Source organism: Cibotium barometz, chromosome 52, assembly GCF_041138505.1.
Source record: "Cibotium barometz isolate CiBa-2024 chromosome 52, ASM4113850v1, whole genome shotgun sequence".
Classification (NCBI taxonomy): domain Eukaryota; kingdom Viridiplantae; phylum Streptophyta; class Polypodiopsida; order Cyatheales; family Cibotiaceae; genus Cibotium; species Cibotium barometz.
This window is the reverse complement of record NC_141097.1, coordinates 16,077,943-16,150,031: the sequence shown is the minus strand read 5'-3', so window position 1 is coordinate 16,150,031 and position 72,089 is coordinate 16,077,943. Positions and strand designations below refer to the sequence as shown.

At 42.0% G+C, this 72,089-nt stretch overlaps 1 protein-coding gene across 1 annotated transcript; it reads left to right on the top strand.

Moving 5' to 3' along the window:
* Positions 1-24,911: 24,911 nt before the first annotated feature.
* LOC147608865 (E3 ubiquitin-protein ligase RZFP34-like) lies at positions 24,912-43,056 on the top strand. The gene is made up of 13 exons (XM_086788377.1): positions 24,912-25,159; positions 25,294-25,564; positions 25,829-25,916; positions 26,479-26,535; positions 26,713-26,745; positions 26,904-26,981; positions 27,073-27,116; positions 27,231-27,271; positions 30,027-30,109; positions 30,217-30,308; positions 30,422-30,491; positions 42,478-42,519; positions 42,598-43,056. The coding sequence occupies exons 2-13, from the start codon at positions 25,425-25,427 to the stop codon at positions 42,730-42,732; spliced, it is 903 nt and encodes a 300-aa protein (XP_086644503.1). The 5' UTR covers positions 24,912-25,159; positions 25,294-25,424; the 3' UTR covers positions 42,733-43,056.
* The last annotated feature ends 29,033 nt before the right edge of the window (positions 43,057-72,089 follow it).

Here is a 72,089-nt window from a genome sequence, read left to right as displayed (position 1 = left end):
GAGAATGCAACATATAGGGCTATAAGGATGTTTACCTACTGCGGGGTGCTTGGGTTGGTGGTGGGAGCTTACCCAGGGTACCCAAGTTTTCTATGGTAGCTTGCTAGCTGAATAGTACATAGAGGTAGGCGCAACACATAGTCAAGTAGGGGATAGGCATAGAGACATAGTCCAAGGAATTAACAAGGGCAACAAAGTAGTTCCACGTGTGGGGTAGCTAAATCATTTCAACGCCACTACTCTACTCTCCACCACAATTATGCAAACTAATGTACCCCTTGGATTTTTTAGAGCACCTAAAATTCTTTTTAAAAAACTCAACCACAGAGACCTATACTACTTACAGCCAAAAACTTAAACCACAAAAAGCAGTCCACCTATTCCTGCTTCTACCTGGCAAACAAGTAAGGATAAAAGGTTCATTGATTAGGGGTGCAGTAATCATGTGACCAACCATGAAAATTAGTTGAAAGTCAAGAAAAGAGTAGAGGTTCCATCATATGTAACCATAGGTGATGATACTATATATCTAGCAATACATAAATTGGAGTTATACCAATGGAAATGACTAATACAAAGTAAGAAAAGTTTCTGCATAATGTATTATATGTGCCAGGTATCACAAAGAATCTTCTTTATATCGGGCAAATGGTAGAGGATGTGGCCTTCAAGTCAACTAGATGCTATGTATATGATTGCATAGCTGAAAAATAGCTTGTTTGCAAAAGGTAAGAGAGAAGGAAGGCTATTTGTATTGGATGCTTGCACTACAAAGTACTATGAGAGTGTGTATTCACAAAGCCTAGATGTGAGAGAGTTTCATGTATGGAATAAGTGTCTTGGCCATGTAAATACCAAGAGGTTGAAAGGTATCCAGGTCAAAAGTGTGGTTAATGGCTTGCCTTTGTTTAAGACTTTTGAAATTAGTCATGTATGCAAAGCATGTGAATGGAGTTGTAGAGCGGAAGAATCCTCATATTATAAAGACAGCCAGAGCTATGCTTAGTGGGATATATATGCCAAACTACTATTGGGCGAAAGCATGTGCTTATGTGGTTTTTTCTCATAAATATAGCACCTACTTCTATGCTTGGAGATATAACACGTGAGGAATGCTATACAAGAATTAAACCAATTGTTGTTGCAAACATGAAAGTGTTTGGATGTATATGCTTTGTACATGTATGAGATGAAGTAAGGTCAAATTTACAAGCAAATGCAGTTAAGTGTGTATTTGTTGGCGTGAGAAAGGAAAGCAAAGCTTACAGGGCTTATGATCCAATATCCAAGAAGCTTTATGTGAGTCAAGATATCAAGTCTAATGAAGGTTTCTCATGGTTTGAAAGAGGGAATACAAACAAAAAATTGGGGTTGTGCAACTAGTGATTTTCTTGATGTTGAAGATGTGGTTGATGTACGATCAAACAAATATTTGAATGAACATTTGAGTGTGTCTTTAGATGTTTCAAATGAAGATATTTTTGTAGGTATGGGTCACTATGTTTTACCTAGTGAAACTAAAGCTAGTGTACTACACTAACATGGTATTTTGGAACATAGTTTTGACCAACCAAATGAAGGTATTTTGAGACAAGTTGAACATGAAAAAGTTCATTTACCTCATGGAAAAAAGCCCATAAAGCTCAATCATTAAGGTTGAGGTCCATAAATTACACATCAATTGCCAGAAGCACAATCAAGTTTCCAAACAGCTTGTCCAAATCTTCAACCTATGCCACCATATGAAGTTGTTGGGGAGAGAAAAATTGTCACGTAACGTGTAGTGTGTATGTGGGCTCGATCGAGCTTTGAGCACGCATGCCGGAGTGCAGACGCAAGTAAGTCTGGGGGGTTCAAGGTTGAGTCATCCATGTTGGAGTACCGCGCGGGCAGTGAGGCTAGTGTGTGGGAAAGCAGGCCACTATATATAGCCCGAAAAAATGGGTGCATGCTTATTTTGCTTTATGGTTGTGGGAGGTGAACATGACCCTTGCCTTCTCCATCTCCACATAGTCGGAGTGTGTCCCATGTGTTTCCATCATGTGTTTCCATAGTGACAGGGACGTCACGTTGGTATCAAAGCGCAGAGGTTACACTCCCTCACCATGCAACTGGGGGCCAGGCCCGTAAAGGATAAGGAACCTTATCTTTAATCTTGGCAAGCAGGTTCCCTGGTAGTTCTCTCTCTCTCTCTCTCTCTCTCTCTCTCTCTCTCTCTCTCTCTCTCTCTCTCTCTCTCTCTCTCTCTCTCTCTCTCTCTCTCTCTCTCTCTCTCTCTCTCTCTCTCTCTCTCTCCCCATCATCTTCTCTCTCGTAGCCAGGAGCAGTTGAATAGTTGAAGCACAAGTCCCACCACCAGCTTGCCTCCACTAGCCTCATTAAGGCAAAGAGAGATCACCGTGCCTCACAAGTGCTAGCCGCTACAAACGTTGGGCAATAAGCTTCTCATGTGTAACAAGCAGCCAACAACAGCAACACATAGTCGTGAGAACCCTTTTCATCATCGCCCTTATGCTACCATACTGTGCCGGCATCATCTTTTAGCACATATGTGAGCCGGTTTGCTACTCCGAAGTACTGTTGAACTGTACCCCTTTGCTGCCCCGTTTTCTACTGTTGAACTAGGTCATATAACCATGTCATCAATCGTACAGCACAAACATATGGTACCAACTCTCCACAAGAGGTGGATTCATAGATGATGATGAAGAGAATCTTATAACACCACAAAAGGAGCCATATCCTAAATGGGTGAAGCAGCTTTTGGATGGAAAAGCTTCACTTGCTATCAATCACAAAAGTGCCAGCAGCTATTTGTAGATCCAACAGAATAGAGAAGCAAATGAGGGTCTCTGCTCACATTCTAAATATAGCCTTGATGGTTAAGATAATGAAAGTATAGGAGAAATCTAGCTTGGAGGAAGCATTAGCATATTCAACTAGAGTAGTATGGCTCAGTTATGAGAAACCACACTTGAGATCTTGTGGATCATCTTACAAAACGAAAAGTTATTAGCACCAAGTAGGTTTGGAAGGCCAAGTACAAGTCTAATGGTACACTTGATAAGTACAAGGCAAGGCTCATGGGAAAAGGGTTTCGCATAGGTTGAAGGGTTAAACTTTCAAGAGATATTCACCCCCATAAGTAGATTGATGACACTAGTCATAAAACACTAGCCTTGGTCACTGGTAATAAGTGGCCAATTTTGCAAATGGATGTGAAGTCATTATTTTTGAATGGCCATTTCAAGGAGGAGGTTTCTAGGGTGCAACTACCTAGGTTTAAGATACTTGGTTCAGAAAAAAACAAAGTGTGTAGACTCTAAAAGACATTGTATAGGCTGAAAATAGGCCCCTTGGGCATGGTACCAGTGGACATATGCTTTCTTTGTAAGTATTAATCTTTCTAAAATCCTATCAAATGAAAATTTAAATATTTTCTCTAAGGCATGTACATGATCATTGTCATATATGTGGATGACCTCATTATGATAGGAAACTATGAAGAGAAGATCCAACAAACACAAGAGATGTTAAGTTTAGAGTGCAAAATGGCAAATCTTGGGCTTATGCACTTCTATTTGGGGATTGAAGTCTGGTAAGAGTCACATGAAATCTTCATTTCTTGGGTAAATGTTAGCAGTGAGGGGTAGTGGTATGTGACTCTCAAACATTTGTAGGGTTAAAAGGAGTCCAAATATGGAAGAATATGTGGAATGGATAGCCTATATGGAGGCCAAACATTTGTAAAGTGCAAGTCAATGGTTGTTGAAATAGCAAGTGATGTTGGGTAAATGTTAGGAATTAGGGGGAGCGGTATGTGACCCTCAAAGGGTTAGAGAGAGCCCAAAGATGGAAGAATATAGGGAATGGATAACCTGTGTGGAGGCCAAACATTTGTAAAGTCATAGACTATGGTTCAAAGGATTAAAGGGAGCCTAAATATGGAAGAATACGTGGAATGGATATCCCATGTGGAGACCAAAAATAGGCTCCTAGAAGAGGCGGGAAAGATGCCAAGTGGGTGCTCAGTTCAAGGGAGTCAATTTAAGGGAAATGGTGTTTGAATCTAGGAAGGATTGAACATTATGAGCTATAATTAATGGCTAATAAAGATGTACTCAGGCCTATAAAGAGGTGCTCTATCTAATGGATTGAACTTATGCTAAACCTCTTACTTTGTCATTATATTTCATTTTTTAATTAGCATTATCATTAGAGTTAATCCTTTTCTTACATTTCTTGCATGCTAAGATGTTGATTCTAATCCATTTCTACACACCCTAATCTTCACAGGACACAAATTTAAAATGTGGTTACACTCAAGTTACACTCATGGAGGTTGATGCAAAGATTTTTATGAAAGATTCTTCTCCACTTATAGATATGGAGTATAGGAAGTTGGTAGGGAGTTTGATCTTTCAATGTAATATGTGACATGACATCAACTTTTTACTACATGAGCTGGCAAAAAGCTGGTGTGAGGAGTTTGATCTTTCTATGCAATACATGACCTAACATTAGCTTTGCACTTTATGTCCTTAGTAGGTTCTCAAATCAGCCTTGAGAGAACCACTAGAGCACAAGCATGCAAGTGTCAAAGTACATCAAAGGTACCATTGGGTATGACATCACTTACATGCATCAAGTAATACCTTGCCTGGATTTTGCGATCAGATTGGGTAGGAGATTATGCCATAGAACAAAATCTATTTTTGATAGAACCAAATCCATAACCAAACCCGGTGCTAAAACCATATCTTCAGTATATATTTCTTATTTCTCCACGTGATGTAGATAAACTTGAGTCTTTTGAAGAGGCTCAAGAAGACCCAAATTGGGTTTAAAGCCATTCAAGATGAAATTCAAGCCATTTAGAAAAACAATATGTGGGATTTCATGGATCTACCCTTTGGTAAGAAAGCCATTGGTATTAAGTGGATTTACAAAGTTAAGAGAAAGGCTGATGGATCTATGGGGACAGGTTCATGGTGGTCAGACTTGTTTTGCAAAAGGTTATGCCAAGTAGAAAGGGATTGATTATAATAAAACTTTGGTCCCCACCTCCTATGACCACTATGAGGTTTGCTATTACTTTGGCAACCCAGTCACATGGATGAAAAGTGCACCAATTGGACATTAAAAGAACATTCCTAAATTGTGATTTATAGGAAGAAGTTTATGTGAATCAACCAGCTAGATTTGCCTAATTTGGTCAAGAACAGAAGATATGTAAGCTTAAGAAAGCTTTATATGGTTTGAAATAAGCTCCTAGGGCTTGGTACCAGAAGATTCATGCCCATTTGACTAGGACAAAGATTTCAAAAGTCTTACTAAAAGCCCTTTATATATTAAGGACAAGTAGGATTTTCTTATTATCATTCCCTCTATGTAGATAACATGTTATTGATAGTAATCAATGAGGATTTGATCATTGCTTTCAAGGTTGACATCACCTCAAATTTTGAGATGTCAGATCTTGGTATTTTACACTACTATATGGGTTAGTTTATATAGCAAGATGATGGTATGAATTATTAAGCAATCCAAATACATCAAGGCACTGCTTAAAAGGTTCTATATGGAAAGTTGCAAACCAATCTCTACATCAATGGAACCTAGTGTAAAGCTCAGTCTACATGATCCTAGAGAACTATTCGACATAACAACTTATGATCAAGATGTTGGATACCTCATATATTTATGCAACTCATGACAAAACATCTAGTATGGTGTGTCATAGCGTTCAAAGTTTATGCATATGCACTAAGCATTGGTAGTTAAACGTATCTTCAGCACTAAGTAAAGGCAATTAAACAAATCCTTAGATACCCACAAGGCACTCAAGAACTTGGATTGTTCTATGCCAAGGGGGGTGGTTTATAACTACAAGTCTTCAGTGATTCTGACTAGGTATGTGATTATGATACACTAGTCCACATCTAAAAACTACTTCCTTGGCAATTCATGCATTTCTTGGCTAAGTAATAAGTAACCAATTGTGGCAACCTCATCCTCTGAAGCTAAACACATAGCAACATTCATTATGACAATAATTGAATATGTATGATTGAGAAGATTGATGGAAGATCTTTGTGTCCCTTCATACACCCCTACTCTAATTCTCACTAACAGTCAATGTGAAATGGCAATAGCCTAGAATCATGTCTTTCCTGCTAGGAACAAGCACATTGATGTGCACTACCACAATGTCGGAGAGAGTATCCATGTAGGTGAGATCAGTTTGTCCTATTATTGTAGTACACATGACAATGTGATAGATCTTTTCACTAAATCCTTATCACATGAAAAGTTTGAGGCCTTCCACAAAGCTTTGGGTCTCATCCCTTTCAGAGACTAATTTGCAATCTCTGTGAATCTCACATTTATACTACAAGGAGGTTTGTTAGATATTTATATCAGTAATACATTAAGACCATGTACTAATGCCATGGGTACTTTTGTCCCATAAGGTTTTTTCCCATAGGCATCTAGGTGTGAACAGAAACCTTAGCGTTACCTAGCATATAAGTAACATCATCCATTGTTTAGGCTCCTGCTAATTTATACTTTCTCCTTTTTACTTGCATAGAGCTTCATCTCTCCTCTATTTGAGCTAGCCATTCTCTCTCACACTCTATACCATGTGTTCTTGTCATTGAGCATTGTGTGTGTAAGCTAACAATTTATATATCTCAACCTTGTGGTTTTGTTGAGAAGGGATAGGAGTCCCTCTAGAGTAGTGTGAGTTTCAAGCAAGCTTTTTTCTTTCTCTCTATGCCCATACCTCCCTACTTCTTCTCACTCTTCTCTCCTCCTCCTCACATCTTGTTAACCCCTTGGGTTAACACCTAGGCCGACATTAAGCTTCATTGTCCACTTTAGGTGCATGTGCACATGATTTGTGCACATTGTTTTATTCATTTGGGATGCACATACTATTTGGACCCAGGCATACACTTATGGGAACCCATTGAGTTTCCCATCTTCATTTGGGATCCTAGTGGTGGATGGCTACACATGAGAGGTGGGGGAGCCTCTCACCTCTCTTCATCAACATGTGCTTCACATTAGTGGTATTCTGTGATGGTGACATTAGGTCATGTACTTGGTTTTTGTATATAGCCATTATATTTGTTTTGTGCACTACCACCCTTTAATTTCGAGGACGAAATCATTGTAGGAGGGGGATGGTTTGTAATGAAGTAGATTTGGTATGCACATGTACATGGTGGATGGGGCCTAGGCACTTGGGCTTAGAGTCATTTACATGTTTACTTTTGGGGAACTTTGACTATATTAGGCATAGGGCTCATGGACATTGAACCTTTTTTATCATAACTTTACTCTATAGACATCTATGTCTTCTTTGTGCTCATGCGTAAGCTTCCACATGGCGACCTTCACCCATGTATTGGATCCATGTAAATGATGTCCCGTGTTCTCGACTCCACACATTAACGAGTCATTCTCTTCCTCCCTTCTTTCTTCAAGTGCCTAGGCCCCATCCACCATGTGCATGTGCATACCAAATCTACTTCATTACATCAGCAACAATAACCACCGAGCCCAATTGCAAGATCTTTTAATAACAAGAGCATGTTGTCTTGACCAATTTTTTTCAAAATGATCTGTTTTTTAAGGAAAAAATTGAAAATCTTATTTAAACAAAAGTACATGGAAGTATGATTTAAAGGAATTTTATTCAAAGAGAAGTACATGGAAGTATGGTTTTTTTTCATAAGGCTAGAAAGGCTAGGGATGAAGAGATTGAAAGAGGTGGGAAGTGGGACCATCCTCGAGTTGATATAAGGCCCAATGAGTTGAATGACCTAGTTTGGGATGGCATGAGGTTGAGAGGAGACAAGGAACTCGATGGGTTAATTACTTGGTTGGTCAGTACATTTGCTCATGAATTAAATTAATATGTAATTGATTTGATGGCTTGGGCCTTCACTTTGCATGATAAGTATACCAATGAAATTGAATTCCCAAAATGAGATGGTTTGAAGATCCAACATCATGGATTAAATATGATGTCGAATTCATAATTTGGATTATGCCCTTAACTTTTACTGGTGGGTTGTTGGCTATCTTGGTTCAATCAGCATGATGAACAACTTCAACATTAGGCTAGTTTTGATTGCCACCAAGCTGGTAAGTATGTTTGCTCATAATATATATAATTGATTGGACACACCTCCTAATATATATAATTAATTGGACACTATTGGAAATAGGGTTGTAGAAATGCACACACACACACACACACACACACACACACACACACACACACAATGGAGAAGCTCAATGGAGCACACAATGAGATCACTACCAAATATGTGTGTTGTACAAAGATGCTAAGTATACCCCAAGATGGGTGTATGCTAGCACAGATCAAAAAACCTCCTAAAGAGGGAAAAAGTGCCCTGGGTGTTCAAACACATCACTACCAAATATGGCTACAAATCTCGCTTAAGAGTGATGATGTGAACAAGGGGTGAGCTGGCACTAAAAGTGCAGAGATGTGCCATGCTCTTTAGACTATGAGAGGAAGCCCAAACTAATCCCCAAAGGGAAGTAAGTTCAAAGCTTTGAAAAAAGCTTCAAACTTCTCTTGTCAGAGTGCCTTAGTCTCGAGGGATTCACCTAAAAATAAGTAAGTATAGCACGTGAGTTCATTAGAGGGGTTTTTTAATTTAAAATTTTAAGATAAATTTATAGAAATACATTTACAAAAGGGGGATTTTTTAATCGATTTTGAAAAAAATCCATAAGTCTATAAAGAAAAAGGGGGTCATTACCCATAAGTCCATAAAGAAAAAGGGGGTCATTTATGAAAACTTCATAGGTAATGGGGTTTTTTTAATACCAACGCACATGATACATAGGGTTTCTTAATTAGTAGTGCACCCCTCGAGGCCTTCATGAACAAATCTACCATGTTGACTTGTGTTGGCACATAAGCCAAGCTGATTTCCCTTGTAGAGTATCCCTCCTTGACATTTCAATGTGCTTTGTGCGAGCATGAAAAACTGGATTCCTCTCACAACAACTGCCATAGTGCTCTGACTATCAGTAAAGATAGTAGTGGCTAAGGACTCACCAATAGCTAAATTAGCCAATAAGGCATCTAAGCCAAACACACTTAACTATAGCTATAAACTTTGCCATGTACTCATTTTTATACCTAGAAGTGGCCACAGTGGGTTTCTTCTTACTGAGCCATAATATACATGAATCACCAAGGTGAAAGCGAAAACCACTCATGGACACTTGTGGTCTAAGCTCAGTCTAAGTCTGTAAATGAATGCAGCTATGATTTACCCCCCTTGGGATAAAACAAACCAAAGAGCTTGGTGCCTGTTAGGTAACAAAACACCCATTTGAGAGACTGCCAATGCTGTGCCTAGGCTATGCATAAATTTTCTCAATATTGAGACCCCATATTGAATATCAAGCTTGGTGTTACATAAGAAGATAAGGCATCCAACAACTTCTTGATACATGCCAACATCAAAAGGGTCACTTGCATCTTCAAGACAATCACAAACCAGGTTCCATAGGTGTAGCAACATGTTTGCGATCTCCAAGATTAAACCTCTTCAATAATGCCTCTATGTATTGTAGCATAACAATGCCATCATTACGCTACTAAAACTCAATGCCCAAATAATAGTGTAATGGACCAAGATCTGACATTTCAAAAGACCTCTATAAATCAAGTATAAAAGCTTAAATACGATCATCATTAGGGCCTATGAGTAGCATTTCATCAACATACAGCATGATGACTAAAAAATCATCTTTAGTCCTCTTAATGCAAAGAGTACTATTAGTAGGGCTGTTGCAAAAACCTTGTGCAAGCAAATATGGATGTATCTTCTGAATACTATGCTCTGGCAGCCTACATAAGACCATACAAAGCTTTTTTCAATCTGTATACTTTAATTCCTAACCTTTCTAGACAAAACCATAAGGTTAGGAGCCTGCATAAGACCATACAAAGCTTTTTTCAATCTACATACTTTGATTCCTAACCTTTCTAGACAAAACCACCACGCTAAGATACATAGACCTCCTCATGTAAATCTCCATTCAAAAAAGTAATTTTGATGTTTAATTGATGTATATTCCAACCTTTATGTGGTACTAATGCAATGATACTCCACATGGTATAGTCATACAACATATGGATGTAAAGGGCTCACCAAAGTCAATGACTTTTTCTTATGTGTAATCCTTTGCAACAACAAGCCTTTCTTTGTATCACTCACAACACTATTGTCAACTTTATGTTTAAGCTTGTAAACCCATTTGATGCTAATGGACTTCTTGCCACATGAGGAAAATCAAAAAAGTCCCAAGTATCATTTTTGAGTAAAGCATCATATTCAAATTCCATAGCACTTATCCATTGTTTTGATTCCTTTGCTTCATCAAAGGAGACAGGTTCATCTTCATTACATAAACTAGCAATAGAAATTTAATATTTACGTAATTATGGTCAAGCTTATTGCAATGTTTCTCATGCACAAGTACATAAGGAAGATAACCAAAAACACGTAAGCAAGCCACAGAGGGTTTCTACCATTCCAAGACTCAAAAGGTGTAATTTTATAAAAAGCCTTTGTAGGACACCTGATCAAAACATATGTTACACACTGTTAACCCTCATTCTTGGGGAATTCCATAGAAAGGGGATGTCACCTGCGTGCATGAAACTAATAAAAATCCCCTATTTAAGTTTCTCTAAAACATAAACTATACTCCTTTTTAAGCATATGAGTCCCAATGATGAAATTCAAGTACCCCCTATTGAAGGTTTAAAAATCAAATAGCAGATATTGATGTTATACATATGACAAGTTACAACCTATGTAAGTAGCATGGATGTAAGTGCTAGAAGCACAAAGACCTACATGTACTCTCCAAAAATTGTTCCATGTGTGGTTAGCTTAAAAGAGTAGTAAACTAATCAAGTTTTCAAACTACACCACCAGGTCACATATTCTAAACTACAAGAAGAAATGAAATGCCTACTTTCATTTCCCCTACTCCCTTGTTCCCCCCCCCCCCCCCCCCCCCCCCCCCGGCGGCACCATAAACCCCCTCACCCCCTAACTTATGCCCCCCCCTTCCTTACACTCACGTGATACCATAAGATATGGTTGTGAATCCCCCGGGCCCTCATTGGACACCTCTCTAGCGTCGACGCCATCCATTGGCAACAACTGTCACTTTATTTGGCCGTTGACTTAAAAAATGCTAACATTGTCTATTTTACATGTGCAATCATCGTGTGTCCATGAAAGATGCACCACAGAATTGATTATGGAGATTGCACTTTTAGATTAAGTGTCTGCACAAGTATACGCGGCCCTGTATAGCCATGGACCTATTTTTTAAGTAAGGATGCCCAAGGTGTGAAGGTTGGGGGCCAAGATAAGGGTCATTTTGTATTCTCACCATTCATTCTCTTATGCAACTAATAGAGTGCTCTTCTTCTCTACTCTCTTTTGTGTCTTACTTGCTTGCCTAATTCAATAAGAGCTACTATATGCTCATTGTGTATGTGTGAGTACATATGAGAGAGGGAGATTGAGTGAGAGGAGGGTCGAGCTTCCATTGGAGTGCGACAAGTGTTGGAGTGGAGCTTTGGAGTGTGGTGGGGCTGTTGCAATTGGCATAACAAAATTATTAGTAGCCCAAACATCCCAATACACCCAAAATGAGTCTTAAGCCAGGACTACGTAGGTAGTGTTCGACAGTCTCAACACAAGCAATAACATTGCATCTACCTCAAGAAAAGTGCTAAGCTTGCAAATCATGGATCAATGTCTTCTCACAAATTATTGGGAGTATGATGCATCAACGGAGACTCTTGTTGATTTCGCCATAGGCCAAGCTTATGATGTTAGTTTGGGAAGGGATTGTCCAATCCATATCTAGGACCACGCTAAAGGAGGAACGATTGTAGGGTATAGGGTCATTGAACATGAAAGGATCCAAAGACCTATGGTGCAAGTTGGGACATCCAAAGCAAGCATGCCCACAATGAGTGAAATGGTAACACCTCCTTTGAGCCCAGTGGATCCTACTTTTGTACTATCACCCGGCTATACCATGCCCACATCTTCTAATCCATTAGGCCATGTTGGAGGGACTCAAGACCATACTAGCATGAGCTTCACGTTCTTAGATCCTAGAGTTTCCCCCCACCCAAGACAATACCAGTACACCGCCTCATCCAGTGGCAAGCACCACACCATAAACTATGGCATCTATGACTAATGCAGAATTACCTTTTAGCCACATGCCCATGGTTACCACATGGTAGCCAACACCACTTCACACATGGAGCATATCTAGTATTACCATTCCTACAGAGGTCACATCTCATTCTAGTGCACCCATGAAACATTCCTTCCCTAAAGTGAGTGTGCTACCAACCCCTGCCCTGCAAGACCGGCTACACCTAATGCCCACATGAATAAAGCACCTATTGGGGCGCCAGTAGGACACATACCTTATGTAGCACATCTACCCCCACCAAGGTTTAGACCAATGCATCCTCATGTAGTGCCACGTGTTGCACTCCACCTACTCCTAGCATTGCTCATGTTATGCCAGCACCAGCTCTACCCACCACTGACCCAATTACTTTTGCATAGGCCCTAGGAAAAGCGGTAGCATAGCACCTATTGTGAGAGATGGTGGTCAACAGAGCCATGGAAAGGATGCCTAGATAGCCAAGCTAGCTCATAAATTCACTGGAGATGGTGATCCTAGGAGACATTTGGAAGTATTCGATCAAATGTGTGAGGCCCTAGGAGAACAAAATGAGGTTTCTAAGACCAATGCCTTTAGTCTAACATTAGACGGTAGGGTTGGGGATTAGTATATAACTCTCAGGGTTGAGGAACACTTGAATTTCACCACTCTTAGGAGATTGTTCTTGAAGCAATTTGTGCATGAAAGAGTCTTATGAGGTGTAGCTTCACAGCTACATAAAGCTGAGAGAGAAGAAGAGGAATCGGTTAAAGATTTCATTAGACATCTCAAGCATTTGAACTCTCGTTGCCTTCCGCATTGAACGCTATTTGAATAATAAATTGTTAGATAGATTCAACCATTGGCTTAACCATGAAGCGATCTATAATGACTGTCATTAGAGGGATCAATACATGGGATGAACTCACAACAAATACCATCCAACTAGAAGATAATCTCATGGTCAAGGGAGCTAAAGCATCGAATTCTAAATCTATTGCTTCTGGAGTCATGGGACATAGCAGTTCTACAGTTAAACCCCTTGTTAAAGGCAACACTTTAGCAAAGATAAATTTCACAGATTTCATAAAAGCACTCCGAGAGGGAATTAACACCAATAGAACCCTCGAAAACGTACATATGTACCCAAGGAGAGAGCTTCAATGGTGCTCAATCTGTCGACAAGGACATTCAACCAGCGAGTGTCCAGTCCTAAGGGCACGCCATAATGGTAATTATACTTTTTGTGGACATTATGGGCATGAGGTTTCACAATGCCACACACGTTGCAAACCCTTGCTATGGTCATGAGGCTCCACAGTGCTACACACATTGCAAACCCTTGCTAATGCTTCTAGGCCTCAACAATTGGCTTTATCGACCCCATCACAGCCACAAGCCATAATGCCTATGGCAACATCTCAACCCAATACTGATCAAATGACACAACAACCTACAAGGGGGATTTACAATGCACAAAATGTGTCATTACCTCCACTAGTTTTGGCACCTCAACCTCCTCCACCAAGCGTGACATCTCTTAATCAAGTAAGCTTTAAGGAGCCTATTGATTTACCAATAATATGAGGTAGATGTCAAACCCACCTCTTTGAGGACCCCACAGAGCTTCATCCTGACTATTATGCCATGGATGGGAGAGGGGGAGTCAAGCCAATTTACCAACTTGCTGCAATGGGAAGAGGCTAGGACATTAATGCCACAACTGGAAGAATGCCTCTTTAATGTTACCACTGTCAAGGTCCCCATTGAGTTTCGAAATTCCCTCTCAAGTTTTGTCAATTCAACCAAGCAGTGCCCTCAAACATGCCACCAACTACTTTGTAACCGCTGTTGTGGCATAGATCATTGGATTAAGGATTGTCGTAACAAGATTGTGGTGATTGACAAGCCCACAAACAGGACCCATCATCACACCCCTAAACATGTTTGGGGTAAGTAATCAAACTCAAAGGTATATCCTTCAAAATCTAGACCACACACCTTTGACTACCACCCGGCTACTACAAGCCCAAAACCAACATGTTCTCGAGCAACGATCTGAGGCCTCAGTAGCGGAATCTAAGAAGAACAAGAAGAAAAACATTAGAAAAAATTCGGTTAAAATTGGAAAAATGAAGGAAACCAAAAAGACAAATCTTGGGACGCCTCAAGAGCCAATCTTCCTTAGGGACCTAGATGAGGACTCGGACTCCTTGGACACAAGGGCTGATTTTAAATAGGTTGGGAAATACCCTCCAAAACCAAGAGCAACATAATCAAAACTCACCCCAAGCCCACAAGAAAGCAGCTGTGGATTGGGATCAGCACAGCAGCGCAGGAAAAGGTGAGAATGCAAACTACTAAGGAAATAGAGAAAATGCAAGGTAAGCAAAAAGAGGATGGCTCACAAGAAATCAGCATGGAATTGCTGGAAACAAGCGGAATAAAGCATTCAAAGCACCTCTATGGGAATACCCGAAAGAAAACCAGAGGGAATGCCCGGAAGAAAACCAGAAGGATGTTGACTGGATACAAACCAGAAGGATGTTGACTGGTTACAAACCAGAAGGATGTTGACTGGTTACAAACCAATATAACGTCAATGTTACTAGATAGATAGGTTTAACTAAGACAAGTGACTTATGTCCAAGGTTCAAGGCAAAAATCTTGAGGGCATGCATTGAAGGATTGAGCAAGGAATTGAAGAACTCAATGGAAGAATGAACCCCGAAATCCAACAATATGCAAGCAAAAGAACCCTAGTATCTAGAGATGATGAAGTGGCCAAAGTCACAATTGAGAAGAACCCCAGTATCTAGAGATGATGAAGTGGCCAAAGTCACAATTCAGCTAAGCAATGTACTCATTAATGATGCAATGAATGGAGGATCGGGAGTGAATGTCATCACCATGGAAACTGCATTGGGATTGGATCTCAAGTGGGAGCCCATTCCGTTCAACATAAGAATGGCAGATATTGGGTCTCAAGTGGGAGCCCATTCCGTTCAACATAAGAATGGCAGGATAGTGGTACCTAAAGGAATAATAAAAAAAGTTCTAATGAAAATCAAACAAGTTGACTTCAAGGTAAACTTAGTGTTGATTTTACCACAAAAACCATGCTAGGACTTACTAGGTATTATTGGGAAGGCCCTAGCTAAGACACGGCGAGGTAAAGCAAGATTGGGGCAAGAACAGAATCACCATCAGAAAAGGAAAGAGGAAAGTGCATGTTGATCTCTCTGATGCAAGGGGAACAATGAAGCTTGCTTAGAGACCAGTCCATGCTAAAACATTTAAAATGTCAGAAGGCTTGGATGATGACGAAGAGAATAGAATACTTCATGAACACCCGAACCTGCTGCCCTTGTACATGTTAAATGTGGGGAAGTGATAAGGCATTATGCAGAAGCAGAGAGTGAAAAGAAGGAGGCACACTTGATAGACAAATGAAGAAAGAAGAATATTCTGAAAAGATAGAGGGTTGAAAATTAAGAAAAACCATGTAGGAAAAAGTCTCAAAAGAAATCAAGTGGGCTTGGAATCTGGAGCAAGAAGAAAAGATTCAGGAGATCCGCGACTGGGTGCAAAAGCAAAAGAAGAACCAGGAAAACAATGTAGCAAAGGTGAGCTCGGACAAATTACAGGAGGTAAATCTAGGGGATGGAAAATATGAAAAGCATGTAAAGATCAGCCTTGAACTCTGGAGGATGAATTCAAACAGAAGTTGGTATCCTTGCTAAAGGAATACCAAGATGTCTTCGCTTGGTTATATGAAGACATGGAAGGCATTGACCCTAAATTCTTCTAGCACATCATCAACTTAAAAGAAGGAGTTATACCTATCAGGCAACAAAGGTACAGAATGAACCCAAATTATGCAAAACAAGTGAAAGAAGAGATTAACAGATTATTGAGAGTGGGTTTCATAGTACCAGTAGAAAAGACCTCTTGGATATCCCCGATTGTGGTAGTTCCCAGAAAGAATATGAAAATCAGGATCTATGTGGACTACTGCAAGCTAAATGCTATCTAATTCAGATCCTTTTCTGCTCCATTTTCAACGGACTCCTTGTTGGATGAGGTAGCAGGAAAGGAGATGTGGACTACTGCAAGCTAAATGCTAGCTAATTCAGATCCTTTTCTGCTCCATTTTCAACGGACTCCTTGTTGGATGAGGTAGCAGGAAAGGAGATGTACTCTTTCTTAGATGGCTTCAGTGGATATAACCAGGTGAAGATGGCTCCGAAAGACACGGAGAAGACTACATTTGTCACCAAATGGGGTGTCTTTGTGACAACTATTATGATGTTTGGCTTTAAAAATGCACCTTCTATAGGAGATTTTCTATGACTATCTGACAGACTTCATGAAAGCATTTGTAGATGATTTTAGGGTATCCGAAGATAAAGCAAAGCACATCTACCATTTAAGGGTATGCTTGAAGAGGTGTAGAGATACAAGGCTGAAGTTGAATTCGGCCAAGTGTGCTTTTGCAATAAAATCCGAAACTCTGTTAGGACACATTGTGTCAGCCCAAGGATTAGCTATAGATCCAGCTAAGGTGGAGGCTATATTCAAAATGTATGCTTCCCATAATATTAAGCAACTTGAAAGATTCCTTGGCAAGGTGAAGTGGCATGCAAATTTTTTGAAGTGTCTAGCTCATATAGCATACCCGTTATATGCAACGACCAAGAAGGATGCAAAGTATGAATAGAGTCCGGAGTGTCATAAGGCATTTCATTGGCTGAAAAGTATGGTATCATCCACACCAGTAATAACCAACTCGGAATGGAATCTAATGTTCCATGTTTATGTAGATGCTTCAAACAAAGCAGTGGTGGACAGAGGCACTAAAGCAGGAAAAACAGAAAGGTTATATGTAGCCCATCCATTACCCCAACAAAGCTCTCACAAGGGCAGAAAGGAACTACAGCACAACATAACGAGAAGCTCTTTCGATGATGTATGATGTGAACAAGTTCTAGCACACTCTCTTGGGAAACAAATTTGTTTTGCATGTAGACCATCAAGCTCTCATTTACTTGGTAAACAAATCTTTTCTGGTAGGGAAGATGGCAATATGGATGCTTCTACTTCAAGAATTTGAGTTCAACACACACCTGGAGGAAAAGAAAATGCAATGGTAGATTTTTTTATCTAGACTAGATTCCGGAGAACTTGCTTTTGGGGGGCATGGAAGATCAACTCCCATACACCAACTTATTCACAGTGGCACAGCAACAGCTGAAGTGGAAGAGAATTGGTATTATGACATGATGCAGTTTCTGGAAGATGGGATATTTCCGGAACGGTACACTGCTGACAAAAAAAGGAGAATTGCCTTAAGAAGTAGAAATTTCACTATGATCATTGGGCAGCTCTACAAAAGAGGCATAGAACAGATCTTACGTAGATGTGTTCTAGATCATGAACAGCAAGCAGTGCTACGAGAAGCATACTGTGGGATCACTGGAGGATACATGGTCGAAGAAATAACAGCTCGAAAAATTGCAAGCAGACCTATGGTGGCCTACTGTCATAAAGGATGCCAATAGTGAAGCAAAGAACTATGATGTCTGTCAGCGAATGGGTCAACGCGAAAATGCCAATAAATTGCCCATCTCGCCTATACTGCCTCTATCTTCGTTCATGAAATGGGGATTGGATTTTTTTAGACTAATCAAACTACCTACAAAAAGCAACAGATGTGAGTACATCATTGTGGGGCCAAGTGGCCGAAAGCTAGAGCTATAAAGAGCAACTCCGTATAAGAAGTGGTGAAGTTCCTCGTCAAAGATATCATTGCTAGAGGCATGGGTTGCTTGTAGAAATAGGCAGTGACCAGGGGACACATTTCATGAACAAAGTGATGGAGAGATACATGATCAATCACAAGAAATCCTTACCCAACTACCCATAGTGCAACGGCCAGGCAAAATCAACCAATAAGGTTCTGACTAAAATCAACCAACAAGGTTCTGACTAAAATCAACCAAAATCAACCAACAAGGTTCTGAATAAAATTCTCAAGAATATTGTAAATGCTAACAAAAACGATTGGGACCAGAAGTTGGATGCAGACTTATGGGCATTTCTCACATCCTACAAAGTCTCAACTAGGCAAACACCATTCAAACTGGTCTATGGGTTGGAAGCAGTTATGCCCATGGAATTTGTGTTACCCAGTCTGAGCCATTCAAGAAAAACTGCAAATGGAAGAATCTCGGGAGATCAGAATACATGAACTCTTAGCCTTAGAGGAAGAAAGGCAAATTAGCTCACTGAGGGTGGAGATAGTACAGCAGAGAAGAAGAAAGGCTTGGACTGATAGGAATCTCAAGCACAAGATTTGTGAGAAAGGAGATCTTGTATTGGTCTACAATTCCAAGCTAGGCCCTCGCCCCAGAAAACTCAAAATCTGGTGGATTAGATCATTCATAGTAGTGAAGGACCCAATAAGCCAGAATGCCTTCAGCTTAGAAAAATTGGATGGTACACCCTTTCCAAAAATAGTGAACGACTTCAAGATGAAAAAATATAAAGGCCACTCGAAAGTAATAACACCGAAAGAAGCAGAAGTGGAAGAATAGGAGTCGGTTTGGAGCATTTGTTGTAGCATGATCTCATTAGTAAAAGTAGATGCAAAAAATTCAAAAGACCATGAAGCCCTAGAAGGATGGCTAGGCTGTAAAACCTCAGAACTCCGCAACCAATCAAACCCAAGACAATAAAAAAGCAAGTGACCAAGGGAGTGCCAGCCCGATCCACGTCGATATCTCAAAAGGCCACGATGTCGGCATGAGCAATTGCATGGAGGACAAGTGTCACAACATCATAACTGCTAGAGCACAAGTGGGAAGAGTTGCACGACCCCGAGGATGGGGAAAAACTAATAAATCAGTTTCTGGAGACAAATATAGTTCACACAGAGGGGAAGGAGCCCATAAAAGTTTCGAGCTCACGGTGCATCACGCACTAGGATTACCAATGGAGGGTGTGATGGACACAAATCTGAAACCAAGGTTTGAAGAAGAAATCCCTAAAACTGGGAACATGCATCAGATAAAGGATGTGGCAGATGAAACCCGACGGGAGCAGTTCATGTTCTTCTTGCAAAACATCATGTTTATGAAAAGAAGAATCAAATCTTTGAAGAAGGACCCAGAGACTAGGAAAGCTACAAGATTGCTCTCCAGATTCAAATAGAGGAGGCAAGGTAGATGGCAGAGACGGTGCAACAAACGCAGAAGACAAGGCTATAGTGGAAAATAGAGCTAAGGGAAGCAAAGTAAGAAGTGGCCAGACTTCAAGTAGAACTTGCAAAAGTAAAGGCCGATGCTGAACTAGCCACTGTGAATACAATAGTGCTATCACCCGGAGCACCTAGAAAAGAAATTGGGGAGCTAGTGGTGGAGGTTATTGATTGATGCAAACCAATCCTTGCACAAAGAGAATGAGCAACTCAAAGACCGGCTGGTCAACAGCTCAACAACTCCATGGGCCAGCCTGGACAACCCTTTCTTTGAAGCTTCTCATGTAATGTTCTCGAAGCTATTAAGAGCTAACAAGGAACTACCATCATACTTCCAGAATGTAGACAAGATCAGGTCAATACTTGTTAGGAAACCTCTTCCCCTGGAACACCAATGCTTGCAATTCTTGTTCTCATATAGACATCGGGAGGGAAGAAGGATGCTCCCACCTTGAATGCAACCACTCACAAATATCAGTGTGACTGGAGGTGGAGTACCGGAGACCCGGAAGCAGAAAAAGAGAAAAGCTCACTACCGATGATCCAACACATTATGAAGAAGATGCACAGGTTGAGTGGAGACCCATACCGATGGCAAAAAAGAAACTTTTAGGGCAAAGCCCACTCAGATCAATGATAAGACTTTTTTATCAGAAGACACCACATATCGACAATAGAGGTCTGGGATGCACAGAAGAGCAGGCATAAAAACTAAAGAGGATGCAGAAGCATGCAACCTACTTAGATAACATATACATCCTAGACCATAATCCACTAGAAATGTTCATAAGGTTCAAATAGAAATTTGTTGGGGATACTGGTTCAGGAGCAAAAGCTCAAGGACTGGGTGTGCCAGCAGGTGTTACGCCTTGCAGCTCAAAGGTGGCAAAGGCACCGGCAACCCACTCCACACGTTGTGATGAGCACCACCTCGGTATCACACGTGTGAAGGTGGTGAACTATAACCACCAAGGATCCATTGCCAAGAACAAGAAGACTTAGTGTAAAAGGGGAACCGATCACTATGTACGGTGAAGAGAGTATAGTACATTGATAGAGGTAAGAATAGAGTGGATACTGAGATAGATAAAAGAGTGCTATTGTTGTACGCTCTCAACAACTAGTTTACAGTTGTGTTATGGAACTATAGAGCGTGATTGTACTCAGGGAATGCTAGCACTTTTTGGCAATTACTGTGTAATGATCTGTCATATTTCTGGAATGTAACTAAGAGCAAGCTTGGCATCTCATTGTTGTTCTGAGTGTATTCTATGTCTAAGTCTGTTGTATCACTATTATGCTAAATATGTTGTGTGTTCATGAGAAAGTGTATGAGATGTTTAGTGGAGTGTGCAGAGAGTGAGCTGAGAGAGTGAGAGTGATGGGTGGCTCTATGGAGTTATGTTCAACACGACCCCGTGACCCTATGGGATTTAGTGTTTGTACCCGACAACTCTGGTGGTGGGTGACTGTATGTCTCCCACGACATTGCTTAACGGGTCTACCATGGACTACTATCTTGCCTTTCCACTGTTAAGGAAAACAACGAGAAACAATGAGGATGATCTAAATTGGATACATATAACGGCCACAATCGATAGTAGCTGAGGAATCGGAGGATCTACATGGATTACACCTGATGGTGAGGAGCTCCCTAAAATTGCGTCCCTCAGAATGATTCTTGCCAAGGAAAGGGCCACTGAAAAGAAGACCCAAGCCCAAGAGGAGGTAAGGGAAACACTAGCCAAACTTTAACAACGTTGAGAACAAAACCTTAGATCTACTACACAAGCTTATGTTAGAGAGATAATCGACAACATGGACTGGGAGGATCATATCCTAACTCTCAGGACATCCATTCAATTTCCTAGCCCTTATGGTAAAGTGCTTTATAATGCATTACTTAATATAGGGGCTAGTCCATAATCTGATTTCCTTTAATGCATGGAACCAGTTGGGAAAACCCCAACTCGTAGATACCTCCTTACAGATGAAAGGTATCCATGGTAGGAATACCAAGGTTCTTGGAGTACTACAAATAGAGACATACTATGATGGTAACAAGTAACTAGTGGTTTCTAGTCATGCCTACAAAAGAACATTACCCAAACCGGTAAGTACCTAGTGGTAGACTTTCTAGTTATGCTTGCAAAAGAACATTACCCAAACTGGTAATACTTGGTCGCACATGGATGAAAGCTACGGGATATATGATTGATTGGTTGAGAGGGTGTGTCTCTAGGTGAAACCACAACTGAACAACCTACTCATAAACCCCTGCCACCTCTCACTATTATTGAGGGTTTTGCAAACAAGGAGGAAGCTTCAATATCCACAAAATCTATGGAAACCCTCTCCACTTCAGCATCCACTATCAAAAAACTCTCAATTCCTCTACCTCCACATAGCAAACACCTGCATATCAAAAGCATAAACAAATACAATGAGCTATAAAGTGGCAACCCAAATCTACCTTGAAATGGGTTCCCAAGATTTCTCCATCCATACACCTCAACCGACCAAGAAAGGAGGATCTTAACACAAGAATCGACAAAAGAAGTCTAAGTTACAAGTTACCCCAAACACTTATTAAAAGTTCAAGGCTACTACGATGATAACCATTATATTTGGATAACCAAAACATAAAAGTATACCACTAGTCTTACTTCCGCCGCTTACAAATTCTCAAGTCTCCTCAGTGATGGATTAAAGCTTCAATAGCTCAAATACCAACAAAGAAAAAGCTATTTGTAAAGAACCTTCACCACCAGCACCCAAACAAGTCCGGATCCCAAAGAAAAACCCTATCACACGAGACATGGTGATTGAAGGTGGTGAAGCCTCTACATCACTAAAGGTTACAAAACCATTGTTAACTATCCAAGCCCCAACCCCATTGATTTTCCTAGAATTACCCACTAGGCAAGTGTCAACTCCATTACTCATCTATAAGGGTGAACCCATGAGCTCCATACAGTCTTATGAGAGCCCTTTGTTGGCCATTAAAGCTAGAAGTTGACATGCCACAACAAGTAACAAAGGGCACTCCTAGCCAGCAAACATTGATGGAACAAAGTTTATTCTTACTGGGGATACGTCCACTATCCCAGTTCACAGTGAGGGCAGGATGGAGATAGTTCCCGATGGCAGAGGGGGGAAGGAATGGTTACAAAAAACCTACAATACCTTCTGCGAGATCAAGGTATGATAGAACGCAAGAAGGGGTGCTAATATCATTACTTTTCCTTCCACGTTTTGCTCCCTAACAAAGTTCATGTCCATATGAAGAGGGAGCTTGTTGGAAAAAAGCTAACCCATGACAATATAGCTTGAACCAACAGTGTACAACAATATAGCAACTATACACATACTAAAAATCTGACAAACCATATAAATAAAAAATTACCAAAGAAAAAGATGATGAGAAAGATCACGTCAAATAAAAGAATGAAGTACGACTCTATTATACCTACAGGCCGTGACCATGGACTTTTCGTGGACCGACATGAGTAACCCTATCCTGGATCTGGATTGCCAGGATGGTGCTATTAAGGGCAGCTAAGTATTCCTCCTTTCCAGATCCACTTATACTATTTATATGCACCACTAGGGGAGAGATGTTATGGAGCCACCTTTGTGGACATGTTCTACCTACTACCGTTCCATCCCCTTACACCATGCCTTACTTGCTGTAAGCATCACATGTTGTATGCAACATCTTACTTATGTTAGTAGCCCTACTTATGTTGGCGCTATATGGGATAGGACTATTGCAGTCCATGGTAGGAGAGACACCACAATGACACAATCACATGAGTGTACGTTGCCCAGTGGGAGGACCCTATCAAAATAGAACAGCACATGAATAGCTTATAGAGCAGGGGAGGAGGGTAAGAACTTATAAACTTACACTATCATTTTTTGCAATAATATTTTCACTTCCTTGTCCCTTTTGGAGCATGGTGGGTGATTTTCTAGACAACTTATCTCATAGTAGCTACTTAGATCACTTACCGATAGTACCCATGCTATATCACAGTGAGGATGCACTCATACTGTTGCCTAGTATTCTAGAGGACACATATATATATGAAGCACACCCAAGTGAGGGGGAAAATCAGCCTAACGAAGAATTGTGGCTAAAAACCTATCAATAAAGGACTTTTAAAATTTAAAAATTTAAAAAATAACCATCACTGTAGAGGTACTTAGCGGTTCTTAGATACTCTTGTATGAGGTCTCTGGGTCATAGGATGGTGCCCTACTTTTATATTTTTAGAATCAAAACGAGCGCTTATAATAATCACTTAGCTACTAGCAACAAAGTGCTTAAAGTATATAAAAACCTCTGATTTCTCTTTCAATGGATATACCCAGGTATGTCTGGAATATTCATCAATGAATATAGGTAGCCCTTAATAAATGGTATCCTCATAGGACCACATACATCACTTTGTATAAGCTATAATTTCTGGACAACTCTAGTTAAACCATCTTTGGGAAATGATGCCCACTACATTTTCCAAGAATACAACTCTCACAAATATATTTGATAGAGGCTTCAAGATATGGCATCTCAGATAGCATGCTTATACAAACACAAAAAACTACCAAAGTTCAAGTGACCAAAGCGTGCATGCCATGGATTAGCATCATCCATTGCCTTTGTGGTAAAAACTGTACATACATCTCGCTTTTGTCTTTCATATGCATCTAGCCTGTAAAGGCCATGAGACAAAGTACCAAAAGTAACATTTATGTTGTCATCACTGTGCAATTATAAACAATATATCTGTCATCCATAAATTGAACCACTAAGCCAGCCTTAGTAATGGCAGAGATAGATAACAAGTTCTTCTTGATTCCTTGTTATAGAATACATTTAAGAGCGTGATTGTTCCACCATTTGCAACCGCTATTATTAGCTCTTTGAGCTATATACTGAATACAAATCTCAAAATACTCATGTCGTAGAAGGGAGGGCTACAGGCATGAAAGGAAGAGATTGCACCCAATAGTGTGTTGATGGTGAGGCATGAAAGGGGAGATTGCACCCAATAGTGTGTTGATGGTGATGTATACTCTGTCTCATGTTTTTATTTTATGCTCATCTCATCAATTTGATTCAAATCTATGGTTTAATCTTTGATGTGTACGTGAGTTTGATTAATTCTTCGAGAAGTACACGAGGACCCGTAAAAACTCAGGAGTCTGCAGCAGCTACTCTTGATCGGCCAACATGTGATTTCAGGGCAAAAGGGAGAGTGGAGTTTGAAAGAGTTGTAATTTCTAGGTCAAACACACGATCCACGAAAGGGTACACTTTGTCTTGGGGCAGTGCGTGACGATATCGCAAAGGATGGGGAGGACACCGAGGATGAAAAGATTATTTTAGTCCTTTTGGTTTTTTGGATATGCCTCTCGCGCGTCATGTGTCGCTACTCGGCTTTCTTAAACTCTCCCACGCACAGAAACAGCAGTTTCCGGTCAATGCACTCAATCCTCATCTCTCACCGCTTCCCAAACATCATCAGACATTCTCATCTGGCTTGTGTTAGTGTTAGCGTCGTCAGGTTAATCTCTGCTTCAATGCCGGCTTTATCCTGAAAATTGCGATCTTCCGTCCAGGTAAGGGACCGTAATGACCTTGCCTTTGCTGCCTTCTGCTCCCGTTTGTACCTGTCTAGGATTAGGTTAAGCGCAATCTTCTGTGCAGGTTAAGGAATCGTTTTTTTTTGCTTTTTCTTTTCTTCTCTCTGCAGGAAAGATGCAATGCCGTCTCAGGGTTCAAGCTCTGTATGCGAGATCTGCTTCATTGCAAAGATTTTTTTGATGTAATGACGACAGGCGTTTCACTGCAGTAGTTCATCACAGGGTACTCTCTTTTGGGAACATGGAGGCAAGCTATGGCGTTGGATGGCATTATCTGCTGGTGGACTCTAGCTTAGATTCCCATGAAGAGAGTCAAAATGTTGTGCGTGGTGATTCTATGGACAAGACGTCCACACAGAGCAGAGGCCGAATGCAGCACGGGTAAAAGCTTGAAAACGCTCCCCTTTGATTGCTATCACTGCATTCTTGTTTTGTTTTGTGTCAATTTTTTCAGAATTAGAGTCTTTAGAAATTTCAATCCCCTTCCCCTTCCTGTCCAGTGGGTGAGATCTTCCCTATTTTGAGTGGGTGCCATCTCTGTAAAGCCCCTTTGGCCTCTCGAAGCCAACCTGAACTTTCAGTGCTGCTTATTTGCACACTAAATGATTCAAATTTTGGCTGTTTTTTTTGTACAATCTCTTCCAGCTGTTCGCATTACCAGCGGAGGTGCAAGGTTAGAGCTCCCTGCTGTGATGAGATTTTTGACTGTCGTCACTGTCACAACGAGGCAAAGGTAAGGAAGCAGCAACAGTCTGTTGCCTGTACTGAAAGTTTCTTTTCTGTGTCGTCTCCTAGGGTCTTATCCCGTTATTGTCTGTCGGGTTTTCTTATCCCTTGGTTCCCCTCCAAATAAGGAAACCTATTGCTCTCTTTCTCTCTCTCTCTCACACACACACCATACGCACATGCTGGCGTAATGCCTTACGCATGGGGCTACTAATCAAGAGATTTTGGGGTTCAAGTCTCATGCTATGCACTGTTGATGCTGTCATATGGATCTAATGTTGATCATATTTTGTTGGCTGGCTTGGCTATCATGATAGACACTCCATCCCCTCTCTTTTTCTCTCTCTCTCTCTCACACACACACACACACACACACACACACAGTCACACGTGTGCACACACACACACACACACACACACGCATTCTCTCAATACCAAGCTTTGATGGTTAAAGTTGTTTGTTAATTCTTGTCCCATGGTCAGTAAACCCATTCTCTGCATGGGCTGGTCCTGCTGCACATGCAAAGCATAAGGTTTTGCCTGCTATGTCTTGTTTCTTACATGTTCAGGCCAAAGAGAATGATCTTTCAAAGCGCCATGAGATTCCTCGACACAAGGTTGAGAAGGTATGTTTCATAGCTCTTTTGTCAGCCTCTCATTTCTTGCAAGGAGATTCATTCTTTCGAATGGCCCCTCTTGATTCCTTCTTGATTTACTTGCCCCCTTTTCCTTGTGCAAAATAAACACTTCCAACAAGCTCATCTCTTGATTCACGTCTAAATTTAAGTGGTGCTTTTGGCCAGGTGATATGTTCCTTGTGTGACACTGAGCAAAATGTAAGTGATTGACTTGGTACTATCTACCTTTCTAGTTTGCCCTGCTGCAACCTTACCTTCTTACTGCTCCATGATTGCGGATGTATTGACTTGCTCATGCTAATACTGTGTTTACTGTTGAAGTTGGTGATGGCTGAGTAGCTTAACTCTTATGTCAGGTTCAACAAATTTGTGAGAAATGTGGTGTGTGCATGGGTGAATATTTTTGCGGGTTATGCAAGTTTTTCGATGATGATGTAAGTAGGATACCACTACCATGTATTTTGAGCTTGCTTATTTCAACTGAGAACACTTCTTTGAACATCTTTGGGGTTATGCTACTTGCAGGTAACAAAGGGGCAATTTCACTGTGATGCATGTGGCATATGCAGGTATTACTCACACTTAACTCTGGTGCTTGGGGAATGACATGTCTGGTCTATTGTTTGATTGCTTCTAGAGAATCCATTATTTGCACCTGTTTAATACACTGTTGCTACAACCAGGGTTGGTGGCCGAGACAACTACTTCCATTGTGAGCGATGTGGTAAGTGCTTTTCACCTAATTGTTTAGATCCATCAGCCAAGAATGTGTAGAAAAAATCATGGAAGCTAGACTGCTGGCCGTGTAAAAGTTTCAAAAAAGTATGATTAGGATTAGTTGAGAGCTTTAGTAACCTGAGGTGGTTCAAGGAGTTCATGCTGGTGAAGCTGCAATGTGGGTGCAGCCCACGGGTTCAAACTTGTACTCATATAGACGCTTGTAATGGTGCCTGTTGGCAATTGGCTCGTGAGAATGAGCAAGCCGGAAACGTTGAATTAGTGGAGCAGGTTAGACATGGGATTGGCGGTGAAAACTAACATAGACAGGGTTGTTAGGTTTGGGGACTGATAGAGTAGTCATTGGACAACCCTTAGGCAGCCGGATACGGCTAAGCCACGTGAAAGGGGCCTTTCGATCCCTCGTGAAAATTTCCCCCATTTTTGTGTCCTCTAGAGCTGGCTGAAGCATGCTGGAGGTGGGAAGTGTGTAGGTGGGGAGGGACGTTGTGTTGCATTAGAGTGACACTACCGCATAATTTTTAGTGAGAAGGAGAAGAAGACTCCTCACTCACTGGACAACCTCTTGACAGCCCGCCGACCAGGGCTGAGCCTTCCCCCATCATTGTGTCATCTGCAGCTGGCCGAAGCACGTAGGACGAGGGTGGGGGGATTGTATTGTGCTTTAATGCCACTACTGTATAGTTTTCAACGATAAAGATAAAAAGACTCCTCACCTCACCCTGAGGAGAAAGACGGAACTTTGGAAAATGTTCTTGTTGCAACAGTGACACCAGCACCGAAGTTGTTAAAGTTGAGCTAAGCCATAAAGACTGGCTTTAGAGGGAGCCCCAAGAACACCTCCCACAACATTGGTTAGATGCTGAGGGGGCCCGTGGCTTACAGAGAGAAGAGGTAGAAGACGGTCGACAATGAGAGGAAGAAGACTTGAAGTGGACCCAGGAAACTTGGGCCAGTCTTGTGCCAAGGATCACAGCAGGAGGTTCTAGCTCTGTTGATGAATAGACTCACTCCGCAGTACGAAGTAAGGTGGCTTTCACCATAGGTATCACTCCTTGAGTGAATCACTTTATCCTATTTCTAATTTTGGCCGTCTTTTTGTTGGGTAATGAATGATTCATGGAGTGCTTCATTATTTGAGGGGTCGTCGGTGGTCCTCGAGCGAAGGGCAGAAATGGGTGAGGAGGCTATAACAGTCTTGATCGGGTCGACCGTCGAAAAAGTGCTAGACTGCATGGTGATGATTAAGGCAGCGGGTGGATGGATGGTGGTATATGAAAGACAGGGTCGACTGTCGGTGCCATAGGTGAGGAGACAATGGAGGCTTTTTTTAGGTAAGTTGGAGGGGAAGGGGATTGAAGAGAGCGATCATGAGAGTGCAGGGACAAGGCTGGAGAGGCTCCATGTTGCTATAAGGGGGCTAACCATCATGAACGGGAGGTACAAGCTAGTACAAGCCAGTACATCAAGTACAAACAAGTACTTATGGTACAGTTTGTAGGTTCAGCCATAGGCAGGCCTGAAATTTGCAACTCTACCCGGCTACCCTCTATCAGGGCTTGGACTTCAGAGAACAAAATTTGCTTTTTGAGTTGGCCTTTAAATGAGGAAAAGGTTTTTATGGAAATATTTTTTTTTCTAATAATAGAAAGATGATCATGATTTTTTATTGGAAACCTCACTATTTTGTAGTTGTAACATACTCTTGATGTTGATTATTATTTTTGTTGTTTTGTTATTAATTGATAGTTGCAATTAAGTAGTTAAAACTTTGTTATTATTTGCTTATCTCTAGGGCTAGGCTTTAATTATGAACGAGTTCGAGACAGCCGCCCTTGCCCTTCTATTTTTGGAGGCTGATCTCTTATAAAAAGGGCGGTGGGAGAGAGGGGTGGAAGGGGTATAATTTAAGTATGTATTAATTAATGCCACGTCATACATATCAGAATTTGTGTGAATATACATTCAATTATCTAGTTGACGTGGCATTAATTAATACATATCAGAATTTGTGTGAATATACATATCAATTATCTAGTATATACTGCTGAATGCTCATATAGACAATGGTTCTTGGATCTAGACATGGATTCTGTTTATGTATGCTAACCTACTGTGCATACAAAATATGTCTTGCTGAATCTACAGCTTGCTTTCTTGTCTAGAGCTGCCTCCGCGGCTCTTGCCACAGCGCAGAAGCTTTTAATTATGATCATGGCGTGTGTTAATTTACTGATTTGAGAGAAGAGAATGGGGACTTTGCACTGTACACAGTACGCCCCCCGCCCCTGGCCCTCCTTTTCCTAAGAGATTAATTGCTGCTCACAATGGCATGTAGCTCTCCTAGGCCTTGTGGCCAAATCAATTAAAGCTCATATGGTGTCTAGATCTCTTAAACTACCACTTAGTAGACGTGACACGTGCATCTGAGGCCTGATGTGCGTGATGGATTGGGTTTGACAAGAGCTGATCTCAAGGAAGTTCCACAGGCCTACGAGAAGCGATGCAGCATCTTGCAGTACAGGCCCTATCCTCATCAGCAAGAGAGGGCTGGTTGTGTAATGGCTGTGTGACCTTCCTCTTTAGCAGACTTACGAGGAGGCTTTCTGGGTGGACTAGAACTCTAGGCTGTTCCGTAGCAATAGTGGGACAGCTGTGCAAATGACTTACTGGCTATCTATTCTGCCATGCTGGCTTGCGTGGCTTCGCTGATGTTTTCTGTGCTGGTACTTGTTACGTAGGTTGCTGTTACACAACAAAGCTAGAAAATAAGCATTCATGTGTGGAAAACTCAATGCAGCACAACTGCCCGATTTGCTTCGAGGTTTGTTTCATAGTCTTAGTTATGGTGATTTGTATGGAGTTGATGCCAATCGAACTGAGGGATAGTAGTCCTTTGAACCAATCATTCTTGTCTTTTTTGCATGGCAGTACTTGTTTGACTCACTCAAAGACATCACCGTGCTGCGTTGTGGCCACACCATGCACCTGGAATGTCTGAATGAGATGCACTCACACTCTCAGTAAGATATGCTTTTTGTGCAGTTTGTTCCTGTTACTGTTTTTGTGCAGTTTATTCCTATTGCTGTTTTCGTCACACTGGGTTTTTGGATTTTCATCATGCAAAATTTCGCAGGTATACATGTCCGATGTGCTCCAAGTCAGTTTGTGATATGTCCAGATTTTGGGAGCAGTTGGATAGAGAGGTAACACACACACACAAACGCATGCATGCATGCACCCATGCCTGCCCACACCTCAGTTATGTACATACATAACAAGCATACATATATATGTACTTACTGTTGGAATTCAGAGTCTCTTGTGTATGAACATACCTAAATATTATACCTGCCTGACATAAGTGGTAATGTCATCCACGAGAGTCTCTAAGGCTATAAAAGCATTGTACTTTGTGAACTTTAAATCAATCAATCATAAGCAAATAATTGTATGTATGCTCTGTATGTGTGTGGGAACATATATTGATACCAAGTTCTACACCCACTAGTGGGCACTGATGACGTTAGTGGGGATGTCATAGTATCTAGTCCATACTATGCATGATGGAGTTGATGGTTTATTGTCTTGTGGATGACTACCATGAGGTTATAAATTGCACTTTCTTATAAATTTGGGCATGTTCTTGGATTCATCTAGGTATATTTTTTATTTTTAGTGGTGCATATGCCCTATCAACTACCTTTTTGTTGTAATAATTCTTTCTATTTGTTATGATCCTTGGTGCTAGGCTTCATTATGGCTGAGTTTGCTCTGTATCTCCGGAGCTCTGACAAAAATTCAAATCACAGATCTTTGTATGAATGTATGCTGTGTGTGTGGGGTGTGTGTGTGTGGGAGCATATAGTGATACCAAGTTCTACACCCACTATTGGGCACTGATGACATTAGTGGGGATGCCATAGTATCTAGTCCATAATATGCATGATGGAGTTGATGGTTTATTGTCTTGTGGATGACTACCATGAGGTTATAAATTGCACTCTCTTATAAGGTGAATTTGGGAATGGTCCTGGATTCATCTAGGTATATAAATAATTGTACCGTGCAATGATCTGTTCTCTTTCTTTCAGTTAGTCACATCTCTCTCCCTCCACGCACCATGGAGATTTTCTATCCTCCTTAACTTAGCTTAGACCTGAATAACCCTGAAGGTCTTCAGTTGGTATTAGAGCTACTGCCTTGGCCTCTTTTGAAGGGTTCTCTCTGGCACAAATTTCCTGGCATGGCAGACACAAGTCAGGCTCTTGCTCATGTGACTCGGGTTTGAAGTATTGTCGATGCCACTCGGCAGAGTTTGCTCCTCATTGGCCTTCTCGGGCAACCCCCATTTTCTTGTTGTCGCTTTGCCCTCTCGCCTCTGACCGGCGCCTTTTGATTGTACTTTTCTGGGGCGTGTTTGTTAGAATTTATGCATCTCAGTGTATTTGGGTTGTACCATTTATCTCTCCTATTTTATAAGTCGTGGGCAATTGGCGTGTCCCTAGAGGCAGTCGGCCAGTTCACACATGGACTATATCCCATTTCTCTCTTTCTCATCCAATCCCTTGCACAAGTTCAACCCTCCTTGCTGGCTAATTGCCACTGTAAAGCTTCAAGCTAATATAAAAGGTGATCTTGTCCACAAGCTCTCTCTACTCTCTCTCGTCTTGTTTATACTTCCGCCTGTGCATTCGCCAACATGGTATCATTCGCTTAGGTTCAGGTTGTTCCAGCTACTGCAAATCTGCCCGCCATCTCTTCTGTGCGTTGCGTTTTCTGCCATAGCTCCTTTTGGCTGCAGATCAGTCCCAAACAGTGGCTGCATTTCCCTATTTTGCTGCGTTTTCTGGTCCAGCCAGCCCTCTTCTTGCTGTCGGCCAGTCTTCTTGGCTGCGTTTTCCTCTACAGAGGCAAGCTGTGAAGTTTCTTGGTTGCATTTTCTTCTACAGAGGCAAGCGTTGGAGTTTTGGTTGTGTTTTCTGCTCCTGCATCAGTTGTTGGTGAGTTCTTTTGCATGTGGTGTTGCCAGACAAGTGGCACTGCATCTCCTTCTTCCTCCACGAGTCCTTGCCCTTCCGGTAGGAGTTTCCCGGTGGTTTCTTGGATTGTTTTCGTGCTGTCCAGCCGCCTCCTCTCTCAAGTTTGAGAGGGGGCTTATTGGTTCTGGAGCCTCGCTTTGTTGGAAAGCACTTAAAGCACTTGAGAGACGTCTTTGAGAGGTGAGGTGCTGTGGATATGGCTCCCCCCTGTATGAACAAGGATGACAAGTTGAAAGGACCCAACTACGCCCATTGGAAGCTTCAAATGCGGATCTGGTTCATCCACAAGGATTTGTGGGATATTTTTCAGGGCACTGAGAGGAAGCCCGAGCGTCCTCAGAACTCTAGGAGATGGACTCAAGATCAAGAGGATAAATTCGTTGCGGAATTACAAGACTGGGAGAATCGGGATTTAAAGGTGCATTTAGTGCTGGTGCGGACCATCACAGAGGAGGTCTCACCGGGTGTGCAAACTCTCACCAGTGCTCATCAGGTATGGCGTAAATTTGAGGATCTCTTTGCTTGAGATTCATCGATGAGGGCAATCACCTTGCAAGGGCAGCTCTACGGTTTGCTATTCTCTGAAGGCAGTTTCATGCAGTAGTTTCTCATGAAGGCCAAGGTTATCCGTGACCAGTTACTGGCTATGGGTGTTGCTTTTCCTCTACTCGGCTGGCTGCACTTATCCTCACCAAGCTTCCCCCGAACTATGATGTGATTTCTCGATCTTTGCAGTGCCAGGTCACATCCACTCAGTTAGATTTTGATGATCTTAGCTCTTTACTATTGGAGGAAGAGTCCGTCCTGTCCTTGTCTCACAGGGTAAGTTGAAGGTGTCACTCAACAGTTTTGACTAGGCACTTTTCTCCGTTCAGAAGAAAGGTCAGAGTTGCTGCTTCTTTTGCGGGAAAAGTGGACATTTGTTCAAGGATTGTTTGTCCAAGAAGAAGGACAAGACTAAGGGCAATGCTTCATCTGAGAGAAAGGACAAAGACACGACAAATGACAATGATACAGATTCTAGTATCACTTCTAGTGCTCCTAGGGCGCTTTCGGCTCAGGAGGACCTAGATGGTGTACTTCTCTAGTACACATGTAGTTTCCTCCCATGTGCTTCCAGCTAGAGGAGGCTTGTCGGCAAGAGAGGGGGTTGTTTATAGCTCCACTTACTGGTGCATGGGGACCGTGATTCGGAGTTCCAAGCATTAGACATCTGGAAGGACATGGTTATCTTTGGTATAGTAGAGATTATGAATTGGATCTGTTTCGAGTTCATTGTTTGAGGCTTTTGGGACGTGATGTGTTTTTCGTCCAGTCCACTGTTGGGGATTATGGGCGCAGTGTGTCCAACAGCTTATCATCTATTCTTGGAGTTCACCACACACTTGTGTGGGAATTCGTAGCCAAGCAAAAGTTCCTTGCTATTCGTGGTGGCATTTTGTTTCGAGGAAACAGGTTGGCGGGTGCTCTCTCCGAGGTGATTCTAGTATTCGCGGTGTTGGAGGGTCCATGGTTGTATCTTCATCAGCTTATCTTCTTTAGACTCTTGCACACTATGAGTTGCAGAGGGGGTGTTAGAATTTATGCATCTCAGTGTATTTGGATTGCACCATTTATTGGGCATTTTTATGTATTTCTCTCTTATTTTATGAGTTGTGGGTAGTCGGCCTGTCCCTAGAGGCAGTCGTGGGCAGTCAGCCAGTTCACACATGGACTGATTAAGGAGGCCTCCCATTTCTCACTTTCTCATCCAATCCTTTGCACAAGCTCAACACTCCTTGCTGGCTAATCGCCATTGTAAAGCTTCAAGCTAATATAAAAGGTGATCTTGTCCACAAGCTCTCTCTACTCTCTCTCGTCTTGTTTATGCTTCCGCCTGGGTTTTCTCCAACAGTGTCCTCCCCTTTGACCTCGCTTTGTTGGGGTGTCTCCTCGCCTCTGGTACTGCCTATGCCAACACCACTTGCTGTTGACATTGGGCACCGCATCAACCATCGCTTCAGACTAACACCAGCTCTGACCGGCGGCCTTTGTGAAGCGCCGCCCATGTGTGTAGCCGCCCGTTGTCTTTGGTTGCCACCATGTACAACCTCTCTAGCGGATGCTACCACACCTTTTTTATCTAATGCTTCTACACCATCTTGTCGTTGTACAACCTCTCTAGCGGATGCTACCACGCCTTTTTGATCTAATGCTTCTACACCATCTTGTCGTTGCTACTCAAAGATGTCATTAGTCTCCGCCTACACCATGGACCTTGACAGAAACAACATCTCTTTCGAAAGGTTCTCCAGCACAAATTTCCCGGCATGGTAGACAAAAGTCAAGCACTTGCTCATGCGAGGGGGAGTCTGAAGTATTGTCAATGGCACATAAGAGAAGCCTGAAGGTGCAGCTACAACGCTTGTAGTGAGAGGTGCAGCTACAACGCTTGTAGTGAGAGTCTGGATAGAGAAGAATGAGCATTGGCTCACATCGGTCTAGGACTGCTGACAATCTCATTCATGACGTTGACTTTGACAAAACCGCCAGTCAGGTATGGAACAATCTCGAAATTTTGTTTGAGAATAAGATTAACAATTCAAAAGCGTTTCTCAAGCACAACTCCATAGTGTTGGGAATCAAGGTCTTACCTGTGTGTGAACCCACTCCTAAAGTGAGGAAGTACGTGTGTTTTTGTGTGTGAACCACCTCTTAAGAGGGGTATCAAATAATATCTAGATATTTGTGTGTGTGACACAAGCAGTGATGTCAGGAGGCAACCTTTGTAACCTATAAAGGTACTTGTACTTTCATTGAATTAGTCAAGAAAACAATCACATCATTTGGTCGTGTGAATCTTCATCCACATTTGTGCCATTGTCTCTCTCTCCTTCTCCAATGCCATAACCATGTACTTCTTTGAGTCCCCATAGCCACTCCACCTCTTTCCCCACTTTATCATTAAATGGTATCTGAAGATCCCTACAGAAACCACATCACCACACTCAAAAATCTCCCAAACCTCACCCTTGAAGGAGTTGATGACTCCTTCAAAGAAGAAGAGAAGAAGTTGAAGAATAAGGCAATAGGAGGGGACAACTCGTATGAAATGTTCCCTTTGTGGTAGGAACAATCATACAGGAAAAGACTGCTATTTAAAGAAGCCGTGCAAACGTTGTGGCAAAAACAACCACAATGAAAAGTACTACTATTATAAAAAAGCAGATGCCAACATCATTGTGGAGAAAGAGCTTTCCATAGAGGAAGCAAATCACTGCCATGATGAGTGGGCCTTTTAGAGTCCAAAGTTATGTGCTGTGTCGTTGTGTTGTGATCAGTTGTATGTTGCTCAGTTGGGTTTTGTGAGTGACTTGATTCCGACTATTGGGACTCCATAATTGGCATGAGAAACTAGGCCATGAGCCCAAGATTCTGTTAGAAGTCATCTCCTGTCTTTACTGAGATACCAGGGTCTCTATTGTGGGTGTGACCGCCCTTGTAGGTGTTGTTCTCATTTTTCCTCACTCGTATTTTTCTCCCATTTTTTCCCATTTTCATGTGGCTTGGGTGGCCTTTCTGTGGTGGCAGGAGGTCTTGGTAGATGGCCGAGTGTAGCTGTGAGCCTATTGGTGCTGGCCGACTGAGTGCTACAGGTCGTGGATTCTTTTCTCCATGCAAGCCGACTAAACACTACTGGCCGACTGGTATTTATGCTAGTCGTGGTGGACATGCCCCTGTCGGCTGTCATTTAGCTGGCCGACTGCTGTATGGGGGCCATATATAATGGCCCCACAGCCCTTGCCACATTTGTATCATTATTCGGGATCTTCTTTGTGTATATAGAGCAGAGTTACACGCCTCTCTCTCTCTCTCCTTCTCTTGTGCTGTTTTTCTGCACTATGTTTGCTCTCGTGTTCCCAGATTTGGTCATCATCTCCGTTGCGTATTCTGACAGATTCATCCTTGACATAGTATGAGGTAATCCTTTGAGGGGGGCATTTTTGGGAATCAAGGTCGGTCTTGTGTGTAAACCCACTCCTAGAGTAGGAAGTATCTTTGTGTGTTTGTGTGTGAATCAAATAATATTTAGATATTTGTCTGCGTGTGACATAAGTAGTGATGTCACGAGGCAACCTTTGTAACCTATAAAGGTACTTGTACTTTCATTGAATTAATCAAGCAAACAGTCGCATCATTTAGTCGTGTGAATCTTCATCTACATTTGTGCCATTGTCTCTCTCTCCTCTCTCTGTCCAATGCCATAGTCATGTACCTCTTCGATCCCCCATAGCTACTCCATCTCTCTCCCTCCTTTACCATTACATAGGTTCCCTCATCCAGCAACTACCTGCTTTAAATGCCAACATTGATGAAGATGACAGGAAAGCAGTACTCTTCTCTAGCTTGGAAGAGATGGAAAGGTACAAGGAGGTATTGTCTTTACTTTGGCTGTCTAGAGAGATGCCATATAAAGACATGTTGGCTATCCTCATTGAAATCGTCGACTTCGAGAGCTAGCTTTTGTCGGTCATTACGTAGAGAGGGGCTACATGTCCAAAATAAAGTGTATACCCAAGGGAAAAGCAATCAAGTGCACATTCTGCAAGAAGTCAGGATACACCGAAGAAAAATACACAAGCAGATGGCAAAAGAGCAAGAGTAGAATCATGCCAACCTAGTGGCAGAAGAGGAAGATGAAGAGTTTAGAGATGCTCCAGCGAAGCTAGAAACCTCTAAGCTAATACCTGAAAAAGCTTTCACTGCCACATTCTCTGACCTATCTCTCTTAGGTAGATGACGGATGGGTCTTGTAACTATTTGGCCCTCCTAGGTTCACATAATGGAACTTATGTCCAGACACATGGATGTATTGATGAGAGCATGGAAACAAGGTTCATGAAATTGGCATAGAAAAAAGCACCAATTTTGGTCAAAAGCAAGGAAAAGCAAAAAGTCAAAATGAGTTGACCGCGAGCCAAGGGCACCATTGGAAAGAGGAGACTGAGCCAAAGCAAAAAGCTAAAGGCCGCTTTTCGAAAAAGCAGCTCTAGGGCCAAAAAGCATGGCCTTGAAGTTAGAAAAGCAAAGCTAAATAACTTCGACAAAAGTGAGTAATATTTTATTTTCAAAGTGGAAAGCAAAGGGGAAAAGGCAAAAGCAAAAGCTTGGTTAAGCTTTTGGCAAAAAATAGAGCCCTCTTCAAGTATAAAAACGCTTGAACCTCTCTTGTAGCATCATAAAGGAGATCGTGGAGTGTGTGTGCGCGCATCATTATGAATCATGATCATGGAGAGCTTCTACTTCGCCATCAACACCTTCTTCAACTTGCTTTTCAGATGTACGATCAGCCCTAGACTTGTATGGGCATATGCATGGGCGATACGGAGGCACATATGGAGTTGTATGGACATGTGCAGATCTGTATGGACTGAAAATTTCAAAAACCCTAAAACTTTCAGAAATTCTAAAATTGCTCCAAAAACCCTAAAAGCTTCTTTTTGGAGGATTTTATCGCTTGAAAACCATTAAAACAGGGCTTATATCAGTTTTCTTACCAGAAAGAGCTTTTACATGGTTTTTTTCATCGACAAGGCTGTAGGAGTTGTGGAGACATGGGATGAGCGAGTGATAGTTGGACTTGGGATTTGGACTTGAAACTTGGACTTGGAACTTGGACTTGGGATTTGGACTTGGAACTTGGAACTTGGACTTGGGATTTGGACTTGGATTTGGATCTAGACTTGGATTTGGATTTTGGATCTAGTACTAGCCCGGTGAGAGAGACTTGTAGGTCATCCCCGTGATGTGCTTGGCATTAGAGATCTCGTGCCTCGACATCGACTCCTTGGGTTTCTACACCGAGCCATTTGTTTGATTTGTATTCATTAGTTGTATTGATCCTGGCCAGCGTGCCTAAAACCGGTCTATGGACACATAAAGCGGTAATTCATTCACAAATAACCTGGACTTACTCAGACACACAATCACTCGCTCCCTCGCTCCCTCGCTCAACAACACATTGGCCCCGAAGTCCGGCGCCCCTTGCGGTATTTCTTTATTGTTAAAAGGTTGGAAATTACAAAGCACAAGTGCAACAAAGCACTCTACTTGCATCAGTTGAGTTTTACAAATTTTGGGAGAAATTTGCCAGCATAACTGCACTAAAACTGTTCCATAACATCTCAGAATGAGTCCCAACTGACATGCTCACTTCCTTAGGCATCAAGCTATCCAATGGAGTCCAAAACATCACAATTCAGCTTGCTGTAATTTTCTGCACAGACCTGTTTTCAGCCCAAAATAACCCTTGTACTGTCCTGGAGGACTTAAGCAAAGTCCTACTGCATTTTGGCATCAACCGGGCAACATAACAGCCCAAAAACAGCACCTAAACAGTGCTGAAACAGCATTGTATTGAAGAGGTTATTACCCTCTTCCGTCCCTGCTTTGGTGTAGGAACTAACTACACCGGTTCCTGTTCAAGGAGGCAACTAACCTTTGCATATAAGCATGAAATTCACACAACTGTACCTGATTTTATCTGATGAGAGCATTTCCATAGTCTGCAAGAGAGAGAAAGAGAGAGAGAGGCTGTGGGGAGCAAGCTCAACCCTCAATTCATGAGTTGTAGGGCAAGGGAGTGCACCACCATAGCTGTTTTTCCTGCAAGAAAACCACACGATGGCTGCAAATGAGCCTCCTTTTCCCAAATTCCCACGTTTCCCTCTTCTCAATGAGGAAAATGCACCAAAATTTGACACTTGGCACATTTTTAAGCCTTTTCCACATGCAATCTTCCAGGCTAAAAATCTCCTGATTGGTTCATATTCTCATAATAGTCCTTTGTCAGCTTTTGGTTCCCTTGACATTCCGCACAAACTGACGCGAACACTTTTCAATTCCGACACTGCCAAAAATAGCAGTTCCCTAGATTTTAGGGATGATGTCATCTGCATTCCTTCTGGTCTCTTGACCATCTTTGACCACTATGGTCACTTTAGAATTTGCTTAGAATTCAAGATACATTCACATTTCAGTGGCGGCCACTTACTAGTGTAAACCGGCCTATGCCCTCATTCAGTGGCCATGTCCTGGACACTGTCATTCATCTTTCAGTGCAGTTCTCAGGCTTAGCCAACCACTGGTCCAAAGTCCCACTGGCTGACCCATTCTGACATTGCAATGGCCCAAGCCCTTCCAAGAGATCCCGGCGGAAAGCAACAGCAACCAAAGAGAAAGAAAAGAAAAATATATATTTATAAAGAAATGTAAATAAAGAAAACAACTGCAAAAAGTTTCACCTCCTGGTGACATACCCCCCTCTTGAAAGAAGCAAGCGACCTCGATTGCAAGTCCACATGCAAACGGATGACATGGGACGATTACAAGACTCCGCAGGTGATTAGTGTCATCGCATGTATCTCCTGCTTCAACGGATGACACGGGGCGATGATAGGGATTCCCCACTACCATTTGTGCCATCGCAGGTTCAAGCCTTTCAAATACATGTTTCCGGATGCAACACAGGGCGATAGCATATATCTTGTACTATTAGTGTCACAACATGTAAATCATTCATTTGAAGCGTAACAGATACAACTTCAAAGCACTGAAAGTTCATTCATTGATTAAGTCATTGACAACAAATGTCAAAACTGTACATTGCCAAACATATAATACAAATGTACAGGTCATTCAAAATTCAGGTTCAAAAAGTAGAAATAACTGGGACAGACTCTCCTTTCAGCTTCACATTCAGAACATGAGTCTTGTCCTTATGTACAATTGTGATTTTCCTGTTGAAAGCATCCAACACTGCATGTTTCCTATGACACCATGGAATTCCCAATAGGACATCACATCCTTCCAAGGGCATGATAAGAAACTCCTCTGTGTCGACATAACTCTGTATATGCATGTGAAGTTTGCCAAGTATGGGAGTGACAGGAGCTGAATGCCCAGGGCATGCCAAATCAGCCTGTCCAACTGGTCCCATCTCTTCAGCACGAATTCCTAACTTGGCTGCCAATGCTGGTGAAATAAAGGTGGCTCGAGCACCAGGGTCAAAGAAAATCAGCACTGTAGCATCTCTGATTTTACCCCATGCTCTGCGCAATTTTGTCGCATCATCACATGGCTGGTCACCAACCATCTCAGGTATCAATCCTGCACTCGGCATTGTCTTCTTCTTGGGTGGCCCTTGGTTATCCTCCGCATCTTTTGGTGGCTGTTGTGGACATTTTGCAGCCATATGCCCTTTCTGTTCACAGATGAAACATTTCCCAGCTTGCATCAATGCCTTTCTCTCTTCAAATGACTTGCCATACAGTGGCCTCTTCTGTCCTTTGTCTCAAGGTTCCTTCTTCACTGTGCTCTTAAAGCCACGTGAACCTCCCTGTAGCAATGCATTAGCCATGTTTGCATTCTCAATGAGCTGAGTCATATTAGAAACATTGGTCTTAATGCAATAATCCCTGATTTCTTTGGGCAAACCACAGCAATACTTCTCTATTTGCTCTGACAATGGCACTGTTCTGTAGGAAGTTACTGGCAAGAGTGCATCCCAAAACTTCTTATTGTACTCTTCTAGATTTGCACAATTAGCTGCATCCAGTTTGTGCCATACAGTCCTTTGTCAGCTTTTGGTCCCCTTGACATTCCGCACAAACTGACGCGAACACTTTTCAATTCCGACACTGCCAAAAATAGCAGTTCCCTAGATTTTAGGGATGATGTCATCTGCATTCCTTCTGGTCTCCTGACCATCTTTGACCACTATGGTCACTTCAGAATTTGCTTAGAATTCAAGATACATTCACATTTTAGTGGCGGCCACTTACTAGTGTAAACCGGCCTATGCCCTCATTCAGTGGCCATGTCTTGGACACTGCCATTCATCTTCCAGTGCAGTTCTCAGGCTTAGCCAACCACTGGTCCAAAGTCCCACTGGTTGACCCATTCTGACATTGCAATGGCCCAAGCCCTTCCAAGAGATCCCGGGGGAAAGCAACAGCAACCAAAGAGAAAGAAAAGAAAAATATATATTTATAAAGAAATGTAAATAAAGAAAACAACTGCAAAAAGTTTCACCTCCTAGTGACAGTGCCCATGGATTGTTCTTGAATAAATTTGTGGATGGGGGCGGGGCTTGTTCCCCGCTCAGTGTGGTGTATTGTGCAAGATCCCTATTCCCTTCTCTCTCCCCCCTCTCTCTCTATATCTTTATCTCTTGGACACGTGGTTAAATTTGTCACGGCACGCCCCGTTGGGCTTACAGCCCTTTTGAAGAATCTTTATGTTTGAGTCAAGGGTTCTTTGCTTGGGATGTTCCTCAAAATCTGAATTAAATAAACCGTGTGTTTTCTCTCTTATATGTTTGTAATGCCTTATTTTATAAAAGGCTCCATTCCTATTTATCCATGTTTTGAGTTGAGGGGAGATAGTTCTGGAAGCTGAAGAATCGTAAGTGTGGTCAAACTCCATTTGCAGGCTTGACTGTGATCTATTGTATCACGTGAGGTATGGCCATTGTGATCTTTTGCATCACATGGTGCGAGTGAGCCCAAATCACCTTAAGTATGAAGGCTATTCGTCATAACACCACCCTAACTCTGAAGGGAGTATTTTTGGGATTCAGACTCTCGTGTATGAACACTTCCTATGAGCGTTTTAGATAATATCTAGATATTATGCTTGTTTGACATAAGGTGTGATGTCAACCAAGAGAGCCTCTAAGGCTATAAAAGCACTGTACATTGTGAACTTTAAATCAATCAATCATAAGCAAATAATTGTACCATGCGATCTTCTGCTCTCTTACTTTCAGTTAGTCACATTTCTCTCCCTCCTTCATGCACCATGGAGATCTTCTATCCTTCTTAACTTATCTTTGGCCTGTGTAACCCTAAAGGTCTTTAGTGTACATACACACATACATGTACATGCATACAAAAGTATTCACACATTTACCTACAAACATGAACGCACAGCACATGCACGGAGACATGTACAGACATACATATACACGAATGTACATAAGAACGTACATACATACAAGGGGTACATGCACACATTTATTGTGTTATTCCTTTTCTAAAAATACTAGGGCTTGTTTCCTATATGCCATGGGAGAAACTTGATACTCAAGAAAGTGCTGGTGGGCATGCAGGTTGCAGCGACCCCAATGCCTGAAGCTTACCAGAATAAGATGGTGCGCATGCTTTCTTGTTACTTGTGACATATTGCAACCCGAAGGTTCGTCTGATTAATTCCTCCTTTTAACTTGCAGGTTTGGATATTATGCAATGATTGTGGTGCCAACAGCGAGGTTTTGTTCCATATAGTTGCCCAGAAGTGTTACCATTGCAATTCGTACAACACACGGCAAACAAAGGGCCAGCTAGTAAGCACATCTAGATCGTAAAGTGGCAGCCAGAAAGGTTCACGATGGACCGCAGCATTATGCATCACCCATTGTGGTTTGAATAGTTCTTATGTGTCTCGTTCCGATTGGTTTGAGAAAATGGACAAACTTGATGGAGGGTTTACTAGTTTTGTGCTTTAGTTTTTGAAACACAGCTATAGCTCTGTATCAATATGGTTTGTCAGATCTTGCTAGTTTCCCCTCCTAGTTTAACATTCTTTTTTGTATCGTGGAACAATCTGATTAGGCTCCACCATCTTCATGTATTCTATGAAAGCATTTAGCTCACTTTGTGAAGCAAATTATACCAAGGTTGTGTACTGACTATGGACACTGAAGGAATATCCAAGTTTTAAGGTATTATCCTAAGCAACTCTAGCAAGTTTAAGGTATACTGTATGCTCAGATTCTACTCTTTTTGATCCCCCCCCCCCTCCCCCCCCCTTCCTTTCCCTTATGACCACACAGATAAAAGAAAACCAAGTTCTTTCTCTTCCTTGTCTCTTAAGGGATTGTTTAACCCATTGTCTACTCTCTAGCAAGTTAAAGTTAAAGTTTACATGCTACCCTTTTTTATTGCTAGATCTTTTAGCCTATTGTGTTTGTGGTGGTCTTTTTCTTGGCTGCTTACAAGAATGGAGTAAGCCAACCAGCACGCCACCTAAAGGGATCTAGCAAGTACTGATATTTGCCCTCACCAAATGTGAAGAGGGTAGATGTTAGGTATGCTAACACACACAATGTAATTTCTTCTGTATATGTAAACAATGACATACTTGGTATTGCAATGGAGAGTGCTTTGCATCAATTCATTTTAAAGACTACCGCAGTGTATTTTTAAAGTTGGTGCTGGTTGGTGTCTTGTGGCCTTACGTGCCTATGGCAAGATGATGTCTGGTGGCATGTGGAGGGCGGATGCGCAGAGTACCAGGGATAGACAGCCTATAATAATAGGAGAGGGAGGAGAAGCAACACAAGAGGGAGAGACGGGCGGCCTGGGCAGTAACACGGCAATGTGCAGAGGAAGGGCAGGGGAGAGGGGGCTTAGAAAATTAATGTCTCATAGAGTGGCCCTACACAGGCAGCCATGGATAAAAAAAACAAAATGGTCACCTCTCATTGCTGCCACAGCCAAGTCGCCAGTTAGCCAGGCTCCTCCAGCCTCAATCCCAGTTCTACCCACAGTCCTATCGTCCACGTCTTTTCTTGCTAGCTATACCTCCATCTACACTTTTTTCCCATCACCCTCGCCACCTGTTTTTTTTTTGCTGCATAAGAAAACACGAAATCCCTTCCTCAAACTTAAGCTTCTCATTCACCATAGCTGGCTTGTCCTATCAACAGATAGCGTTCTACGCAACCCTCTATGGCCCCTTGATACCTTCATAGACTGATGGCTCCACCTGCCTGTCTTCGTCAGAAGACTGGCTGTTGTTCCTCCACCAGCAAGGGTGTCTTCAACAGTCAACAGGTAGGGTTTCTTCAACAGGTAGGGTTTGTGTAACAGCTAGGGTTTCTTCAACAGGGGCTTTTATAACTTCTATAATGGACAGAGGTTTCCACTCTTCTCAACAGTTTTTTTTTTCGCGGGGGGATTGTCGGCAGCTTCTGTCCAGAGCAATCTGCAATGTAGTCCAGGCTTGTCTCAACTTTTCAAGGTCTCTTCCTTTTTCTGAGCTTAGCTGGTCAGAGTTGCCCCATAGTCCATGGACTGACCCACAGAAGCTCGCATACCATTCACTAACACGACGAACACAGATAGACATCTTCACATAAAAGCTAGTGTTGCCTCTCCCCAGATAAACTAGCATTAAGATCTGAATGTCACTTCAACATTGGCAAGTTTGAGGACTACCTTTCACGAGTCCTAAGGGAAATCACATTGCAGCTTATATTGCTTCTTCAATTTTTCAAGGTGAAGAGCCTCGAAGTTTCCGATTACGAAACCCTAAGTTTCAGAATGGATGGAGATGAAGGGCTTTGGTTATGGAGGCTACCCTTTCTATCCATATCAGTTTCTACCATTTAGCGCCTATGATAATTTGTATGGACCAAAGCAGGCTTCATGTTTGCAAGGTTAAACCCTAATACGGAGGCATCTAACAGAGAGGATAAGAATGAAGCTGGTGAAAATGAACAATGTTGGGAGGGATTTTCTTTCATGGCAACACTGTTTCTGAGATTGGGTCACGCGCGGGAAAACTGTCAAGACTTTTGAACAGGAGAGGTGTGAAGGGTTTGCTGCAACCAAACCTTCTCCAAGACCCCTTAAACACATGGTTAATCCAAATTAATGTCGGGAGGCTTAGGCCAGGCTTGATTCTACAGATAACCATGTTGCTGCAGAACTGTGCAGAATAAAGAAGAAAGCAGTCTTTTCGACAGTTTTAGTTCCACGCAACAGAGCAATCAGAAGGTTGAATTAATTCCCTTCATCTACTAAGGTTGAGACTTTTCCGTTTGGTGTGCATTAATTAGCTGCATGAATGCAGCTAACTAATATAATACATTATGGTTTCACATTAATATGCAAATGTGGATTTGCATGACAAATATAAGACATTTATTACTTGCCAAATTCAGAGCATTACATAGCATTCGACAAAGCAATGGAAAAACTGAAAAAGCCTTAGATTGATCAGAAAATTTGTATGAGAACTTAAAACCAATAAGAAATCAAAACAACACCATGAGGTTTTATTCATGAGCCAATTTACATATGGTATATGACAACTCAAAACCACTAAGAAACCAAAATAACACCATTTCGAAAGCGAACTACAGAAAACAACCTTCTTCTGTGAGGTTGACATATTTACAAATAGTTGGTGACAATGGAACAAAGTCATCACCTTCTACGATAGCTTTTTTGAAACTATTTGTTTTTTTCTAGAGACAAATAAGATGTATTGTAATTTAGTTGTGGATTCGAACTATCATCGTCATCGACAATGATAGGATTGTTGTGGCTTCTAGGATGCATATTAGTATCTCTTGCATTATTAGTTGGATTATCGTCTTCATTGTTGCTTGCATGTTCATACAAAGGATCATAATATCTACCACGAGGGTTGCCTGCAAAGAAAATCTCATCAATATTCAAACATTGTGTTAGATGAAGGGTTTTATCACCTTCCAAATTATTGCCGACCTCCTTTTGCTCATCCCATTGATTGTCTTCGGTATTATCCATGATGTAGCATGATAGTACTTTCTTGTGTGCACCATTTTTAGAAGTGTACTTTCAAGTGATGCACCTAATTTGTTGGACACAGTTGTCCATGAAGACATAAGCTCTTTCAAAAATATTTAAAGGGGTCAAGCAAACTTTATTCTTAAGATCAGCTTGTCCGCACATTGCATAGAGTTGTCTACCTCTAGTTATCTCTTTGTGCGAGAAAAATTTGAAATGTGCTTTATGGAGATCTTTCATGCAATAACTGACCATCCCTTCGAATGTGTGCATTCGAATCTGATGTAGGCCTCTACACATTACTATGGCACCTTTTGGTTTATGGAATTTCCATCCCAAGTATCGTTTGATCGCTTTACCAATGCTAATTAGGGAAGGAGCCATGATAGTTATGACCATCTAGAAATGGAGATGATTTAGAGTACCACCTTTTTCAAGGGCAAAGAGAAGGGCAAAGAGGTCCTTGAAGCATTGCATCTTAACAAATTCCTCTAATGGTTCCCATGAGCACACATTGATGTCTCTGTTTCTTATATCAATAGTTCTATTGTTTGGTGGGAAAGTGGGAATCTTGTGAACAGAAGGTCAAATTCTGTGTTCCTATCATTGACAACCTCGTCCCACAGAAGGAGGCAATTTAGGCTTTTTACTTTTCTTTGTAGCTTCAAAGGAACCTGCAGGATAATGAACATGCAAATTTAGAAGTAACACTTTAAGCTTGCAACATAAGGGACATGCACATCAACCTACAGCATAAGGAACATATAAGCTAGATATTCATGAACGATGCTAAGACCTGACGATCACGCTTTCTGTTTCACTGCACGTAGATTGCGAATCACGAAGGAGCCTTCTGGGGGCGTCAAGATTCTGTTGGATACCGATTGCATTGAACCTTTGGTACAGTGGATGTAGAGGGTTCACTCTCATCACAGAGCAACGTCATAGAAGCAGTGCTAGGGTCCGTGTCATGACATAAGAACAAGGTCGTGAATCAACCTTCATTATGTTACTAATGTCATGAAGCGGTCTTCTTTTCGGTGGTATCACGACGACACAAAAGGAGTACGATGGATTTCTTAAGTGAAGAAAGAGGCACCAGAAGTCATTAAATAACAAAGACAATGTCTATAGAAGACACGAGAACTAGAAGTTAGCATGTCCATAAAAAGCACAAGGAAACATGTTATGGCACAGCTACGTACCTACGTGTCAAGCACAGTTATATAGAGCCAATGACAGAAGAACAGTTGATGCAATCACGAATTTGCATGTGTAACAATCGTGCTTACCATCTTTTGAGCTTTAGTAATGATAGAAAAAAGGAAGGTTTTACGAGGCAATCGCGCTTACCATCCTTTGACATGAAACCTTATGCGTCACACGAAATGCATGGCTACCATGAAATGTTAAAAAAAAATGCCTACCATGAAACCTTAACTGTGACAAGGAAGCGCAAAGCACTGTTTGCATGTGTGCAAACGTACAAACAAGAACAAAACACTGTTTCGTTCACAAAAATTGTGTAAGATAAGCATGCAACCAACTTACAAAGCAATCGTCTTGTCTATGTTTCAGACAACGTGAAGAGTAGACTCATATCGCCCATACGGCAAAGAGCAAAAAAAATCATGAACATCACCTCTCCACAAAACACTATTTCGTTCAAAAATTGTGTAAGATAAGCATGCAACCAAGTTACAAAGCAAATTTCTTGTCTGTGTTTTAGACAGCGTGAAGAGAAGACTCATATCGTGTAGACGACAAAGAGCAAAAAAAATCGTGAACAACATCTCTCCTGCGGGTTGGGAAACTACAGTCATCCATACCCTAACGTTTACGAGCGGAGCAGTGCTGCGGAGAGAGATGCGAGAGCACCCTGCTATGCTGTAACACGAGAGCCGGGGTCTCCTCCACGAGCAAAGGCACGAGAGGATTCTGCTATGGTGCCGGGAGAGCACGCAACCATTGAACAGGAGCAGTAGCTCAAGACGACAATCAACACAGAAAAGGCGCACCAACAGACGAATATTTGCATGGGAAATCGAAAGAAGTAAATGCAGCCACGTGTTCGCACGCTCGTCAGCATAAAAACTCCTTGTACTGTCTCCAACGTAAAGATAGCGAATAAAGATTTTTTTCCAACTTCAACTAATTAATAAAGCATAGCCCAAAAAAAGATGTTGGACACATATTCCCTATAGATGTTGCAAATAAGAAGGGCACAAAATAGTGGTTTTGAGAAGAGGAAGCATGGCTCTACTCACATGAAAGTGTCTTATATTATTATATATTTATAGATATATACACCTATTAGTTATGAAACCTGCATATCAAGGGAAAAAACACTAATTACAAAATCTGAGATTAAGCTCAAGTCATTGATTGTGCATGTCTAGTTACACCACACACACCAGAACAAGGTCTTACCTCTACATATAAATAGGCCACGAAATCCTTTTTCACGGTTTCAATCAGTAATAAATAGTAAAGGTTTTCTTTGTAGAATCCTCATGCAAGAGAGATTTGATCATGGCAAAGAGAGAGAGAGAGAGAGAGAGAGAGAGAGAGAGAGAGAGAGAGAGGAATGCCTCCTAGGGTTTAGGCAAGGGAGAAAGAGGTCACTCTCCCTCCCTCCCTGCATAGAGATGTGTTCCTTCCCTGGTTTTCAGAGGGAGAAAGAAAGAGAGTGGACTGAGGGGGTTATGCAGATGATGCACAAGAAGATGGCATTGCCACGTCTAATTGCTCATGCAGATTAATAGGTGGAATTAGTGTGATTTCTTTTTACGATTTCCAATTGAGGTAGACCTCCGCATAACAAAAATCAAGGGCCAAAAACTTCGTACAAAGGTAAGTTCAAAAAACATTTTTGTTAGAATATGTTGCTTGAGAAAAGTAGGCTTTGGGGTGTCTTTGTTTTATAAAGGCCATGATCCACTCGAGTTCAAGTCCCACCATTGGTCGTATATGCCCTCGTGTTGCATTCTACCGACGTTAATACCTCCTCTCTCTCTCTCTCTCTCTCTCTCTCTCTCTCTCTCTCTCTCTCTCAAATCGTAAAAATTTGACACCAACAATCAGGCTCTCGCGTTCTATCGTGTTTGGATTTGTCTCCACCATCGCCTCCATCTGCACCCATATATTCTCATAGAAGGTGAGTTTAAGGAATGAGGATATGGCTTTGGGTTTTTTCCATATTCTTGACAGGTAGGCACTGGTGGTGGGAGGAATCCTTGTCAATCCTCTTTATTCCATAGATTTTTTTCTAACAATTTATAAAAAAATATTTATGGTGTTAGACTTCTCGTAGTTGTAAATTCCTACATTTGAGCTTGGGAGTCTTGGAGATTTTTAAGGTGCTAACTAGACTTGATAGTTGTGTGTAACCATCTTAGTATAAGAACCCTTCTATGGAGAACACACCCTTTCAAGCTGTGCCGCAAGGCTACATGTGTAGCCTTTGGGTGCTTTGATTGTGCGTAAGAAGGCAACCTAACCTTGGACTTTAAAATTGAAGGCCTACAAGGTGCCTTGGCTTTCAAGTGAAACCCAATACTTGATAAAATTTACTTGGGGTGATCTTCTTTTTTGAAACCAATTTTCAAAGGTAAGTTTTTTATGAAGGCTAAAATGGACCATGTAGCCCACTATAGCCTTCAACTTTCAGACAGTGCTATGCCATTTTCGCTTCCTTTCGATCTTATGGATCACATTGTACAAACATTGCACAAACCTTAAGCTCATTTCTCATTCCTATACTCGCCAACTTATGGGTAGAGTGAATAGTATGTTTGCTATTTTGGAGTAAATGTTCTTTAAACATGAAACTTTCTTGTATATTAATGTGCATCATGATTAATGTAAAGACACTTAAATGTCAAAAATGGCAACATCATGATCAAGATTTTTGTCCTAAAAGATTTTGAACATGCATTGACATGGACTAAAAATTAATTCATTAAGATTAGCATGACCATAGTCTTTATCAAGAGGGTTTGTTAATTGTGAAGCTTATGACATGACATGTAAGTATTTGTTAATAGTAAAGCTTATGGCATGACATTTAGCCTATCATTCTATTGGAATATACCGTCGTATTCTAGCCAACTACAAGGCATAAAGACATTAGAGAGAAAGTGGTGAGAGTTAAAGAGTAGCTTTGTAAGTTGGATTATTCGTTCATGGTGTAAATTTATCTATCTTACAGACCTTGGCTCTAACAATTGAGAAAGGACATGCCATGTTCTACCAAGGGAATAGAAACAATGTCAATATTGAAACTTTGGTAGAAGAGACTAAACTGGTAGGCCATGTGAGGGAAAAATCTCTTGAAGTTTGCCAAATGGTCTCAAACCAAGTCTAAAATTCTAAAAAAAGATAATAGATGCCTATATATTGTACATCTTTATGAAATCAAGGCTAAAATTATCAAAAAAGATAATAGATACCTATATTGTGCATAATTGTTCCTCCATAAACTAGCAACCTTGAAATCCATCTCATTTGGTTCCTTGAGAACAATTCATAAAATAATAGTCTTCCATAGAATCCATCTCATTTGGTCCCTTGAGTACAATTCATCCAAGCTAGTTTCTTCCACTCGATTTTGCCACTTTGTCTTGATTTTGGTTCGGCAATTGAACCCACACATGCCAATACTACAACATTGCATAAGAGCAATTGGAGATATAGAAGTAAGAGATATTGGATATATTTCTATCCACATTTCATTGCTTGAGCTCATGTGGGCATACCATCACAACAGTCAAAAGGTGACCAAGAGAATCGGTGTCCAACCACAATTGACAAGACAACTACAAACACACACACACTAAGAAAGGTCCATCCACATGAGAGGCATGGAGAAGAGAGGTCTCTCTCTTTTGTCGTTCATCGATGAAGGCAAGGGAGTTGCTTTTCCACCCTTACTGGGTTTCCATTCAAATTGATATTGCTCTATTTGAAAAAGGGATTAAGGTTTCGTTTCTCCTCTACCACGTGAAAATCTGAACCCTTGCATCTTGTACTATTACTCTGACTATTTTTCCCTTGCCACAACATTCAACCACGCTTGTCACTCTGGTCATCTCATTTTACCATGTGTAAGATGAGAGAGTTAGAGAGTGAAAGACAAGCTTTATTCCCATTTGAAATTCAAATTTTAGGATAAAGAGGGGCAAGTGCTATTGTGCGCTTTTGCCGCACAGGTCGTAGCTGGGGACTTGCCGGACACCATATGTGAGCCACGAATGGCTGCAAGCATACAACCAGGAAGGCAAGCTCAAAACAGAATGCAGAAGATGTGTCACTCACCGCTTAACTGCCGCCTTGAAGGATTCCCGCGTCGCAGCCGTGAAGGAGGAGCCGCCGTCGCCGCTCTACCGCCTCGCCGCCGCCGCCGTGCCGCTACACAATGCGCTCGATCGCTCTCTCACTCTCTCTCTCTCTCTCACACACGCAGGAGAAGGAAACCAAGGAGATAAGGCAAGAGCACTCTTGTATTCACAACACATGAGAATGAGGATTTTAGGGTTACATTTGACTCATATAGGTGACTTGGCCGTTCACACTTGGGCGCCCATACATGGCCGGCCGACCCTAACCCTTATCCTACTGATATCCAAGGTGCGCCTCTCATCGGCGATCACCCAATCCCTTCATCCTTAACATATGGTGCCGACAAGCCCGGCCCATGACTCAGAATATTTAAATTAATGACGTAAAATATAGTACGTCGCCATGTCCGCCATGGGTTAACATGCCCCCCTTCCTGATGTAGATTCCGTCCTCGGAAGCTATGGTATGGTAAGCTCGAGAGGGTGTTGTGGTAGACCGTCTGCAAAACAGGGAAGTAGAGTGAAGGTATGCTGGAATTCAAAAGATATAAAGTGTATAAATTCAAGCATGTGAGACCACAATGGATGTTGCTATGAGAACTTAGTTTAAGGGTCACATGAGTGACCTAGTGTAGCAAATTAATAGGAGTTTAAAATTATTGAAAGGAATTCAATAGTTAGCAAGGTGTCAAAGGTTAATCAAGGTTTATAACTGGCCTAAGTCAAGGAAAATAACCAAGCTTAATAAATAAACAGATGACCACACTGTGTCTACTCTAAGAACAAGTTAATACCACAAGCCTTGGGACACAAGAAACATCAGAGTTACAGGAGCTTTTTGCCTTCTTCTTCTTTTTTTTTAAAAATTAATGCACGTGATAATTTTTACACACAATGGCGACCTTCCTAAGGCAAAACTAACATCGATCCTGGTACCATGTTTAACACAAGGCATTATCCAGGAATCTATTAGCTTACTTTAGGCAAGGCTACCCCCTACCAACCAAGGCATCGGTCTGGAGTAGAATACTCCTCGCCTACCAAGTATCAATAAGGCGATAGGCCAACATTAAAGCACATCATAGACTTGTATTGCCATTTATTGTAGGCTTTTTTTTTTCTATAATCTATTTCTTTTGATCTTCGCTCCTGAACTATAATTTGTCTTGCATCCTTTCGACAAAGGGGTAATAGCTATGTCCTAGAGGTCAACACACACATGGCCAGGTGTCAAACATTAAGATGGTTTGACCCTAGACCTAAGACAATCATATTCCAAGGTTAACTAAAGACGTCATGCTGCCTAGGAATATTTCCAATAAAGTCAAGCTCATTAATGATTTACACTAGCATGCAAGCAACTTCAAAAACTAAGTAGTACATTGACAATTTCCACGTGGTCATGCATTATAGTTTATGCAATTGATTGAATAGTAAAAACGAAAGAGAGTGGGTATGGAAGAATTACACCTGTAATTGGAGATCTCCTTGATTTGACGAGACAGCTTGCAATTTGATGTAGATATATTTTGATGAACGTTGGAGCAGTCTCAGGACTTGAAAGCAAACCCACCTCAAACTTTTCAACCTGTACAATCAACTAACAAGCACTATACCTCGAGAGGCACATCAGTGTGAAAATTTCAAGACTTGTTTAAGGAATCTAAACTAGAAAAAACTTGCAAACACTAACCTACCTACCAGTCACCACACTACTACTGAGGATACGGTAAGAGGATGTTATAGAGTCCTGGCTCTAGCCCTAAGGCTAAGCCTCTATCCGCATCATCCAAACAAATAAAGTCAACCTCCGTAGTGCCATGAGTTTCATCCGTCCATTCATCACTGTCAGATATTTCCTTTTCATTTTCCCATCCACATAAACTCATCAAAAATGTAACCATGCGAGGATAGTCATCTTGTGGAAAAGGAAAGCATTGGGCTATCGGGAATATGTCCTCTACGGAGTAGGGGTCAGTCATGGTTAATAGGCGAATTAGCCATTCTAATTCCTCAACATTTTCCTCTATGGCTAATACATCTATATGATCCCATTCAGTTTCAATTACAGGATAGCACATGTGAAATATCTGAGAAAGGTACAGATGATACCTCTCATCAAAGGCGGGAGTGGATGAAGTGTATGATGATCGTGCATCTGCCATATCTGCAAACACAGATATAGCATCAGTAGGTTTGTGAGACAGGTCAATCTAGTTCTTGATTGTATACGGATATTTATCCTCTTTTTGTGCTCTTGCTCTTTTTACTATTTTTTATTTTTCTTTTCTTTGTTTTGTTTTTTTTTTATTTTTTATAATGTATGAAGCTATATATATACATCCACTTGAATTTGGCAATTACATGGTCAGGGGAGAAGGTTAAGGAGGAAGCATTAGAATGTCGAGCGTGAGTACATGCTCCCCCTTTCCTTGGGTAGATCATATTATTTGCAATGATGTTGCAGCCTCTTGGAACCAATTTGTCCAGCGGGTCATAGGTTGTGATGTGGGCAGATAGCTCTTTATGACCCTTGTGGCCACATCCAATTGCAAAGATGGTAGTGTACGCTCCCATTGACGAATGGAGGAAATGGTTTCCATCGATACTATTACAAGGGGAGATGTAGGCTCATCGGTTTTTTGTTGGGTGTTGACAAGAGTAGGTGTAGAGCATGTAGAAACTTCTATATGAGTGTGTGCCTGGCATGAGGAGCTAGAAGCTTCATGTGGCTCCCCCCTTCCTGAGCTAGGTGGTAATGATCGATATCGTTTGGGAATCCAAACTAACTCTAGAAGTGGTGCGGAGCACTCTGTTACCTTTCCCTTACCACGGTCTTGAATTGTCATTGGGGTGGCAACAATTGGTTTGCAAGGTTTTACAGGTGATGTAGAGGGATTCACCTTATGTTTAGGGACCCAAATCTGGTCATTCCCCTCGTAGTACCCTTGGGCTACTAATAATTTTTTAGGGATCCATCGCGATGTTACATTTCCCTTTCTCGGGTGGGTAGCTGCTTCCCTTTTACGAGGCTTCTTGGTGGCTGAACGAGATTGAGCAGGGGAAGTAGCTGTTAACGAAGCTTTGGGGACCCATTTGTATGTACTCTTTGGCATAGTAAGTGAAGCTTTAGGGACCACCTTGCCTGTTTCCACTCTTGGCATTGAAGCGTTAGAGGGGTGGCCAACAATCAAAGATGGTTTTGCCACTGGACTTTGTGATTTTTCGTTATCTAATATTTGAGTGGATGACTTAGGTGCGGGATTTTGAGCGGTCAGACCTAGTGTTGGTTCTTGCGTTGTGACTTGTCTGGTTGCCCAATCGATATTGCACTTGGTGGCCATCATCCATTTGCGCCCTAAGATTACAGTCCCTCCCATGGTACCAGTAGGCATAACCAAAAAGCTTTGAATTATGGTTCCCTTGTCATATGGCAACCGGAGTGTGCAGAATTCCTGATACAGGGGTTTTCTTCTTGTTGATTCCTTGAACTTGGATAGAACTCTTGGTTAAAGGTGGTTTTCCCAGTTGACACCACACGCCATATGATAGCAAATTATGTTGAGCTCCTGTATCCAATAATGCATTATACAGCACCTCCCCGTAAGGACTCTGTAACTCAATTGGGTATCTTAGAGGTGGGTCAGATTCCAGTGCATCCTCCTCTGCTTCCTCAAAAAATACTTGCGTAATTCCCAAGTTGGCTTCTCGTTGTCGCCTAGCACGCTGTTGACGTTCTTTGGCTTCGACTCTCGCTTGTATCTTTTTAAGCTCAGCTTGTTCTTTAGCTGCCTTCTTTTGATGGATTGCATGTAACTCCTCCTGGCTTAGGGGGTCATAGTATCTTTTGAATTTACTCCCATTAAGGAATCCAATGGTTTCAACTCCGTCGAGAGTCTCCACTCTGATGGTACCTTGCGGGGTAATTTCACATACTCTATATGGTCCCTTACCAGCATATTTGAGCTTCTTCTTTTCGTTTCGCACTCCATACATCAGGACTTTATCCCCAACCTTGATGTCCTTGTCCTTTAGATGGCGATCAAACCATTTTTTCCTCCTATCCTTCTCCACAAGGGCATTGTATACAGCCAATTGTCTTTCTTCATTTAGCCGCTCAAGGATATACAGACGTTCTGCTAAGGGATTACCATCCCAACCCTCTTGAGTAGCAACACGAAGACTTGGAATGACAAATTCCCACGGCATGACTGCTTCTTGGCCATATACCATTTTGAATGGTGTACAATTAATAGCCACGTTGTACGCAGTACGATAGGCCCATAAAGCTGTAGTAAGCTTTAGATCCCAATCCGTGCGATGAGCTTCAACTGTCTTTGTCAAAACAGAGATTAAAGTCTTGTTGGTACTCTCGGCTTGGCCATTCGCTTGCGGATAGTAAGGAGTAGATTTATGATGGGATATCATGAAATTTGTTGTGAGCTCCTTAATCACTTCATTTATAAAATGCGTACCATTGTCGCTCACAAGTTCAAAAGGACAACCGAATCGTGTGATTATATTTTCAAAGAGGAACTTGGCTGTTGTCCTTGCATCTGCCTTACGTGTCGCTTTCGCTTCAGCCCATTTGGTCATATAGTCAGTGGCCACAATAATATAGCGAGATTGTGTGTTTCGGGCTGCTGGACTAATTGGACCTACAAAGTCTAAACCCCACTTTTCAAATGGTTGGTTTACTTTGATCGGATGTAGGGGCATCTGATCTTTCCTCTGGGGTTTCTTATATCGTTGGCATTCATCGCAACCCTTCACAAAGAGTGATGCATCTTGGAACATAGTGGGCCACCAATACCCTGATTGTAAGATCTTTCGCGCAGTTAAGTCTCCAGAGAAGTGACCACCGGCTACGCCCATATGTGCCTCTTGCAAAATGTATAGATACTCATCCTCTCGGGCACAACGCCTAAGAACGTCATCCTTTCCTCTTTTATAAAGAGTCCCGGCTATCAGGCAATAGGGTTCGCATTCTTTGATCAGCTTTCGAGCTAGATCTTTACGAAGCTCCTTGGGTGGAAAGCCATTAACCAAAAAGTTAACAATTTTCTCACTCCATTCAGGCATTGTCTCCACCATGAACAGGGAAGTGTCAGGTAAGTCATCATCAACCCCCGTAGGAGCCTCACCATTAGGTATGCGAGACAAATGATCAGCCATAACATGTTTCTTGCCAGGTCTCACAACAACCGTGAAATCAAACTCAAGAAGAATCAATAGCCATCGTGTGATTCTTCCTGTGGAGCATGGTTTGTTTACCAGATACAACAATGCTTGATGATCCACATAGAAAACAAACTTGGTGGCAAGGAGGTAATAACGAAATTTCCTTACTGCATATATCATTGCCAACCCTTCTCGCTCCGTAGTGGTGTAGTTCATGTCAGCATCGTTCAACTGGCGACTGGCAAAGCTAATGGGGTAGTCTAGCTTGTGTTCTCCAGGTTGAGTTAACACACACCCAATAGCAAAGTTTGATGCATCAATATGCACATGGAAGAGTAAATCCCAGTTAGGCATTCTCAAGATTGGAGCACTCGCCAAGGCCTTCTTTAATAGCTCATAGGCACGGTCACATTCTTCGGTCCAAATAAACTCGATGAGAAGCTTATACAATGGTCGAGCTATCTCGGCGAAGAAGAGAATAAACCTTCGATAATAACCAACGTGGCCCATAAAGCGTTGGACTCCCTTGTAGTTGGTGGGTGGGGGTAATTCCAGAATGACCTTGATTTTACTCTCGTCAGTGGAAATCCCATTTTTGGACACTATATGCCCTAAGATAACTCCGTGTTTAACCCAGAATTGGCATTTGAAAGGATTCAAGGAGATGCGATATAATCTACACCTTTCAAATATTTTTCGTAAACACATCAAGTGCTCGTCCCAAGAGGAACGAACACAAAGATCATCTAAGAAAGCTTCACAGAAGTCCCTTAGATATTCCTTAAAGGCCGTGTTTATCACTCGTTGGAATGTTGCAGGTGCATTGGTCAAGCCAAAAGCCATGACGCGAAAGGCAAACACTCCAAACTCCGTGATAAATGCTGTTTTAGCTTGGTCCTCGACTGCAATTGTGATCTGATTGTAACCCGAGTACCCATCTAAAAAGCTATATGCCTCCTTGCCTGCCACTCTTTCAAGCACATGTTCAGAATATGGCAAGGGGTAATGATCCCTTCTGGTGGCTGCATTAACCTTTTTGAGATCAACGCACACTCTGAGTTTCCCATTCTTCTTTGGCACGATGACTATTGGAGAAACCCATTCTGAGTGCTCAATAGGATATATGAATCCACATTTTACCAGCTTTTCAATTTCCTCTTGTACAATCTTTGCGTACTTAGGATTCATTGGGTAGGGACGTTGCTGGACTGGTTTAGCAGTGCTAATCATTGGAATCGTGTGTTGCACCACCGAGGGTGGAACACCCTTCATATCATGATATGTCCAAGCAAATATGTCCTTGAATTCTTTAAGAAGCTTCGTAAGTGCAGCTTCTTCCGCCTTGGTGAGGTCTTGAGCAATAAAAACTGGTTTAGACTCCTCACCCGGATCTGCTAAGTCTATCTCCTTAACTACCGCAGGGCCATCGTAGACACCGCTACTCCCATTGGTAGGCGTTCGTTGGGCTTTTGTGTAGACTACTTTACGTTCCCCTGTGGTGAATGATTTGAAATGCTCGGGTGCGGGGTGTAAGTCTACTGGTTCTTGTTGTGCCAGACTTTTTTCTTTCAATTTCGCTTCCTTTTGTTGTTGAGCCAACTCTTGGTTTTGCCGCCTTCTTGCAGTACGACTTAGTTTCGGCTTCTCTTCGATTTCTAATTGGGCGACGTCATGAGGTTGCGGAATACACCACATGACACTTTGGAGGTATTGTCCCCAATTATCCGCTATCTTCCGATGAGCATCAATGGCTCCTACATAACTAAGCCATTCTGCAGTGGATCTTTCCTTGTTTATTGCAGTTCGTACATTAGCTCGATAGCGTTGGCGCTTATGTCTCGTTTTCTTCTTACCAAGTTTTTGATTTTTGTTTCTATCCGATTTGGACTCACTTGGTCGATCTTCACTTTCGGATGAACTGCAGGAGGCCACTGTCCTAGGCCTTGAGCACCTTGCTTCCACATTTGGGTGAATATTTGATTCATTTTCCCCATCAGGCTCAGGGTCAGTTTCTTCTTGAGATTCATACTCAGAGTTGCATTGGTCAGAGTCTTCGCTACTTTTAGTGTCGGTGGAGTTTGCCACGTTCTCGCCATCAGGAGTCAAGTGCATAACACCTATCATGTTTATTGGCACTAACGGTGGCATATCTTGCCCCTCAGGTGTTACCCAACTTGTGCCTCTATTTCCCCATGTGTCTATGGTTGCCGCTAGGTGTACCCAATCCACGTTATCCGACTCAGTCATACCTGGTAGGACATCCATGTAAGGAGAATCTTTCCCATCATCAGTCTCTTTTTTGCATGTATAGCAATACCTTAATGGGGCGGAGTGAATAGTGGTATCCGATCGATTATCAATGATAACCTTGCTTCCTAAAGGATGTGCACGACCATTCTCAAGATCAACTCGAATGACAGAGTCCTGGAATTGTAGGTAGACATGGTTTTTCGACCAGTCATGTACCATTTGTGCTTCCCTCATGAAAGGACGTCCTAAGATCATTTGATATGACATAGGATGCTTGGAGAAATCCATTACAATGAAGGTATGTTTTACCTTGTATCCCAGGACCTTGATCTTGAGGTCCCTTAACATTCCAATAGGTTTAGCTATGGTTCCGTTTGCCATCTTAACCACTATGTTTGTGACTTCGAGGAGAGGTCTTCCCATGGATTCCCAACAGTTTTTAGTCACAATGCTCACTCCAGCACCACCATCAAGGATTCCCTTTAGAGTTAATCCCTTGGTAGTAATGGGGAGGGTGGCATTAGATTCGTCACCTTCAAAGTACTGTCCCAACTTGTTCACAGGTATTTCCACGACCGAATCTTCATCAAAGTTGGGTTGTAGATCCCAATGCTCCCCTTCATCTTGAAGCGTGTCGGGTCTATCCATATTTGCAAATTGTGGTAGCCCCGCCTTTAGTTCTCCATTGAGAAATGCCCGAAGAGCTAAGAATAGCTCAGGATCTCCGTATAATTTGGATATGATCGTGGTTCTGATCTCAGAGGACATGAAATCCATTAGCTTAGACACATTCAACGGTACTTTTCGAGACATCGCCCCTTGACTAGGGACTGGTGAAGATGGAATCACTTCCTCTTCGGATGGGGTCAGGCATTCCCTCACTAAACATTCTTTCCAGCAAGAAGGGTGTTTGCCCACTTCCAGATGTCCTATCCTCACTTTCTTCCCGAATGATACTAGGTATAGCTAACGGTTTATGGTTCCGGTGAGGCTGAACTTGCGTAGGAAACACTGTGTCTGGAATTTTGATTTTTCTCGGGTTTGGCTCCAGTTCTCTTTGTGTTTCTTCCACCAAACCCCTTAAGTGTTGCACTTGTTCAATCTCCTCAACTGGGTTTGGGTAAGTTCCAATCTTTTTCTTGAGGGTTCTTGGCCCACGTGGCTTGTCTTGGGGAGTCTCAGTCAGTTTGGGTGGTCGAGAGGGCATTAACTGACTTGGTTGTGGGACCGAGGAAGTTTCCTTCTGTTTTCCCTTATTTATGTACTCGCTTGATTCTCCTTCATTGAGCTCCCGAGTGGGTTCCTCCTTTAAGGTAGTGGCTTTGGTCCCCATGGTTTCTATTGAATCGGAATCATCTTCAGGATCATTCATATACACGGGGTCGTCTCCTGTCCCTATGTTAGTCTTTGAACTAGGCTTGGAGCTCGTGGCATTAAGCGATCTCTTCCGCCGTGTTTTCTTTTTCTTTGCCTGAGCAATTGATGCAGTATCCCTTTCTTCAAGAATGTAGTTTTGATTTTGAAGCATTGACCGTGTAACTACATTCGCGGGTACAACGGGTGTGGTTCTTCGTGCTTGGTTGGTGACCTCAACCAAATTCAATGGCGTAATCTTGGGTGCATTAGGATTATGTGGACATTGAGCGATCAAATGATCTATGCCACAACGATTACATGTAAGTACCGGCATTCCCGATGTGCTCCCTTGATTTGGTTGCATCTGAGTAGCGATCTTTTGTAACCTATTAGGGCACTCCGCTACACGATGCGGTCCACCACACTCGTAACATTGAAGAGGTGGTCTCCTCGCCATGGTATTAAGGTTTTGCCCTCTTGTGGCAAGAGCAGCCGCTTGATATACAGGCTTGACTTGCCCGAAATGATCCTCCATGTAGTACTGGGGAATCATTTCAAACGTATCAATCTCGTATGGAGCAGTGGGGTCTATCTCCTCTTCATAATCCCCACATGCACTATGTGACTCACAACCCATCTGGTTTACAGGGGTAATCCTTGGATGTGGAGGTTGTGGTCCTAGCACTGGCGGTGGTAATGGCACAGACTGGACTACATTCGGATTCCTTGGAACTATGTGCTGTGACGGTTGCTCGATAGGTTGTGCAGGCATTAGCGCGGGTACTTGAGGTGTGTTTGACCAAGCTAGTGGTGCCTGGTTTGCCAACATTCGCTTAAGTGTTAGGCAATCTTTAGATTGATGGCCATACTTACCACATGCATTGCAATTCCCATTGAATTTGACTCTGAATGTGGGACATTCACTCGTGCTATGTGGTCCTAAGCACACCGAACACCATTGTTGCTCTCTCCTTGGGTACATATGGCTATTCTGAGGAGCTCGATTACCCCTAAAGTATTCTTGGAGAGCCTTAGTAAGGTCGGTCACAGACATTTCAGATATCTTGGGCTCCTTGGCAATAGGTTTTACCGTCATTGGCTCGTGCCCAGATACTTGCGAACTAACGGATTTTGTTTCCGAAGACACCTTTTTACCTGCAATCATCAAGTTGTCTTCTAACTGGATTGCATTGGCAGTGACTGCTTCCCACGTTGTAAGACCTCTAATGACTAGGCCATTGTAAATGTCCTCGTGGCGCAATCCTCGGATGAATCTATCGAGGAGTTGGTTGTTATTGAAGCGTTCATCGGGAGTGCAGCGAGAATTTAGATGCTTCAATCGACTTATAAAGTCTCTCACTGACTCCCCTTCCTCGCGTTCAGCTTTTTGGAGTTGAGATGCTACTCCCCAAAGCACACCCTCACGTATGTATTCTTTCCAGAACAATCTCTTGAGAGTGGGGTAGTGAGTGCGCTCTTCAACCCTTAAGGTTCGATACCAATCTCCGGCCTTCCCACTCAAGGTTAAGCCTAGGGCTTTACACTTATGCAGCTCATTGTGCTCTTCCAAGGAATCACACACGTGTTCAAAGACTTCAATGTGCTTCCTAACATCCTCGTTACCACTGAAGTTTTGAGTGAGCTTAGCCACTTGTACTGCCTTGCTTCTAGGTTCTCTCTCAGGAATACCCCGCATGTTTTCTGCAATGGATCGTCCGATCGTCTGAGCAAATGCTGCGAGATCACCTAAGTGAGCAGGCATAGTTGGTGAAGGCACTTCTGGGATAGCCTGGCTGATAGGAGTTGGCGTTGGTCTGAGTAGGTTGGCAAATGACGTAGGATATGATATGTGACTAGGCCTAGCTCCCCTTGGATAATGGTTATGATAAGGTAGTCTTGGAGCATACGCCATTGGCATACTAGGAGGCGTAGGAGCTACATGAGCATGAGTAGCAATAGGTACATAAGGCCGATAGGCATTGCCACGCACTGTTGTAGGTACTGTTCCACTAGGTAGCGGTGTCGTACTAACTACAGCGGTAACAGGTGCACTTTCAGCTATGCTCATCATTGGGGTAGGCATTGCGGATTCCTTAATGGAAAGTTGAGCCAAGGTTGGAAAACTAAAGTTACTGCTCGTGGGCTCAACCTGCATTGAGACTCCAGGCGAAACAACATACGAAGGGTCTATGGGACTCACCGAGGGAGTCTCCACGAGGGAGTCTCCAATTGTGATAGGGTTGGTTGTTTGGCCTTGCCCGTATCCAAAAACCTCATAGGGCCAGTGGAAACTAGGTCCACTCCCCTATTTTGCCTCTCAATTTGGATAATTCTATGAATCACCTCACATATCATGTGTTGTTGCTCCTCTAGATTAGTGGCGCTAGATGTAGATCGTAGGACTTCTAACCAACCTACATGGTATGTGTAACCCGTGTATAGGTCCGTTAGAGTCTCTGTGTGTAGATCATATTCCCAATTTTCATTGAGAAATATCCCATCTAGACTTGGTGTGCCAAACGGTTCTCTTGAAGTGGACGCAATGTCACTTCTTATGGATTGGCTTCTAGGGACCTCTACTTTAGGAAGAGCATCGGAATGTGGTAGCTCAGGAGGGCCCTCATTAAACGAAGTGGGTAGAATATCCACATGGACACTCTTTGGGAGGGTAGGGTCCACATAAGATGTGAATGGCGAATCTACTACCCCTCCTTCCTTATTTACTTCGCTTGTCGCATGCTCAGAGCGTGTAGCTCTACTAAAGGTCTCTATTAAACGACTAAACATGCTAGATCCGGGCTGTGGGGCCCACACTGGCATGTTTTGGCTTGTCTCCTCAGGGTTCTTGGTAGGGTGCCCTTCCATGGCTTCTGAGTCGGAGGATGAGTCACTATCCACTATTCGTGGATCTTGGGTTGCACTCCCTTGGGTTCCAGCCGAAGGCCAAGATGCCAACGTGGAGGGATGGTGTGAGCCTGCGTAGACTGAAACGCTTTCTAGTGGTTCAGGCTCTAGCACCCGACCAGAACGTAGATACATGTGACGTGGATACCCTACGTGTGTTGGTAACTACCCTTGAAACTCACACAAGTGGTTTCTTAGGTGTTTCGCACCCCGTTTTTACTTGTTTTTGTGTTGTTTTTAACCCGTTTTTGACCCCCTTACTTACGGTCGAACTTGGACTAGGGCGTGTGATAGCTCGAAATGAGCGTATCGTTTAAAGGGTCCTAGTGTGCTTTACAGCACCGTGTTCGCCTATCTAGAGCTCCTGTAATCCTCAAAATAGTCCGTTTCCTTTGGGGGGAAAGGGCAAAAGCCTATTTGCTTGTGGAGGAAAGGGTGAGGGCTTTATCCCACATGCTCACATTACTCCTTGGGGAGTGGGCTACATATAGGGCACAACTTCCCATAAGCTCTCACTTGAGAGAAAGCTATGGAGGCTCACTCTCCTATATATATATATCAAAAGACCGAGACCGAGGCCGAGGTCGTGGGTCAATTGGGGTTCTTTCTTTTCAAAATTTTTTTCTCCAATTAGAAAATCTTTCCTCTCCACACGTTTGGTTCTTTCTTTGAAAATAAAATTTAATTTTTTCTTTTTTACTTTTTATAATTTTTTTATTTTTTATTTTCTGTTTTTTTTGTGAGATAAGTTTTCTAGGGTTTCCTTAGGGTTCAGCCTTGGCCGCGGTGCAGTTCGCACACACAGCGCAGATCTGGGGATTCAAAAATCCCTCTCACACGCGGAAACCAGATAACAGAATGCACGCCCACACGCGGAGCGGAAAAATAACAAAAAGAAACAGAAATGCAGAAGACAACTTGCAGAAACAGAGATTGAAAACCACAGAAACACCACAACAGCAACACAGACGCCTTTCCTACAGTAGTGTAAATTAAACTTCACGCAGCAGCAGCCGAGCTGCAAACTGGAGCTTGGTGCAGGGCAACTCCCCGGCAGCGGCGCCAAAAATGTGCGCTTTTGCCGCACAGGTCGTAGCTGGGGACTTGCCGGACACCGTATGCGAGCCACGAATGGCTGCAAGCATACAACCAGGAAGGCAAGCTCAAAACAGAATGCAGAAGATGTGTCACTCACCGCTTAACTGCCGCCTTGAAGGATTCCCGCGTCGCAGCCGTGAAGGAGGAGCCGCCGTCGCCGCTCTACCGCCTCGCCGCCGCCGCCGTGCCGCTACACAATGCGCTCGATCGCTCTCTCACTCTCTCTCTCTCTCTCTCTCTCTCACACACACGCAGGAGAAGGAAACCAAGGAGATAAGGCAAGAGCACTCTTGTATTCACAACACATGAGAATGAGGATTTTAGGGTTACATTTGACTCATATAGGTGACTTGGCCGTTCACACTTGGGCGCCCATACATGGCCGGCCGACCCTAACCCTTATCCTACTGATATCCAAGGTGCGCCTCTCATCGGCGATCACCCAATCCCTTCATCCTTAACATATGGTGCCGACAAGCCCGGCCCATGACTCAGAATATTTAAATTAATGACGTAAAATATAGTACGTCGCCATGTCCGCCATGGGTTAACAGCTATAAGGAGGTCACTTATATTATGAAAAAGTATCTCTTTCTCTCTGTTATCATTGTTCATAGAGACTACTTAGAAAGCACTATAGAATGTTAAAAAGTCATATGAAGAGCTTACAAAGTAATATAGAATGCTTATAAAGTACAGTAGGCTACTTAAAAAGTAGTATGCACTACTTCTTAAGGAGTAGAAAGTACTACTACAAGGTCTATACTACTTGAAAAGCAGTATAGAACCTATAGTAGTGCTTTCTAGTGTTTCTTAGCAGTATAGAGTGCCCTATCTTGATGATTTAAATCAGGTTAGATATCTTAGAAAGTAATTTGTGGAGATTTAAAGACACTATGGAGAACTTAAAAAGCAATATAGATTGCTTATAAAGCACTATAGGCTACTTAAAAAGTAGTCCACTCCTTCCAGTAAGTATCACTACAAGGTTTGTAATCTAGTATCACTACAACTTCCAAAGCAAAGATTGCTTATAAATTAGGTTAGATATCTTAGAAAGTAATTTGGGGAGATTTAAAGACACTATGGAGAACGTACAAAGCAATATAGATTGATTATAAAGCACTATAGGCTACTTAGAAAGTAGTCCACTCCTATAGGATGACCCATTTTTGATGTCTGGTATCGACGGTTTCTGTGTTGTCAATATAAACATCCAAATATTCATCAAAATACCCGCCATTGAAGGGAAGCATTGAAATAAACGTTGAAAACAATGTCGAAATAAAGGTCGGAATAAGTGTCGAAAAGCATGTCGAAAGCTAATTTCTTTTATTTTTTATTTTAAACTTCTGAAAAAAATTAAGTGTGCAAAAAAAGAAAACATTGACAAAAACCAAGTATTTCTTGGTAAATAAAATTGAAATAAGATGTTATAGCTCATCATTGACTCTCTCATCCTCAGCTAGATCCATGGCTCCGAATACATCTATTTGCATAAATACCTCTCCATCTGCATCTTCATTTAATAGGTGTAGCCTCCATATAGTCCTCTTCTATTTTAGGCATTAGAGGTGGTTGTTGAAAGTTGTTCTTCTATTTCTTCTTCGAATTCCAGATTAGTTGTTGTGTTTTCTTATGGTTCAAGTGCTAGTAATTGTTGAATTACTATACCTTCATTTGATCCTTCTTCTAGTTGTTCAATTGGATCAATATTTGTTTCTTGTGCTTCTTGAGTGGGTTCCTCAACTCTACTTCATCTGAAATTTCCATATCTTCAAATATTTATTTACTGTGTGGATCAATTTGGATTATAAACAACCACCTATGATCTCTCGGGTCCACCTTGAAGATGACCTGCTCACAATGCTTTGGTAGCACAAATGTGTCCCTTTAGTTTGTCCATATCTTTGTGGAGTCTACTTGAACAAATGTGCTCTTATCTCTGTGAATGGCTGCTTGTGGTCCTTGAGTCACTACCTTGAACCACTTCACATAAAAAATGAACATAGAAAACTTTTTGAATCGAACCTTGATAATGTCTTGTATCGTTCCATAGTAATCAAGTACGCCAACTTCACTACTTAGATCACTTGAACTTGAACGACTTTCTTGCATGAAATTTGCTTTGACATTGCAATCAAATATTGTTCTCTTATTATCTATTCACTCCTCGAAAGTGATGACTGCATGACCAAAGTGCACTAAATTTGCAACAGTGCAAGCAAAAGAAGATTGTGAAATTGTATCAAGAACAAAAACTTACACAAGACTATGTCTTACGATTTCTTGTGTACATATAAAAACTCACTTACATGGTTATCACAACCATATGCAAATTCCTCCTCCTCGTCGCTTATAACCTTGCCATTCTATTTTGCTTGTTATATATGGTTTGCGGAAGCCACCTACTAGAAGGAAATTCTGGAAGTTGAGTGAGTGAATTTGGGTATGGCAATGCGCTAGTTGTTTGACTCTTGGTCTTGGTCTCTTTCTCTCTTTGCTAGGTTATACCTCTTTGCTATGGAAATTCAAACTATCTCGGTCTCTTTCCCTCTTTGCTAGGTTATACCTCTTGATCCATTTCTCCATCGCACTTGAGTTGAGGATGCAAATTTATTAATATTCTCTCGTAATGCCATATCCATTTTTCTCTGAAGCCCTTGCCTTTAAGGCTCTTCCCCCCAACAAGCCGATCATCCTCTTCTTATGTCTACAATTGTGGCATATCTGGGTTTGACGTACTAAGAAATTCTGTTATGTATACAAGAGATTCTTGAACAAGCCATCCCATTGCCATACTACCCCCAGGGTAAGCTTTTTGACGAACAAAACCTTTCAGTGTCTACATAAATCTCTCAAGGAAAAATATCCATTGACTATGAACAACACTTGCTATAGCAACCTTGTCAATCACATGAACAAGTAGGTGCAATTGGTCAAAAAACTTGTTAGAAAGAATTTCTCTGCCATTGTAATTGCTTCAATGGAGTTTAGCGAGCTGCTTCCAACATATTTCTTCTAATCTCCTTCTTTGATATCCACCGTACCACTGCACTAATTTATTTATATTGTTGCTCTTATGTCTTTGCTGAGGCAATCCTTAATGGTTATTGGCAGCACAAACTGTAAGATTTTGTGCCAGTCATGAGACTTCAAGCCACTTATCTCTTCATCCATTGTGAATTCTCCCTTCAAGCAATGCATACAACCAGTGGGAGTAGGAAACTTACTGATGCACTTCTTTACACGCTGCCACTCTTCTTTGGTTAAGACCTAAGGTGCTCTAGGGAGAATCACCTTCCCATTAGGTCTGCTCTGTGCCCATAAGTGCTGTATGCGATCAACCTCTTGTAGATCATCCCTTTGTGCCTTTCTCTCTTTAGCACCTGTGATGGTTTTCCAAAGGATATCGGCTATGTTCTTGAAAATGTGCATAGGGTAAAGAAGATGATTGATTAGAAGATCACTCCAATATGGGAGTTGGGAGTAGATGATTGATTAGAAGATCACTCCAATATGGGAGTAGATGAAAGATGGATAACCGCTTCATTCTGGGGGTGAACAACTTGGATCCACTTTCCATGCCCTCCTCCAATCACTTGGCTTTAGCACATGAGGAGGCCTCCCTAGAAATCTCTCTCGCAACTCATGGTTGTCAAGGAGATACTTTTTGTGGCCCTCGTAGTAGACAACCTTCTTCAAAGCTATTGAGTACCGGGGCCTCTAATCCAGGCCCACATATATAGGGCATGCATTATAACCAAATGTTGAAATCCCTGCCAAACATGCTAATCATTGTGATTATATATGCAAATAATACAAAAATATCAAAATCGTAAAATTAAATCAGATTAAGAAATCTTAGAATATTAACTTACTAGAGCACTCTCCATAGCTCGACGAATCATGCATGGTCCACATAAGTATTTCTCGCACTGTTCAGCCCTTTGTCCAAACCACTTAGACACATCATGAACTTGGATACCAAACCATAACATGCATATCTCGTCATCTAGTGGAGCCAAGTATACGTCCATGTTCTTAACCTTGTACTTCCATAGAACTATTAAGGAAAGTAAAAGATGCCCCTTCTTTATTACTAACCATGGTGGAAGGTTATAATTCACTAGAGGCAAACATACCATATACTCCATGATGAACTTCGTATGCCAAATGGATTGACTCCATCCATTGCTAGTTTGGGACGAATATGACGAGGCTCTTCCCCAAAGTCCACCCACTTCTCTTCGATATAACTCCATGATGGAGAATCAATGTGGGGGAACACACATAACGTCATTTGTGGATTTGATGTTTCGATGCCAAGTTATTAAATATGCAATGGATTTGCATCTAAACATTGTTTGAATATGTGGAATGATCAGGAAGTGTCATAAGACTTTATTAGCAGGGATACTTTGTCCTTGAACATCTTGCTTATATCTCAATGAACCACACTGTGGACACTTGTGAAGAGTGGCATACTCATGCCGAAAGAGAATACAATTATTCGGATAAACATTGTGTGTGTTATAGTCCATCCCTATGGAGTGCAACATTTCTTTTGCTCGTGCACGGTCCAAAGGCATCTCATTGTCTTCTGGTAGAATTTGATCCTTCAATAACTTGTTACATATAAGAGAACGAATAGTATAAAAGAAGCTCCACCTCCCCCTCATTTGGACCCAAATTCACATGCGTATTCAATATACATGGAGCTCGTGAGTGCTATTAACCTTGTAAATTTTGTCAATTTAGAGGAGAAAACGCTGTGTCCATGCAGTTGTTGCAAGTACCAAGTCACCTGACATCGAAGAATTTGCAACGAGCATTCCAAAAAATGGTGCGTATTTCCAGTAGAGCTTATGCATAGGCTTATGGATAAGCCCTTATGCACTAGGCTTAGGGTTTAGGGTTTATGCAATATGTCATCATCTTCATCAAAACTGGAAACTGGATTTTCCAGACTATCTACACCATGCGGGAAACCTGATGCAAGGTTAGAGACATCCAAGGGCATCACCTGGCTCTTCTGGCCTTTAAGCTCCTTCCATGCTCTCTCAACCTTCATCTCATAACCAGCCCATCATCATGGCTAGGACTACCATTTGGATCATCCGAATCTCCTCTGCTCATCGTCCGAGCATAAACTGCAAATCAGTGATTTACCTGTTTATCTATCCAAGGTGCCTCGACATGTGAGGGCTTTTCCGGGCTTTGCATCCACTCTGCTCCTCCCTGAGCTCATCCTTGTTTTGATGCATTATTGAAGCATCCTACAGATCATTCTCCATGCATATGTTTCGAAGGGTTCTTGATATGCGAGGGATTTTTTGGATTCTCTCAGCCACACAGCTCCTCCGTTGCCTCTATGCTCTCCGACATATCCATCTGAGGGGTCTCAACCTGCGAAGGCATTTCTGAGCTCTCTTGGCCACCACACACGTCCTCCACTGCTTCACCCTCTTCCTCATCCATGGGTGCATGTTGCAACCTATCCTACTCATCCATTCGAGCATCCTCAAAGTGAACATTCTGCTCATTCATGCGAGCATCCATCATGTATGTATCCTGCTCCTTCCTTTGAGCAGCCATCCGGCAAACATGCTGATCCTTGAGATTTTTCTTGGGTGTCATGGGGCTGTCTAGCCACCTCTACTTATCTAGATCGACATCTTCTTCAATCTCAAAGAGCTTGCTGCTCCTCCACAGGTTCAAGATTACATACAAGAAATTCAGCCCTAACAGGTTGCTCCAAGGTAGCCATTCCTTCTGGGAAATCTCCCTATTGGTTGTCTTTGTCTTTTTCTCTTCCTTTCGCAATCATGGCATAATGCATTTGTTACAAGCAATCCAATGCTTTCTTACTAAGCCCTTCATCAACATTTCTGGAGATCAGAGCATTTTGGGAAACTGCCTTCCAGATTAACAGTGTATCTGTCTGGACATCTCTGTCTTCCTCCTCCCTCTTGCATGTTTGAGCATTCAGGAGACATGCGACTTTTATTGATTTTGCTTCATTTTGTCTAGGCACCATGTCTTCTGGATTAATAACCAAGCTAGCAGAATCACCATAAATTGCATCATGAGCATGTGCCACTGGTGCATGCATCAAGGGCATTTTCAGGTGAGCTACCATTGCCATCTGGGTATCATCAACCAAACTGAAAATATCTAAGGTCAAGCCTTCTCCAGATACATCATGTACATATGTAGCTGGAGCCTCCTCTTCCGGATCATCCAAGAAATCTGTCATCAACTGTGCATATGATGGAGATTCCAGAAAAGTTTGCTCTGACAGGCTATTGGCCAGGGGATGGTCATTCTCATGTATAACACCATCTCCGCCACATTGGAACATTGCCTATTCAGCCACACTTTGCCAAAACCTAATTTGGATTGATCATGTGGATGTCGGTATGTAGGAGATACAAAATCAAAATCTGGGAACATTTTTGCCCAAGTGTTCTTGACCTCTACTGCTCTGCTTGGCGAGAACATGTGCCATGCATCCAGTTCATCATTGGCATGGGGGATATAATCAATGTGCTACTACTAATCATCACACCATTCTCTTCAAGGACATTTTGGGCAGCCAAAAGTTTGATTAGAGAGGGATTAGAGAGCTCTAGGACTAATGGTTTACATGTGTAATTAGTTTAAGAGCATAGAAAGGGGTAGGCAGCTTGGAGAATCCCTTTTTCACTAGAATAATATGGAAGCACTTTTTTGGGGACAAAGTCACATTTTTGGAGGGAAAAAAATTTCAATTTTTAGGGTTACTTTTGGCTGTGCAGCTCTGGTGGGGCCCAAGGGAGGTGAAGTGACACTAGTGGGGCTACTAGATAAAAAAGGTGATGTGATTGGGGTTACTAGGGGGACAAGCCTAAAGTATACCAATAAATACCCCTACTTTAGCTCCTAAAGATAGTGGATAGAATATGCACTCCCCCCCTCCCATTGGTCCAAACTTGATTAAAATGTCATTAAAATTAATCCTAAAGGGCCCTTTTGGTAGTCCATATTTCCCCTAATGCTACACCTAGCTCTATTGAGCTTCACTAACCTATTAGGTGTAAGTGATGGATATAAATAGTTGCATTCACAAATTATTAAAGGCATCACACTTTTCATACATGTCTCCCCCCCTCCCATTGGTCCAAACTTGATTAAAATGTCATTTAAATTAATCCTAAAGGGCCCTTTTGGTAGTCCATATTCCCCCTAATGCTACACCTAGCTCTATTGAGCTTCACTAACCTATTAGGTATAAGTGATGGATATAAATAGTTGCATTCACAAATTATTAAAGGCATCACACTTTTGATACATGTGCATCCACAAAGATTACTACGTCAATGTGAGAATGCACCCCTCTTGGATAAGTACAATTTGCAAACTGATGGTAGCCAAATATCCTCTATCAACATTTTGTATTCTAGAATCATTAGATGATTGTACACTTAGATCATTGCAACTTTACCTTACTGTGTGTGGTACCGGCCTTTTTTGTCATGCCATACCTATTGCTGCTGAGACTGTAAGTGAAGTGTATATCATTTTTCCCCAAAATAGCTCAAAGCACCTTGATGCTACATATAAAAACCTATAAATTTTCATGCACTTTTTTAAGAAGACAATGTGTGCACTGTGAACAAAAGAAAACCTTAACCAATATGTAAAACAAGGATATGGTGGTTTCCTACCTTGGATACACAAGAAGCTGTAGGGAGGTAGGATGCATGGGGGTAGTGAAGAGAGCACGGTTACTTGTCTACATAGTGTCCTTGATGCGTGTGCCTCAAGGATTTTGAATATTGAATGTATGGTTGCATCGCCTATGTAGGTTACCTTTTATACTCAAGTGGTGACATGGCATAAGGTCAGATCGACAATCCTTGGAGTTGAATCAAGTCATCACACTGGTCGATTTTATCCAATCTAAGAATCAAGTGATATAAGAAATTGAGCGATTCAAGAAGTTGGATTGTGGGTAGCGATTTGAGGGATCCAAGAAATCGAGTGATTTAAGA

What these genes read in the sequence shown, in the direction of transcription:
- LOC147608865 (XM_086788377.1), top strand. Translation starts at nt 25,425, where the DNA reads ATGGAGGCAAGCTATGGCGTTGGATGGCATTATCTGCTGGTGGACTCT. An exon ending in CTCGACACAAGGTTGAGAAG is followed by an intron (nt 26,536 to 26,712) that starts GTATGTTTCATA and finishes GCTTTTGGCCAG; the next exon opens with GTGATATGTTCCTTGTGTGA. An exon ending in GCAAGTTTTTCGATGATGAT is followed by an intron (nt 26,982 to 27,072) that starts GTAAGTAGGATA and finishes TGCTACTTGCAG; the next exon opens with GTAACAAAGGGGCAATTTCA.